Source organism: Hypomesus transpacificus, chromosome 25, assembly GCF_021917145.1.
Source record: "Hypomesus transpacificus isolate Combined female chromosome 25, fHypTra1, whole genome shotgun sequence".
Classification (NCBI taxonomy): Eukaryota; Metazoa; Chordata; class Actinopteri; order Osmeriformes; family Osmeridae; genus Hypomesus; species Hypomesus transpacificus.
In genome coordinates, this window is record NC_061084.1 from 4,959,191 (window position 1) to 5,031,279 (window position 72,089).

The 72,089-nt window shown below is 45.2% G+C and overlaps 2 protein-coding genes across 4 annotated transcripts in view; one reads left to right on the forward strand and one right to left on the reverse strand.

The window, feature by feature from the left end:
* Positions 1 to 4,262: 4,262 nt before the first annotated feature.
* On the forward strand, positions 4,263 to 27,372 carry elavl2 (ELAV like neuron-specific RNA binding protein 2). 3 transcript variants are annotated; one of them, XM_047049079.1, is made up of 8 exons: positions 4,263 to 4,575; positions 13,698 to 13,788; positions 15,003 to 15,246; positions 19,239 to 19,342; positions 21,726 to 21,879; positions 22,894 to 23,119; positions 23,774 to 23,812; positions 25,568 to 27,372. In XM_047049079.1, exons 2-8 carry the CDS (start codon positions 13,717 to 13,719, stop codon positions 25,896 to 25,898), a joined length of 1,170 nt encoding a protein of 389 aa, XP_046905035.1. In that variant the 5' UTR covers positions 4,263 to 4,575; positions 13,698 to 13,716; the 3' UTR covers positions 25,899 to 27,372. The 3 variants fall into 3 exon arrangements, with proteins under 3 accessions (XP_046905035.1, XP_046905037.1, XP_046905038.1); XM_047049081.1 differs by having other exon boundaries at positions 25,571 to 27,372; XM_047049082.1 differs by having other exon boundaries at positions 22,897 to 23,119.
* Positions 27,373 to 43,846: 16,474 nt separating this feature from the next.
* Positions 43,847 to 72,089, reverse strand: part of LOC124486920 (glucosidase 2 subunit beta-like) — a 100,888-nt gene continuing 72,645 nt past the window's right edge. The window contains 3 exon segments of the mRNA XM_047048799.1: positions 43,847 to 44,640; positions 47,227 to 47,326; positions 64,321 to 64,392. Of these exon segments, the coding sequence (XP_046904755.1) occupies positions 44,503 to 44,640; positions 47,227 to 47,326; positions 64,321 to 64,392 (310 nt within the window). The 3' untranslated portion in view covers positions 43,847 to 44,502.

Genomic DNA, 72,089 nt, shown 5'->3' on the forward strand with positions numbered 1-72,089 from the left:
GGCCTATATTCTCTTAATGTGAAAAATACATTCAATGTTTCCTCTCAAGAATGATAGGTAAAGGTGTGTTATTAATAGTGTTGATAATAATATGCTATGGTTTCTCTCTACAGTGTCACAATATTCTCTTCTGAAAGTCCCATCTGACCATTTGTCTGAATGATATCTTATTTCAGTTTCCCCGTGGCCCTTTTACCTGATAATAGCACTTAACGCCCAATCTTCACGAGCCGCCAAGAAACATGGCCTTAAAAGCGGTATTTTACAGCAATTATGCTCATTATCTACTTTCAGCTATGTTAAGAAGCACATGTCGACATATTTCATCTGGGTCCCTATGGATTGCATTGTAATCACCTGAGTACAACACCAGGGTCATTGACACTAAAGGGCCTCCAAGACAGAGCGTGCTAATGTCTCACAGGAATGTGTATTGACATCTTAACCTCTTCCACCGGTCTATCGGACTTGCAGGAAGGAAATACTTTGGTAGAAGAAGAAAAAAGGTTAGCCCCCTTTGTGGCCTTGCTGTTCGACAGCAAGTGCTCTTTGGAGGCTGCGAAGGTCAAGCGCACTCACCACTGACATTTAACGGCTGTGGGTGTGACCCACCAGAAGAGTGATACTGATTATAGCGAAGGAAGAGGAGATGAGAAGAGCTGTACTGTGTCCTGGCTCTCCATATCACAGAGATGGATTAAGTTAATGACCTGGCACTGAACGGATCTATCACCTGGGGGGATATGCAAGTAGTACATATTTGTGTCCCTGAAAATACGAATAGGCGGTGACCCCCAGGAGCACTGTTAGGTTTGTATGTCTGTGCTCCTCCCTCCATTACTATGATATTGTCTTACAGTAAAGAGACCCTCGATAACTCCTTTTAGTAGACAGGCTATGAGTATAGTAAGGAATAATGGTCTCTCTGGCTTGTAGTTGGGCTGCTAGTATTGAAACGACTTAAAAACAATGGAAGCAGTTGTTCAGAGAGGCACAATATGTGCACAATATTTAAACAACGCTTGAGGGAAAATTCCCATATTCATCAATCTTGCCACTCATATTAGTTTTATTTAGTTCAGAATGAAAAATGGGTTATGCACTAACACTTACACATGGAAATTACCTTTTGATAAGTGATACAAACTGCATTCTATTTCTGTAGAGTTTCTATCATTTGGAACTTTAAAACTCAAATGTTTGCACTGCTTTTGGACAGATAAAACGTTAATACACATTTTAGGTGGACAATCGTCTTATTTCGGCCAGGAAATGGTTTATTCCAGAACAAGGGTGTGGTCGGTAAATAGTTTGCTGACTCCATTGTGGGATGATAGCTGTGAGGGGAGGTTTTTTTTATCAGGTGCAAAGATGTGTGAGGGAGGTGGAGGTTGTGGTTGGGGATGGGGGGAAGGGCAGGTCCAGTGGAGGGTGTTATTTAAGTTTATTAAAGACACTGGATTATAAAAGAAATATATTTTTGGTAGGCTGTTACTAGCTTCACACTCCATCACAGTAGGTGGCGGTGTGTGCACCTTCCAATTGGAACTGCCAACCAAAACCAAAGAAGAAGAAGAAAAATATATTGTTTGTCAATCTAACAGGTGGTTTAGATCAACTGGCATGGAGTAGGTAGTGACAAGCCATAAAGAATTCAATGTTTGTTTCTTCCTGAAGGATTCTGAAGTGGGAAACAGTCAAATACAATAATGCCAATTCACCCTTTCTCTGTTGAGCCATTTTGTCGCTACCAACATGGCTGTCACTTCACTGGCGACCAGGAATGGCTTGGCTCGACAGAAGTGTGCTGTGGAAGCCTGACGTTCAGAGAGAACCCAGCTGGATTCAGGATACCAAAGTCTGGTAAGCTATAAGTTTTTACATCTTCATATTTTGTTTTCCAGACATGAAGCAATGTGGGCCTTGTAACATTGGGGGTAATTTGAAGACGGTATAGTGGTTGTTCTACACAGAAAGAAGAGTTTTGCTGTTTTAGGTATGTAGTTCTTCTCAGTGTTCATCCAATAGTACTAGAGAAAAGATGTGACAATTGCACTGTATCAAGTTTTCAACTATTTTGCTCTGTAATTGTATTTTGCTCTGAACTGGCTGTCAGTATAGGGGTATGATAAAATCTGAAAAAAGACACGTTTGACCCAGTCCTCGAGCAGAGAGTCTGTAACATCCTGATAGCTTGTATGCTACCGTAACCTCTAACCCCTTGCACACTAACCTCTAACAAAATAAAAAACAGAGGCCCTCCCACTTTGCAATGTGAAATGGCTTTCTTTATTTCCATCTCTTGCTGTCACATGGTCAGTGCAGTAAGAGGCCGAGATTCTCCCAAGTCATATTAACTGCAACTGTTGAGGTTAGATAGTTCTTATCACCGTTTGAAAGGAGATGATGAGAGATGATTGCAAGGATGTATTAGAGCAAAAGTTTACCTCTGGCCCATTTCTTTGTGTGAACCCATTAGCCATGCCCATTGTAGATGCTACCAAAGGTTCCTTGCACATAATTCAAAATTAATATGCTCCACTTTGTGTGAGAATTTGAGCCAACTCCAAGATTTCACTCTATAAAGAGCAACTTTTCTGGCCTTTAGGGATTTGCCATGTTTCATTATCTGCATAGAATGCAGAAGGCTCAAACTGAGAGTGATATGATATACAATTGAGGTCTTTCATAGTCAGCCACAGTAAGGGCTGGAGGTTGCAACAAACTAAGCTACTATCATTAAGTCAGACTTGACTGCATCCCCATTGAAAGATATAGTAGTTGTGGGAATGGAGTAATGAGACTAGGGGATTGCCATTTTGCACACGTATTTGCTGTTGTTGACACACCCTTTTCCAGTGCTGCATGTATGTGTTCCAAATTGAAAACATTTAAGAGAAAATTATGCATTTCAGAACATCCACTGAATTGGCTCTACATTTACCGACATGCTATCTTAATTTATTGACCAAAATATAAGTATCTTTGGGTTTTCATAAGGTTACTGAAATAATAAAAATATATAACTGGTACTTTCATGCTACTGTTGAAATGTTTAAAACGACACACAGTATATACACTTATGATAATTGTTCTCAGTAACATTGTTAGTGAGAAATTATTCTGGGCGTGTTAACGTTACAGCCCTATTCAATTCACATAACCGATTCAACTGTTGCAACACCCTCGTGGGCATATGTACCGTAATGCCAATTGTGTCATGCTGCAGGTCTCTCACAAAGTTTTCGTTATTCCATTTAGTATCTGCCTGTTTATCAGTATCTTGTATCGTTCCGCCTTCGGAAAAATGTGTGCATGGTACTCCGTATAGACCAGTAAGTTAAGGCATTGATGAAATCGAAATGTTTTGCTTAAGCTCAGCTATAGCTTCAAACGTTCTGATAATAAGCGTGGAGCATGTTGTGCAGATCAGAGGGACAGCGCGAGCGCACTTGAACCTTATTCGCTGTCCATGGTGCTGAACAGATTCAACGTTCAACAAACACGTCTTTGTTTTCAGATTTAGTTGTACTGTGCACGTGGAAACAGAGAAAAGCACTCCTTCATTGCACTGTTAATTTACCAATGTATTAGGGTATTTTTTACTGAATAATAACCCGTAACTGACTGACTGGCTATTTCGTAAAACGTTGCGTTTTACAGGTTGGACTGTTTATCAACTGTCCTGATGTAAAATGTGTATTTTGATATGCTATTATAAGCAAAACAATCTAGACAAATTGTTCACCCGTTCAAAAGGACAGACTGATTGTAAAATAGCCTATACCATCAGATGTGGTTCTTGGTCAAATTCGGAAGATGTAAGGCAACTTGTAGAAATATACTTTGTTTGACCACAAAATTACAACAGATTGTTTTGTTCTTCTCGCGCTGAAAACCTCGTATATGGCACTGAATGACCAGTTATGTTCGATTTAAAATTCCATATTTAGAAAAACGCTTGAACATTTTGAATGACATGGAAAGGGGCAAATAGCATCTTTGGTGTGCTTGGATATTGAACCCAAGGAGGACCATGTATAGCCAATTATATTGAGGCACCACTCTGCATCACTGTGGATGCTGGGCGACTCCGAGTATACTTCCGCGTGTATGGTGCTCGTGTGTACGTTGAATGGATGAAACAGCGGAGAGGTATACGATTGCGGTGATACGGCCCTATATATGTGCTGACAGGACTATCTTCCTTTAAAGACAACCTCCTCCTTTCCTCGGTTTTCACTTAGTGATGTCGTGTATTTGTGTGGTGAACCTGTAAAGAGCAAGACAGGCAGAAGCCGACTTTTTTAATTATTTGATTCCTTTTATTTCTTCAGTTATTTTCCTTTAATTTGAGGCATTCGCTCAAAGGGACCCAATTCTGTATTGTGTTTTAATAAATATTTTATTTTATCCTTTTACCTTGTTTATGTGTTGATTTTTATGTTTCTAAGTTTGAGCTAAGAGAAAAGGCGGAATTCATATTTTTAGGCTATTGCCAAGTATTTTCTTGATTCTCTATTTTCCAAGAGATTGTTTGCCAGAGGACGTCCGTAACTTTCATTTATAGACACGGTAAGATGTTTTACATATTTGCTCATTCATGTATAACATTTGAAATTTATATTTCGATCATTCTACCCTCAAATCCAGTGTATTAGACCATGTTCTGGTATAGCCCAAGACTATCATGCATCGTCTGTAAAGGACATTTAAGTCGATGTTATCGTTTCAATTTCATTTGCATTCGCTACATTTCAAATGCATTAATGTAGAATTGTAATATGTATTTAGCATATTCAATCTCCTTATGCAAAATGTGAGTGTATAGTCATTGCATTCCAGTGTCAGCATATAGCCAACTACAACACGTTGCGTGCCGGGAGAACCTGAGGTAGCCTACTGCTTAGCTTATGTTTCCTCAGTAGCCTATGTATAATTGTGTAATTTTAGTCATGGTCCTTGAATCTTATTGGCTAAAGGTGGGCTGTAAATGTTGAGTTTAGAAGCCCCGAGATTGGCGTTGGTTTGACCATTAAATCCCTTATAGCAACAAGACTTTGATTTACTATTCGGAATGAGCATTGTAAGGTGCATGCAACTGATTTCAGAAAATGGACAATAGTTGAGCTCAACAATATTCCATTATCATGCCTGGTCCGTGCTCTCCGATATAGCCTACTTGTGTGGTAAATACGTTCACATAGATTGTCTCTGGATTTAAGGCATACACTCCCTTATCAAAAAGGCCTAGGTGTTTCAACTGTATTGCGCAATTCGAGGTGTGCGTTTCTAGCTTTTTTAACCGTAGGCTACCTAATGTTTGACTGAAACAGGCCTTTCCTGGTACACCCTGACTGTTGAACATCATTATCTTTGACGTATCCTATAGGGCCTACCATTAATAACATTTGACAAAGTCTAGGCTATCCTAATAATGTAGCCTGCCGCCTTTTACAGTAGCATATGCCATCAACGTCAAATCTTAAATTTAGATTGATTTTAAGGCGGAGGGCAGAATGCACAGGTCTACTTATGCCACATTTTGGCTTCTAGTGACTAATTCAATGCCTAAAGCAATAACGTCTAAATCACTGCAACAGCACGTTCAGACCTTCCATATAGCCTACCACACACTTGGAAAATTCGTGTCTCTAAAAGACTGACAAACACCAACTTGCAACTTCTCGGAATGCAATGTTGTGTTTATCTTCGACTGTGATTTACGTTCGGTGGAATTTATTACCAGACCAGTCCTTTCGGTTAATATAGCCTACCTCAACACACCTGAAGCGAATTAAATGACCATCTTGCAGAAACAGAAAGGTGGACTCTTGTCTCTGATTGGCTGTGGTCTCCTCAGTTTACTTAGGGTAGTTAGTTTCCCGCCGCTGCCCCCCCATTGTCAAGCTTGTTAACTTTGGCGAAGAACGGAGCAACTGATGTATGAACCTTATCACGTATCAAAATAGCTGTGCGCTGTATTTAGCATCTAAGGTAAGAGAACTTCAATGGCCAACTCTGTAATTGAGCCGTAATGTAAATTAGGCTATGTAATAAAAAAGCCAACTGCAATGCAGCTAGCACAGTCGAGCACAGTCACTGTTGCAGTTAGCGTAAGGTTGCTAGCTCTGTAACAGCTAGTAGTAGCTAGGCCGGGTTGGTTGGCAAATGACTAGTACGACGGCAGCACAACATTAAGCATTCCGAATTTTGCCAAACTCCTAATACAAGTTGTTTTTATTAGTTAACTAATTGATTTAAAGCAATGCATCCGTGTTTCAGTTCGTTTCTGCGCGCTATACTGAAGCAAACTTAGATAGTAGCTAGTTATCTTACTTTATCAAAAAGCGTGTGGTGGGAGGAGCGTTCACCTTTCAATTTAAAATTATTAAAGTTGCCTTGCATTCAATGTGGCAATTTCATTCTTTCATGCATTCTACCTTTCTCAGTGCCTAATTGTTTATATTGTGACTTGATATAAACTACTTCGGATTTCGGTTTGGATTCCCAAGCCTGAACATTGATCTTGTAAATTGTATGTGGCTAGTATTTGGAGCAAAACGTGATAATCACACACTACTGTTGCATATTTCATTTAAGATTTGGTCACATTGAGAATAACGGTAAAAGTTTGGTTGCCACAGCAAAGATATGTCCAATTTGCACTTTCAAGCAATTGCCTTTCCACCGCAGGTGTCACTGATTAACTAATTACGCGCCCACGCTTAACTCGCCTACGTTTCAATCAATTGAAATGTTAATCGTTTTTGCGTACGTCTAACCATTTAGATTTTTACATCCTAAAATGTAAATCTGAAGCCAGAATTTCAGTAAATGATTTATTTGAAGTTTCGGAAAATGTTCTTCCTAAATTGAGTTCTCTTTGTCTAGTAGCATATATTGAAGGGATGTGGAGCAACAGTATACGCCATAGTCTTCTACACTACACCCTCTCATTTATGACTGCAGGAAGTGCATTTCTGTCCCCTTTGGCTGACACCATACTAAGGGTTAGGGGTTCTTTTGGACATACATACTTTTCCACATTTTGCTATAACCTAGGTCTTTTGTCTCATTATGTGGGAAATTATGTGGGAATTAAAGGTATCATAGATACTGTTAAAAGTGTTTTATGTAGTACACCTTTCGCTAGCACTGAGGTGTCTTCTATTTAGTCAAAGTAGGCCTTACCGTCTATCTAGTGCTTAGGGTTGGGTTATCTGACCTTGAGTACTGAACAGGCGGTGTGTCAAGATGCCTCAGCATTGTCTTAGGCATCTGGGTTCCAGTGAGTAGGCAGTCTGCGGTGAGCAATCGTCAGTCAGGAGGTCGTGAATACATTACGAATTGTCAAGCCAGCAACTGGAAGCGTGGCCAGTTAATTTACGAGGAGGCTGCTGACTCACATGTCAGCCACAGCCCCCCATGGGGGTATAGGGATGGGGAGGAGGGGCTGGATGGCTACCAGAGGGATTGAGGGCGTGGTGCAGTCTGTGTTGCCCTTTACGATCCATTTGACCCTGGCTTCTGATTTGCTCTTGTGCTTCTGAAATCGGAATAATTTAATAATGCTTTCTTTTTGAGTTTCATTTACTTTATTTATCTTTTTTCATGGTACTTTTAAGGATGTAGTGTCTACAGAACATTTTCAACAATTTTATTGTTGACTTAATTCAGTTAACATGTCAAAGTGTCAAGTTGATGGGATGTTGTGTTTGTTACTGTCCAAGGTGTTGTAGTAGAGCCAGCTAAGGTGTATTTTCACCAGTCCTCTTCTAAATCAACACAAGTTGAGGAAGAGTTAGTGGATGTTCACAATTGTCTATGTAATCCTGAGCCCAGACACTTGGCTTTCTAAACAAAGACCTGACAGACCTCCTAAATGAAAGGAGAGGGAGTGCACTTTTAAAGGCCAAGGTAGAACCTCGCTCCACACAGCCCAGTGTGCGTCTGACCGAGAATGGGGTTAGATTACAGTGGGAGGTTCCATTGTAGAGAAAATATTTAGACCCCTCATCCTCTTCTATCTCCTGCCCCTCTCTACATTTGCAGTGTCTCCTTGCAGGTTAATTATGAGCTGTGTGGAGGGCTGGCATGCAGTGTTCACCCCCTCCTCGTGTGCTGCGTGTGTACCACAGGGCGTCCCTCCCCCAGCGTGGCGGATCATTACCTGAGGCCTGCTCCGCAGTGTCCTTGGACCCTGTCACTGCGTCACAGACGCTCCCCCCCCCCCCCCCCCCCCCCCCCCCCCCCCCCCATTGGATGTGGGTGGGCTGCAGGGTTCACTCTGAAAACATGGATGCAAAATTAATGTATTGTGTGGAACTGGTTACGGATAAAGCAATGTTATGCTCAGCATCCTGCAATACTTTCAGACTTGCATGGATCTGATATTAAACCACATATTCCTGACTTTGGAGGAACTAGCCTTTAGCTGATTTGATTAAGATTTAGCTTTTTCATTTTCTGTTGTAGACGAAGGTCCACATGTGTGTTGGAGAACCTGCACCTCTGAAAAATGTAAATGTTATTGCTATAGGCAGGTGGTAAAGACACCATAAGGTTTGAGGGTTAATGTAGTTTATTTTATTTGCAACATTCCACAGGAGCCTGAACCATATTTAAGAAGCTGGTAAGTGGTGCGTTTTAATAGCTTAGTCTTAGTCTGTGACTCGGATCAATAGTAATGTCCAAACTCCTTAGGCTTGGTGATGAGGTGCTCCTGGATGTCTTTAATGGTAGGATGAGCGTGCTGGTGAGGTATTTGGACCACCAGCACACCAACATCTCACACATGCTTGCTTGATTTAATGCCAGCTGCAGTCCTTGGAGATCGTTTGGGTCATTTGGCTGAGCAGCTCTGAGGGAGTGGTAGATGAGCGGCCGTACTGTCACTTTGAAGTACATGGCCCGGGATCTTGCCAGCAGATGTCTTGACTTCTCACTGTGGGTCTCACTACTGGAGCTGTTTGCCTGTTCCCCTTGCCTGCCATATTTTATATTTGACAGACTTCATATAAGAAAAGGAAAACAAATCTCATTGTGCCAGTTCTATTGAGTAGAGTTGTCCATGAGAAGATATTCTAGATCTTAAGACTAGTTTTCATTACTTTAAGGCATTTACTGAGGCTGCCATTGAAAGGAAGAAATCTAACAGCCCTTTTGAAATGTTCAGTCTTGATCAATGGCAGCTGCTGTGTGCTTTGTGTTCAGTTCGCTGCCAGGGGGCGCTCACTAGCATTCTTGGCTGTGCGAGTTTTAAAAAGCATCCTGAGCTTCAAACAAGCTGCGTTCTAAATCACCATTGTTAGTGTCGAGCAGTAAAACGAAATTCCAATGATGGTTCCAGAAAGCCTTCACAGAGACCACTGTTTCCCCAGGTTGTTGTTGTCCTCCCTCATGCCTCCATTGATTAACAAACATGGCTTATTCAGCAGATTATCATCAACTGCCTAGTCTCATCCAGCAGTCACTGCAGCCCAATTTCCCTGCCTCGTCGCTATTTCAATTAGCCACTAAGGCTTATGTGATGGCGTAACAGTTCCAACTTCTCTCAGCCTCAGTAGTCTTAAGTGTGTGCAGCCCACCAGCCATCTTTAGCAAGAGGCAACATCGGATGAAACTTAAGTGTTGGCAGAGTGTTCCTTTAGGATGTCCGGCAGCTGGCCATGAAATATTAAATAGCCAGGGTGTCAGAAGTCAAAAGCATTCACCTCATCCAAACTGGTATATTTACCCCTCGCCCCCTCCCCCCCATAGAAATTTGTTGACCCTCTTCAGCCAAGACGTTCCTTTTCTTAGCATCATTGCGTGCAAGCGTTCTTCCCCTGTGAGACGGTTGTCAGATGTGAGAGGAGCAGTAGCTAAGCTTGCTGCACTTTAATGAGTCTTAAAAGGAAGCCTGCTCTGTTGGGTAAAGCGGTGGAGGTGCACGGGTTTATTCCAGCACTCTTGACGGAAGACATAAAAAGAACCTCATGATCTTTAGCCGCCTTTTTTTTTTGTACAAAAACCCCAACCCTTTCCTGTTCTGCAAGGCCTTCAGGGGAACAAGATGCTCCGCTCTCTCAAATGCCAGCACTAGAAGCAAGCTGCTGGCTGGCTGCAGGAACCAAAAGCCTTTACTGAGATTTTTGGGTGAGGCCTCTTGCCAAGTTCCCTTTTCCAAGTGTTTATCTAATAAAATATTTCAGACTTGTGGCAGTGTCGCTAGCAGGACAATAGCCAATGTTTGCTCTCGTTGCTTCTTATTAAAGGTGAAACTATAATTTGGAGTTGTACTGAGTGGTTTCTTAGCATCACAGTTGGGTGCTCTGCATCTTATTCCTCATTTGGCAGTTTAATAACTGCATTGCTTTGGATACCTTTGGTTAAAGTACCATAGTGACTGGGTCTAGTTGTATGTGTATAAGTGAAGATTTGAGAGAATATGAAGGAATCGGGCCTATGCAGGAGGAAGTCCAGGCCTGCACTGCATCATCAACTGTTAGTCTCTGCGGTAGGAGACAGTAAAATAATGGCTTAGTCTAACTGATGAGCCAGGACACCTTGAAGGCAGTAGACGCGTGTGCTATGACGACTGAGAAGTGCATTTCCTAATCTGAGGATTGAATGCTAAAAATCGTCTAAACTTTCATTAATATTTTAAAGTGTTCCCACATCAGCCATATTGGGAGGACTGCAGTCTGTTTTCTCTTGTGGAGACTGCATGATCAGTTCTACGAGTATCCAGGTGCAGCCTAAATAATTTCTTCAGTAAATTCTAGGTTGCATTTCTGAGGCCCTAGTAAAAAAAAAAAAAAAAAAAAAGAAAGAAGCTTACCAGTGGAGTTACAGCATCGACCTTGGTAGAGGGAAATGCCAGTGTGTTTGTAATAGAATAGTTCCATTGTACCGGAGCTGTGTAGTGTCACTTCTTGATGTGCTCAGGTTTACTGAAAAACGTGGATGTGCTCAATCCATTTGGCATCATTTGATTTCAGTTGCTTTAGTTTAATGTGTGCAGAACTGGCTGCATATGTGAGACCCTTCCCAACTTTTCAAAACAGATGGTTTAAATACTAAAGATTTACATTTAGTCATTTAGCAGACGCTGTTATCCAGAGCGACTTACAGTAGTAAGTACAGGGACATTCCCCCGAGGCAAGTAGGGTGAAGTGCCTTGCCCAAGGACACGTCATTTGGCACGGCCGGGAATGGAACCGACAACCTTCTGATTAATAGCCCCTAACCGCTCAGCCATCTAACTCCCTATAGAGATGCATGTTACATGCATTGTTAATACATTGTATTAATGCTCATTTTGTCAACACTGTTCATGAAGGGAAGGTTTGACAGCTAAGTAACCAACAGCCTTGCCAATTTGACAGTCAGTAGAAGAAGAGTTCCTCTTCCGCTTTGACTGGGATGCAGGTAAACTCATCAAGGCCAGTTGGAGTTTTGGCGTGGGAAGTACGTTCTTGTGAGCCGTCGTGTGTAGTGCCACACAAGAATGGCAGTTCAAATTAAAGTGTTCTACATAATCTTACGCAGCCAGGGTTATGTAAACAGAAACTCTGTGGAAATAAACTGAAGTACAGACTGTAAACAATTGATTAAAACGTGTCATTTGCTTTAAACAATTCAAAGCAAGTCGTCTTTCCATACAAAGTTCAGTGTCAGACTGTTGCCAGTGGCAACATTTCTCTCTGCCTTGTGCATTTGTACTTGTAGCTAGCTTACATGAGTGGGTTGCAGACATTCATATGTGTAGTCACCTTTTAATACCCTCAATATTTGATAGCTATTTAACACTTTTGACATCTAGAGTTCAGAGAAGCAGTTTATACGTCCATTAAAGGAAACAACCATTAATTCCAGGTGTAGCAGGTATAGAACAGGCTTTTTGCGATAGTAAGACCCCTACTTTTGCCATGCCTAGTTATTTACAACTGATGCAGTGTGCCAGTAGTGCAGAGATCTGTCTCCATGGCTTAGTGCAGCTCAACATGGCGGCGGACACATTTATTGTATTTTGTCACTAACTGCTCCTCCAAACAACTTCACACAGCACGCCTGGGTCCTGAGCAATACACCTGACGAAGTTCAGCTTTATTCAGTGCCCCTTTCTCAAGATAATCGAGCCACAGACACGCATATTCCTGCCTTTTTATAGTTGGATATCGAGAAGAGACACTACCATCTTAGCCTTTGATGGTTAGCAGGGAGAGATTCACACTTTATTCCAAAGGGTCGTTAACACAATGCATGCCTTTTTAGAGTATAGGTTTCTTCAGTGGAGATGGACCTGCTTATTTGTAGACTTGCATTGTAGAATAACTTTTTGTGTATTTTCCAGTATTAAGGAAAGATACATTTAAAGCCAGTATAGCTTCTCAATTATTTAGAGTTGTTGGGCTGTACTGGTTAACTGGCTACTAGTCAAAATTCATTGTTGATCTGGTTGTGGTCAAGGGCCGCATCACAGAACCTTTCCACCTCCCCCGGTTCTCCCCTCCAAGACCACTTGATTATTACCCACAAATCATAATCCATATGAATCCATATGAAAGAGGAGATGGAGGAAGGAGAGGAGGAAACAAGGACTGGGTAGTATCATGTGTGCTGTGAGTTTAGAGCTGTGGAAACAATGCAAAGCTTAGCATTTTTCTGTCAAACCTTACTTTAAAATAATTATTTGGCTGGTAAATATTCAGTTTTCCATCCGCTGTATCAAATGTAGCCATTTCTAGTAGCTCCTGAGAAATGTACGATAAAAAATGTCTAATTTGATGATGCACTTTTGACTTTAATAAAATCTGCTTTTCATTCCAAACTATTAGGCCACATGCACTGATTTTGTGCAGACCAAATCTGACACATTTTCCCCATGTAGCAATCTTATCTGCAGGGACAAGAGATTTGATTGGGCTACACTTGAGGGAGTGGGTTTTGGACTGAAAAGCTCTTCCACAAAGGACATGAAAACATGACGTCCATTTGTGCTGCGTTTTTTGACTGACAGTTTGTACCTTCGCTTGCCTCAATTATTGGAACAGCAATCTCTAAAAATATGCAGAATGGACTTGATGCATATTCATAGGTTTGGAGGAAACTAGTCTGTAGTGATCAAGGAGAGGAGGCATATTCATAGGCTATGTGATGTTCTTTGATATATTAGTCTCTGAGCTGTGCTACTGGGTGTGATGTTGGCTGTTTGACTAGCTATGTATGACTTGTCTAACGTCTCTGAAAAGTGGGTTGATCCCATGCTATGTTCTTGAATAGCAAGAGGGTGATGTTAATGCATAGTGTGCTGCACGAACAGCGTTGGTCGATGTGCGTGTCAGTTTAGACTAGCAGCAGACGCGAGCGCCGTGACCCAGTTTGATTAGCGTTGTCTGATATCCGTCTGATCTCCCTGTGAAGCACCCCATTCACTCATCCGATTGTCATTCCTCATACTTCTTGTGCCTTTTCCTCATGGCATCAACTCCTGCATATGTCTTCCTCAAGTCTCGCTATTCATCCTTTGCTAAAGAGGAATTGTATGAAGGGGAAACACTCCCAGTATATAGCAACTCTGCATCGCCGGTGCAAAGACTCTCCCCCTCCTCCTCCTCTTCCACAATGACATGTGATCTCCACTGACTGTTGATGTTGTTGCTGCTGATCTAACATACAGTCCTTTTTTTTCTTGTGTCACATTTTTGCAGACGGCAACTCCAAACTAACATGGCAGTCAGACTGTGCGATGTGGCTTCTCTGCTTAGAAGTGGCTCGTGGGCTGCCGAGCCTTGGACCGGGGTCTGTGGCTTTCCTCCTTGAACTCATTTGGCCAGCAACACTCAGTGCTCAGGCCATACCAATGACTTTAAGCTCCCGCAACTTTGTTTGGACGCCCAAATCAAGTTGATCTGAGCCGATTGTGTTCATAAGATTATTATTATTTTTTAAACTGCTCTCTTTTTCTAAGTTGGGGTTTAAATAGCTTCAAGTTGCCCTTGGATATTTTGTGTTATTGGTATGGTCTAAAACTGTGCACTTAATTGTTGTTTTGTGTCTTTTTGAATGTATGTATTTTGATTATTGTATGGCAGCTTTGGCCTCACAGAGCATGAAATTGACCATCATCTAAATTTGAAAATAATTAGTGTGTGTATATAATAACCCAATGTGGTTATTACTGTAATAATACTGCTATGCATACTGCTTGTGTCTGGATGTGTTAACTAAGGATGTCTCTTCATTTCCCCTCTGGGAGATGCTGCTAACTGTAGCGCATCAGCCAAGCTGTGAAGAAGTGCCTATACTCCCTCAGTTGCTTTACCAGCACTCGAGTCTCATGTCTAAATCTTTTGTTTTCATCACACATTTCGCTATTTGGCTGAGAGAGTTGATACCACTGTTGACAAGTTTGTTCAACTGCACTAGTTTTGCCTTTGAAAGGCCTTTCTTAACATAATGCAACGCACAATTTGCTTCATCAAAGTCTTTGTTTGCCGCCAGATGGACACATGCAATTAACTTGAGGAGCTTCTCTTTGCTTCATCCATAAACTTGAAAAGGACATCTGTCTGCTTAGTTTCAGAAACTATTATGGGTTTCCTTTAATATAAGGCGTAATATAACCTTTGTTTCATTTCCAACAATAATCCATATTTGGAAAACTCTTTTAAATCTGGTGCACAGCCTGTGCTTTACAGTGGAAGGCAGGGTAAAGTTACAGAGAGCCCAATTAACAGTATTCAATACTAATTTCCTGGGTTAGAATGGTCCCAGATGGTCATATTGGCAATTCCATTAAAAAGATGACTTGATCTTGTGTTTCAAGACTGATACATTTAGGGAACATGCAGTGAGAGTAGCATGAATGTTTTTGTCATAGTGGAAACCAGTAGAAATAAAAGATACAGTATAGCTGATAGGAAATGGAAGCATCCTTTTTTAACTGTCCACTAGCGGCTGCTTAATGGGCTTCATTAGCATGAGGTTCTGACTGGACTTTTCTGTCTTTTCAGCAGGTGATTGCCGCCATGGAAACACAGCTGTCCAATGGGCCAACTTGCAACAACACGAGCAATGGCCCCTCCACAATCTCGAACAACTGCTCCTCTCCTGTAGAGTCAGGGAGCTTAGAGGACAGTAAAACTAACTTGATAGTCAACTATCTGCCTCAGAACATGACCCAAGAAGAGCTGAAGAGTTTGTTTGGGAGCATCGGGGAGATTGAGTCCTGCAAACTAGTGCGCGATAAAATAACAGGTAACGTAACTTTTCATTATTAGATTTTTTATTAACGTAAACAATTATGTAATAAAGCGTTAAATTTAATATATTTACATGATGCTTTTTACCTTCAATTGTTGTGGGTGGATACAGAAACGGCTCTCAACATGGGCTACTTTAAGCTTATGGTCTGTTGTAATGCTCTGGCAATACTGCATGCCCCGCTCCTCTCCCCCCTACATGCGTGATACCTTGGTCTCCTGTGTCATGAATTATGAAATCCCTGCATTTTACCCCCAATTACAGCGGGGCTCCTGCATTCTGAAAGTATAGCCTACTTAGTAGAGGCGAAAGAGGGCTCTGACTGAGCAAAATGTTGTAATTAGATGCCATATCTAAGTGAAAACCATTATGAAACTTACCCAGCAGCAAACTAGATTGACTTACTCTATTAAGGACTGATTTAATTGTGGAATATCACTGGTTTCATTTGCACTGGAGTACAGAGGGTGTGCGTTGTCCTCCTAGCCACAAGCAAACGAGCATTGCGCCCCCCCCTCCCCCCCCTCCTCCTCCCCCCAAAAAATAAATAAATAAAAACAGACCAGAGAGAAGCTGAACTGTTGTAGACAGCATCAGGTTTCTTCTGTGTTAATAAAGCACGTTTCCTTTCTGGCAGGGATCATTCAAAAGATTGGGAGCCCTCTGAATGCATTTTACATACTCGTATCTGTGTACCTGTTCATGACCTTGTCAGCTGGGAGCTGACGGCAGGGACAGTTCCTACCCCTCCTGGTAGCTGTGAGTACAGAGTCTGAAGGGCTAGAGGGGGGGGATCTGCAGCTGGTCAGCGTGCACACACCATCACAGCTCCTCAGACGTGACTGGATAGAGAATATCTGATGCCGCCGTGTCAGAACTTCAAGTGTCAGAAGTCAAGGTTACTTAGACCTCCCTCCATCTGCTGCACATAACTCAGTCTCCTAGGGACTTGGAAGGCAGTTGCGATGGAGAGCAAATGCATCTGTTTCATTAGCATTTTCACCCTGAGAAGTCAACACTGCCTCAGTCTAAGGCAGCCAACCCCTTTCTTATGAATGGAGACTGGAGGACATGTGAATGATTCCCACCATTGCAGATTTATTTAATGATGGATCTACACCCCAGGGTAGTCCGAATTCATTAAAAAGGCGTGCAAAAAAGAAAAAAGGGTGCGCACAACCACCTCTTTGGCTTTGAAAAATTCAGAACGTTAAATATTTTACAATGCACACGTGTAGCTGACCAGCATTCCAACTAGAGCCCGTCTATTTGCGTGCTTCTCTGTAGCTCTCCAGCTAGTAATGGTTTGTCTCAAATCTAAAAATGTATGGCTATCTCCGAGCATTTTTAAGCCAAGTGTGTTCCTGTCCTGACATGCCTACCTCTGCTTTTTTTTTTTTTTTTTTTTTTTTTTAACTCTAATAAAAGGGCCCCCATTCTCCCTAAAAACCCATTTGCAGTCATTATGTATAGGAACTGGTTGGCCCGGCAACAAGCAGTGACACTGTAGCTCCCCACTTGTCTCTTTCAGGAGAAGAGATGCATTAGCATGTTATCTGGCCACAGGCTCACTGTTTAGGGTGCCACATGGGGCATATGGGAGTAGCTCCCCCTCCACACGCACACACGCACACACACACACACACACCTTGGCTTGTTATTCCTTGTTATTCATTTTGAGATGCCCGTAGTCATCCCGGTCGTGAATGTGACTGTGGTTTAACCACAGAGGATGGAAGTGTTGCCCTCCTGCCTAGCTGGCTAAGAAGGGCTGACAGGTGATTTGGGTTTGGATTGTTTAGAGAGATTTTGGTGTAAACATGAGCAGTGGTGTTCAGCACAACCGTGTGAGGAGAGTGAGCACAAACATGCTCATCAAGCTACATATTTAACACGGCAAGTGAGACAATTCTAAATAATTGACGTGTGCTGCGAACGTAAATGAACGGAACCGTTTGAAACCTACCTAGCGTGAAAAGACCTCGAGGCCCTGCAGTCCCCCGATGTCTCATTTCTCTAAGTAAGGTTACTCTCCAGGTGCTGCTCAGACCACAAGGAAATAGTTTTCAGGTTGAGTTAGTGGTGTGTGTATGTACAAGAACATGGGGTGCACTGCACAGCTTTAATTGAAAAGATAACAGGTCAGTAAGTTGTATCTTGAATATGTTTTTTTTTTACTGGAGTTAAGTCTGGTTGTTCACGGCACAGTATGCTCATCTTGCTGTTGAAGCTTCTGTGGTCATGCTGGCGTGTGCTGGGTATTAAGCAAAGTCATTTGCTGGTTGATAGAAATCAGGCTAGTTGACTTGTTGCCATGTTTGTTGGGTGGAAACGACACACATTGGCTTGGAAGGTTTTTTATTTGCTTTCCAGCTCCAATTTGGCCTGCTTAGAAATGATGCATTTACTAGCTTTTACACCAATAGCTGGAGAGAACAAAAAAAAGTGTGAATTTGCAGATGAATACAAATAGGCAATAGGCCTGAATGTTGATGTAGACTACGCTCTAGTTTAAGCCCTATTTCTTTTTTAACTAATGTAACAGCCACAGGACCCCGTGGCTGTGTGTTTAGCTTAAGCCAACCTACTGCGGTGTTCCGGGGCCACCTCTTGTTGAGTTCCCACTAGAGAGCTGCCTCTCTCCCCTTGAGCTGCCGCTGCTCACCCTTGATGTCCTCCTCCTGGCTCGCAACCGTAGACTTTACCCTGGGCCATGGACCTTGTCCTGTTTAAAACGGAGATCCCACCAGACACACACACGCACACCGCCCAGCACAACACGACTGGGGAGCCAATTACAGTATAGGCAGATGTTTGAGGCAGCCCCCTATCGGAAAAAAGAGAGGCAGGGGGACTGCCTCCAAAGAAGGACCCAGAGTAATTGCTGCCTCAGACGGTGGTTTTCTTCCTCTTCACATGGCAGAACCCAGCGAGAGAGGGGAGCGGCTTTGTTTGCCCTCCAGGCTCCTGAAGAACTGTCATTTCACAAGCACATTTCAAAGGCTCTCGTGTTTCTCCTGGCTATAGCACTCCCCGAGATGCAAGGTGAATTTAAGTTTATGAACTGCTCTTCACGGTGTCTGAGGAGCCCGTGCTAGCGGTGACTCACGGTGTTGAGCCAGATAGTCCGAACCAGATGTGGTAAGCCTTTTGCTGTTAATAGCAGCTAGCATCGGGCACAGTTTTTCGGCAGAGAGCCCTTTAGAACCCCCCCTCTTGATAACCCTCATTGAATTTGAATCCCTGTTGAACCATGAAATCTGTGCATTTGATGTCGACAATATTAGCCTTCTTATGTAGCCGCCCGTGCACTTAGTTTGAGGGATAATTTGTGTGTGCTACCAAGGGAGTAAAAACATATCGACTCGCAAGCCAATTTAAGATTATCTCATATGAGGTTTCCATTTCATTCTGTTTTTTTATACTTATTTTATTTATTAATAAATAAATAAAAAGTTGTTGCCTCCGCTGCTGCTTGTGAACTTGACTGGCAGTGGAATTGCACAGAGACCAAAATGGAGTGGGCGTAGGAAATTGAATTGCCAGTGTGCACATAAGGAGTGGGTGTCAATCCATTGTAGATTTTGGAGATAAATGATGGAGGGAGCCTCTGTGGACCTCTGCTGTGTCAGATGACTCACTGTGAACCCGAGGAACTGTCTGGTAATTTAAGAAAGGGTTGTTGTTTTTTGGTGTAAAAAAAAAAAAAAAATTGATGGATGATGGGCCCAGCTTCAGGGGCCAAATTGGCAGTTGTTTCAGACAGACTGTTTCTGTGTTCAGCAGCAACCTCCTGGTTTCTGGTGATTTAGAGAAGTCATGACGGAGACAGGCGTGCGTCGGAGGAGACGGAGGGCTATTGTGTTGCTCCAAAGGAGCAATGTGCCAACCTGACCTTTACAGCTCTCGATTTTAAACTGATGGATTTATTTTGCTGCGTTCAAGCAACATACTTTGGATCTTAAACCTGTTTTTTCCCCTTACAGGGCAGAGCCTAGGTTATGGATTTGTGAATTATGTGGACCCGAAAGATGCAGAAAAAGCCATCAACACCTTAAACGGCCTGAGACTTCAGACCAAAACTATTAAGGTAAGCCGTCATTGATGCATTTGTGGTTTAATGCCATGAATTCATGTTTTTTAATCACTGTACACAAATCTTACCACATCCGCCTCCAAAGTGATGGATACCCCCACAACAAACCCTTATCTACCTACCATATTTCAGTCTTATCCGTGCAAGGGATTGAAATTGGACTGGTTAAATATCCAACTTTATCATTAACTCTGGCGACTGGCATCAAGTTCAAAAACAGCCAGCAGTGAGGGGAGAAAATGGAGCCTTTTGTTAATATCGTCAGCACAGCTCCAGGCCTGGCGTATGTAGAGCAGAACAGTTTCTATGGTTGCATGTGCAGCGGCGGTGTGCGATGCCGGCACAGGGAGGTGGCTCCTATTAGCATTCATCAGGCAGCACAGGACAAGACGTGCTGGAGAGAAACTCATTTGCTTCATACAGTGCATCAGGACCCTGTGAACGGTGGGCTCTGATTTATTGGATGTGATTTTTTTATGACCCCTTCCCCCACGGGGCTGTGCGAGGCGTCATCTGTATTTTGCCGAGGAGCAGGGGAGAGGGAGAAAATGGCTGCATACAACACACACACACAAAAAAAAAGCTGCATTCAGAGATAATGAATGGATTTTGAATGGCACCAAATTGTGTACTGCAAGCTTGATTACCGTAGCTGTATATTGAGGTTGGGGGAGGTGTGGCGTGTGGCAAGCAGCTCCATTGTGCTTGCATGAATCAAGCATATCACTTTTATTATCACTACCCCCCCCTCCTCCTCCCCCCCCCCCTGCTCCCAACACACACACCTACCCACACACCCTCGCTCCAGCCCAAACCTCAGAAAGTAGAACACCATTTTCTTTTCTTTTTTTACATCACCGAAATTCTCCAGCTGCTCTGTCAGAAGTGCAAATAAACCCTAGTGTGCCAGAGGAATCTACTTTGCAAGTATTAGCATCAGATGAAGTGAGACAGTACGACTGGGGAGGGGGGTGAGGAGAGTCAGCTTTCACCCCCCCCACCCCCCCCTCCCCGGCCATCTCCCCTTCAGAGTGGGGGGGGTGAGGTGGGGGGGGGGGGGTCTCATCGATCGGGGAGCACCAAAAGGGATCCTATTTGGAGGTTTAATTAAAGCAAGTGAATTGTATTGATACTATCCATCGGGCGAGGTTGCGAGCAGGCTTAGGCGCAGCACCATTTAGCGGGCCTGACACTGTAATTAAATACGGCGGCAGTGCACTCTCCTGATAATAGACGGCCCTGTCACAGACCTGCAGGCGCCCAGCACTGGGAGGAGCAGGATGAGGCAGGTACACACACAGACACACACACACGTTGATCTCTGCACATACACTTTGTAAAGTCACACAGGAAAAGCGCAGCCACAGCCGTCCTACACAAGCTGTGTGTGCCTGAGACACTCTCACACAAAAGGATTGTGCTCTGAGGAAAATGAATTGATATGACTGCTCAGGGGTGTAATGATGTATTGATCCCCAGCACCTGGTGGATGACTATCTGGTCCCTGTCTAACCCCCTCTCCCTCCCTCCCCCCGCTTTCTATTACTTGGCTGTGTTTATGGACAAATGTTGATTTATGACTAAGCCGGAGACATTGGTTCGGCTCACGACCAGAGAGACAGAATCCACCCCTCAATATCTTGACTGTTCAAGGAAAACCAATGGACACATTAGTCAACACAGGCTTGGGTGTCTCTGCCATAAATACAGTACCAGACTGACCCGGCTCAGCAATCACTCCACAAATTTAGCTCCAGTCACCTCTGTTGAGTGGTTAAGACTCTGACCCTTTTTTCTCACTGTAAAAGGACTCCCCATACACGGCCCCAACACAAAATTCCTGCCTCTCTACTAATATAAACATGGAAATGTTTGAGAAGAAACCCCTCTAATTCAAATGAAACGCACCTACATGCAGTGCCATAGAAACGCGAGGCTCAAAGCCTGGCCAGGCCATGCTGTGTTTAGTTGTTTTTGGTCTGTGCAGAAACACTTAATGTCAGTCCCAGGGCCTGGTCCCATCCCTGCTGTTCACACACGGCCTTGTGTTGCCGGAAAGCTCCAGAACCCATCAGAGGAGAGGCAGAAGTCCGCTCATGAATATGTATCTCCCCCCCCCTTTTAACTGTGCCAGAAGTATTTTATTATATCTATTGATGCGCTGTGGCCTATATGGTGGGAGGGATAAGATGGTGTGTGGGGTGTTTGTCATTTAATTTATAGCTTTTAATTGTCCTGGCATGCTTTAGGCCCAGACATGAATACATAAGACTGAGCGTTCTCTTATTGTTTCTCGCCCGTTTCTCGAGCGAGCTTGGGGCTGTGGTTGTGTTGTCTGGACGAGTGCTAACGCGTCCTCCTGGGCTCACTCCTGTAGGTATCCTACGCTCGGCCCAGCTCGGCCTCCATCAGAGATGCTAATCTGTACGTCAGTGGCTTGCCAAAAACCATGACTCAGAAGGAGCTGGAGCAGCTCTTCTCTCAGTACGGACGCATCATTACCTCGCGCATTCTGGTGGACCAGGTGACCGGTGAGTAGGAGGTGACAGAGCCCCTCCCCCTCTGCTGTTACTCCCTCCCTCCTTTTCTCCCTCCCTTTCTCGCTCCCTCCCTTTCTCCCTCCCTTTCTTGCTCTCTCGGTCTGCTTGCAGTGCCCCCCCCCCCGCTCCCCCCCCCCTACCTCCAGACTGGCATTTTCTGACAAACCACCACAGCCAGGCCAGAGGAATGCATCATAGGTGGCCGTATGCGGTCTCCAAAATGACATTTTCCACTGGAGCCATTCATAAATATGCATAGATGGATGGAATATGAAATGGCCATGGAGTTAGAAGACTGATTGGTAATTTCTTCTGCCTCTAACCCCCTCCCCCCCTCCCCTGATTCCCCTGTTCTCATCCCCTAAGGTGTAGCTGTAGCACTGGGTTTTCATGGCAAGAATTAAAATACATTTACAGTTATAATCTCCATTTCCCAACTGCCATGTGGAAATGGAATCCTTATGAAATACTAATAAACAGAATCTTGTGTTCACCGAGCCATTTCCTGCCTCCTCTACAGAAGAAATTTACAATATTCTCCCAGGCAAGGATTAGAGAAGGCTTCCATATGTCATTTTCTTTTGCCAAGCCAATTCTAGTATGTGTTTTTCTCTTCAATTTAAAAATGTGACTGCAGAGCAAGTCAGTGTAGTACGTACTAATCTATCCACTGGGTTTTCCATCTGCAGTCATATTTCTGGTACCCTAGTCTGCCACCATCTTGAATCATGTGGCTTATTTCCTACATTGATACATTTCCCTCATGGGAATTGTAACTCTGATGTGTTAAAGACTACTTAGATTTATTTAAGCAGTCTGGAGCTCTGAGCAATGACCCAGTTTGACCACAAATGTTGATATCCCTGTATCTGTCATGGATAATCTCTTTAATATGCAGTGACTGGATTGACGTGCGCAAGCTCCATTGTGAATCGATGAGTGAGGGGGGGGGGGGGGAACCTTGCTATGCGCACATCTAAACAGCAGGCCCTGACGTTTCCCCAGGAGTTTCCCGAGGGGTGGGGTTCATCCGCTTCGACCGGCGAATCGAAGCCGAGGAGGCCATCAAGGGCCTGAACGGCCAGAAGCCCCCCGGTGCCACCGAGCCCATCACAGTGAAGTTCGCCAACAACCCGAGTCAGAAGACCAGCCAGGCACTGCTCTCCCAGCTCTACCAGTCGCCCAATCGAAGGTACCCTGGACCCCTCGCACAGCAGGCACAGCGTTTCAGGTAACGGGGCACACCCACAAACCAATAATAATGATGATTAGAGCTGAGCCAAAGGAACACCAGAGATGGCATCGTTTAGATGTTAGGCCCCCCAAACGAATGGAAATTGTCCTTCTACTCGGGTGTTGTCAAACTGTTTTGTGTTTGGACTTATCAGTTCCCCAACTTTCATTTCACAGCCACACTTTGCTGTGGACGTCCCCGTTGCAAATGAATAACACACTTTTTTTATATAGAGATGATTTGTGTGTGGGGAGGTGGGTTGACTCGCATGTAATGACAAACTTGTATTTATAAGGATATTGGTCACAGGTGTTTAATGTCACTCTTTGTAGGCTACTGTATGTAATTGATCACTTACAACGATTACATAAAAGCATGGGTCTTCATTGTCCATCTTTGCCTCTGGTGAACCTTTTGACAAAGGTTAATGTCAGTGGTTAATGTCAGTGGGGTAATCAGGAAATAGTTTCAAACAAGCCAACTGGAGTGTTCCAAGTGGGGAAGGGGGGATTATCCCCACTTGGAACACTCCAGTTGGCTTGTTTGATTCCCAATGTGTGGCATTTTTGGCAAATATGAAAATGTGTTCCATCAATGCACCTCTGGTTATGTGCTTCTACTAACACCTTGTTTGTTTTTTATTTCCTTCAGGTTGGACAATCTGCTGAATATGGCTTATGGAGTGAAAAGGTAATTTATATATTCAAATCCTCTTTCCTTAGGCAGACACCAAGCCTCCCATGAACCTCCAGGTCCCCCCCCTCCCCATATCTCTGCAGCTTCGTGGGTGTGTATGCCCAGGGGGGTTTCAAGCCTGGCAGGGTGTAGTGAAGTGTGCCTGGTATGTGAGGCTAGATATTTGGAGGGAGCTTGTGTTTGTGTACAGGGAGGGAGGGAGGGAAGCGGTCAGGGGATAAAGCTCTGCTAGGCTCTGAGGCTGATGCACCCTGGCAGGAGAAAGGCCAGTGACGGGTCACATGTCACACAGCCAGCCCCATACCTGATCCTGTGACCCTGGGCATTCTCTTTCTCCATCCTCCCTCCATCATTCCTCTTCTCATCCTTCCTCCTTCATCATCCTACTCATCTTCCCTCTCCTCATCCTTCCTCCTTCATATTCCCTCTCCTCATCCTCCCTCCTTCATCATCCCTCTCCTCATCCTCCCTCCTTCATCATCCCTCTCTCCATCCTCCCTCTCTCATCCTTTCTTTCTACATGCACCTCCACCATGGCCTGCTCTGGACTCTCTCAAAGCCCATGTTTTTCACTACATTTATTTTATACTTGAGTTGATGCAATTGGTTTTCTGATTCATACTTGCAACCATAAATCCCCTTCATTTGCCTGTCCTTGGACTTGACAGCTTTCAGTCATGTATTTTATTACACTCGCATTTCAGTATTTTATACTGCAAATTCTCTCCCAATTGATCTATATCAAAAAATGTTGTCCTCTTTAAAACATCAGCTACCTTTCAAGAATGTCCACAATGAACAGTTTGTTTGAGCTCAATTTCATAAAATGCCTCCCAGATGCCTGATTTGAAGTACAGCAGAGCACAAAGGCCCGTCACTGGTGATGGTCGCTTTGTGATTCTTCCCCACCCCCCTCTGCTTGTCGGCTGGTGTCTTGGTTGCCTAATCTCTCTCCTGGTCCTTGATGCTGCGAGCACACCTGTCAGGCTGCATGTTCCCTGAGAGGCCAACTGGAGCAGCTAATCTCATCTGACACCTGCTGAAATAATTCATGCCCTCCCATGCACTTTGGTTTTTGTTTCTTCAAACTGCAAAAATTCCATTTACCTACCAAGCAGGATTCCACGCTACTTTTATACTAGTCATTTATTTGAGTAACAGCGAATATTGCGTCGCACCCTTTAAAGCTTTGGATCTCTAGGAAATCCATCCCATCCTAATTCATAGGAGTGGGTCAGTTTAGGAATTTGGCCATTTTGCCTTAAAAGGTAAAGAAGCCTTTCAAAATACTCATCTCAAGGAACATTTTACCTCTAACAGTCAACTATCATTGGCAGTGGTATGAGGACCTCCCTATCAATTAAACTACAGCTACCCAATAAAATAAAGATGAGTTGGAAATTGGATATTCTTTATGACCAATGTCCAATAACCTGCTGAGTTTATACTGGGTACTTTTAGACTGTCTTCGGGAGTAATATGTGTTTAATCAATAACTCATAAGGATTGAAACATGGTAGTCTTTGAACTTCTACACCAGAATGTCCACCTTGCAAAGGACAGAAGCAGAGCAAGAACTGAAGCATGAAAAGACTCCCAAATGTTTAAATTCCCAAAGGTTAGTTTCATCATCCTTCCTGCAGAGGTCCGTGTGAGGTTCCAGTTAGGACTTCCAAGTGATACTTCTATGTAAGAAACGCTTCCCTGTTCTCTGTCATCCTGACCCGTGCTTGTTTTGTTTTTCCACAGCAGGTTCTCCCCCATGGCTATCGACGGGGTGACCAGCCTGGCTGGCATCAACATCCCGGGGCACGCCGGCACTGGCTGGTGCATCTTCGTCTACAACCTGGCTCCAGACGCCGACGAAAGCATCCTGTGGCAGATGTTTGGGCCATTTGGCGCCGTCACAAATGTCAAGGTCATCCGCGACTTCAACACAAACAAGTGCAAAGGGTTCGGATTTGTCACCATGACTAACTACGACGAGGCAGCCATGGCCATCGCCAGCTTGAACGGATACCGCCTCGGAGACAGAGTTCTGCAAGTCTCGTTCAAAACCAACAAAACGCACAAAGCCTAATACCCACTCAGATTGTTTATAGAAAACTCTACAGAAAAATGGAAACCTACCGACCGTAAACTTTCTACATTAGTAAAAACATCTTTGTAAATCAGTGTTACGAAGGGAAACGATATTTAGCGTCCAACAATGTGATTTTCAACTTTTTTTTTCTTCATTGCTAGGCTTTCAAACTTCTAACACTACTTTATGTTGAACCAGAAAAAAAAATACTGCAGGTTTTCACACCTGTGATGTTGCATTCTCTTGCTGTCTTTACAGATGGACCTTTTAAAAATGTTACTGATAGGTTTTTGTCGTTTTGTTGCACATCTGCTTTGAAACAGTAAGTCTTGTAAGGCTTTGTGTAGTGATTTACTTTGTATTTTTCTGTGTTCTGATTTGCCTTAGGTGCGTTTGCGTCTTAAGTGGTTTAACGAAGTGTTTATTTGAAAATAATTTGCAGTTTTGTAAGTATTTTGTTTATCGTATTAATATGAGTTGGTTATTGGTTGGCTGCATAATGTTGCTTATTGTAAAATTAATGGCGAAAAAGACAAAAAAAATTCTTAAAGCAGTACCTTGCCAAAGAGCTAAGAACCTCTTTGATGTGGGTTTAAAAAGCATCTATTTTTATAAAAAGAGAAATTTGGAGAAACTTTTTACTGGACCTGGAACAAATATTTTGACTTGGATACTTTGACAAATATCTTCATATGACACCTTGTGAGCTTTTGAACTTTACCAGAAAGTTTGCAGTGGTTGAAATTTCTGGAGAGATTTATGATGTAAAAGATACCTTTTGAGATCTTTGTATTATCTTTAGATTCTAGAATCAATGGCAGTGCTGGTTTCATTTGTAAAATCATCTGTGGGTTGTCCTTACATCCTGGTTGTTATATGACTAGCAACTCACATTCAGATTTGATTTGGAAACAGACAGAAAAATACAAAGGTTTATTCGCAAAAGTGCATGCAAAATTATAACATGGAAATATCTTAAAGGTAAAGGGGGGATAAAAATCAGTTCTTCCTAAACGATTCCCTTCAGACAGAGCTCATGGTGTTTTGTGGTGTACTTATACTATATCATTAAAGACTGGTTTTGTCTTGATCAAACCAATAAGGGTTGTACCTGCTTTGTATGATAGGGAGGAAGACTAGCTGAGAATGGCTGCAGCTATGAAAAGTAGTTTGAATGAAGAATGGGAAGGATTACTCCTGAGCTATGTAAATAAGTCCTTTTTTATGTTGAGTATTTGCCTAACTTAATTGAGTTTTTTTGGACTTTATTGCAAAAGTGCTTTTTTTTTTCTTTTTTTAAGAGTACGTATAGTATGATTTAGATTTTTGGATATTGCCTTTTGTTTCAGTTTTGCTGAAAGTTGTTTATATTCAGTTGAAAAACTTGATTTGTTGTCCTATGGACTACATTCGTCCTATGGAGTTGTTGGTTTTCTGGTCTGTAGTCTTGCTTTGGATATAAAAAAAACTATAGACTTTTTTGTTGTTTTTGTTTTATATATAAACATTATAGATATATATATATATTTATGTGGTAAAGGCTGGATATAAACCACAGTTTTGAACTATTTGATTACTTTTTTTTCTTCATATTCATATATACATAATGCATATAACCTGTCTTAAAAATCGTAAAAGGTGTATATTGCTTTATTCACTTTGGGGAAGAACAATGAAGCAGTTCGTGACCATAGCAAAAAGGGGTCGCAAGAGATTGCCGAACAACATCTTGCTTATCTCGAACAAACAGAGGCTGGTCGGGCCTTAGATGCACTGAATACTGCACCTGCATCCTGCTTTGTATTTAAACTAATTACTAGTCATGCTTCCCCTTAAAATGAGCAGTGTGCTATGCATTATATATTTATCTTTGCGACTGCTTTTTCTTTTCTCTTTTTTTTTTTTTTTTTTCTTCCCTTTATAGTTTGAACTTTTAGTTTCCCCCTTTTGGTTCTTTGTAGAAGTGAAACTTTGAGTCTAGATGAGCTGAGCCCCTCCTGCTGCTCTGGGGTAGGCCTGCCTTGTCTCATTCCAGACCTCACTGCTCTTCACTCAGAGGAACGCCAGGAGAACCACCTCCGTGGCCGTTTGGGGTGTTCCGACGCTGAAGCAGTGATGTTCTGGCATGACATAACAGGACCCTCGTGCCCCCACTAGATCTCAATTCTAAATGTGAGAATGATTATTTATTTGAAGTTGTACAGTATGACTTGGCTCACAGCATTTTTTGGGGGGATAGAATATATCTTTTTGTTGAGTATTTAAAAGGATGTACATGTTTTTTTCTTTGTGTTTGGAATACAATACTTAATGTATTTTTTCATGTTCAGTACATCAATAAATAAGTTGAAGGGAAATGCAATTCTGTGGATGGGTCTGATGTGTACTGTTCAACCTCCTCCAGCTGAACCTTTCAGCCGTGTCACATTTCCTAACGGTTCCAGTAGAGGCAGTTACACGTGGGCCGTGACTCACACAGAACACATCCTTGCAAGTACCGTTGTTGATGGGTAACGGTGACCTGTGTCACCCCTGTATGCTCACCAGAGATCACCATTCACAACACCAGACTTATGTCTGCTGTTATCAACTAGATTTCTTTTTTCCCCCCCAATTTTTAGAATGTACCCTCTGACCTTCTTTGGGTAGTCAAGGGGTGTTTATGTACTTTGTATTGCAAACTGATGTCCGACTCCATTGGAGTGCTGCCAGTATTCTTTTGCATTCATTGATTCACTGATTTGCATTCATACCCACATCTGCTTCGGAGCGTAAAAGCAGCGTAAACACAGGAAATGATGTGGGTGCGAGGTACACCAAATGTTGCTTTTTCCTGATGCATTTAGATAGTTGATTATCATAGCCTCAATTAGGTATGAATCAGCTGTTTGACACAATTTACTCTGGCTTGACCATAGTTGTAATGACCATTCCTTATTGGTACCAAGCTTCAGGGGGAATTTGTCTGTCTTGCTTGATTGATTTGTCACTACAGGGTAGGAGTGCTTCTAGCATTTTTTCTTCTACTGTTGAAGCTTTATGGTGTAGCACAGACTTGGAAGTTATAAAACGCAAATCAATGTTCTGCTTTGCTTAGAGTGCGTCTCTGACCGGAGTTGTTCTGAAAATAACTGTTTACGAGCTGACCTGAGAGTTAATTGGAGCATGGTTCACACACCAGCACTAAAACGTGCTGTCACAAAGGCAGCACAAGGCTTGAAGGAAGAAGCCTGATATAGAGTATTGATTTTCCTTATCTCATGCTCCACTTCAGCCATGCTGGCTCAGTGAAGATGAAATGGCCTCTGCTTTGAAGTGTGCTTCCCTGCTGTGGAGACACCTCACACTGCCCAACTGTCATTTTAAGGGGCATTGGAAGGACACTGACTCACCATTACCCAGCCCGCACAGCTTTCCAAACAAGTTCTTAAAGCGTAAAAAGAAAAAAAAAAACCTTACTTAGCTTAATGAAGACAATATTTACGCTGTGCTCAATCAAGTAGTAATTCCACCATTTCTGCATGATTGCTGATGGATAAGGGGTCTAATCTGCCTCTCAAAAAGCTTTCAGAGTTCTCCAGACATTTACTGGCCCATTAGACTGCACGTGTCAACAGAAGTCCTCTTAGAGACGCTTGTCTTCACAGTCACGTGAACTTGTTGTCGCGTCCGTGAAATACGACGTGAATTGTCTGAAGGCTCCAAAACCTCCACGCTCCTCCGCCTTGTGTGTCATTGCTGTTTGGGTAACTGATACTGGCGTGTCAAGAGGATTTGCATGAATGACTCTGTGTTAGCTCCTATTCTGTGTGTGTTGACAGGCGGCCAGTATCATCATTACGGACCAGTGCGAGATGTGATTGACGTTTCTACAGCTATATGTTCCGATTACAGGGTGTGCCAGGAGAAATGGGATTTGCCCAACAGCTGCTTCCAGAAAGCTTTTGACGGTTTGCTTCAAGTTGATATCGCTCAATTATTTGTCATGTAGGCCTAGATTCTCACTCGCAGTGTGTGTGTGTGTGCGCCTTTTCTGGACCCCGTCATTTACTTTGACTGGTGCTTTTCCCAAGAAAAGACTCTGAACTGTTGTTTGCTTTGAACGAGTCGCAATTCAGATCTTGAGATGATAGGGAGAGAAGTGAATGATTGTGCCAGTCCAGGGGCTAAAATGAGTTTTTAAATTGTAAGTGCACACCATTTTATGTTCTGTGACCCCTCTTCAGCCCTCATACTGGAGGGGCAAAAATATTAAATTGCGTTTGGATTGAAAGCCATGGGTCAAAGCTTAAACCAGACCACAGAAAGAAACCGCGTTCCCTATCTTTTGATGCGCCGCCATCTGCACGGCAAAGAGACACCAAGATTCTCAGTTTTTTTTTTTTTCTCCATTAAGACCTGCAAATTTGATGGCGCAAAGCATGTGTGCGTCATTTAAATTCGGTGGAGTTGGTATTCCATGAAGTTGTATGACTAGCATATTATAGGCGTATTGATCGTTTTCCATGCCCTTGGGAATAACCTTCGGTTTCAGAATTAGGATCTTGGCTCGGCTCTAAACCTAGTGGCATGTGTCTGTGAAAGGTGACCCGCACAGAAGCATCATTTGCAGTGTCCTCTCTTTATCCCCCAACCTTGCACCCACCCACAACTATATTGATGATTCAGTGTTAAAAGAGAGTGGGTAGTGCCACAGAAAGACAGATGTTCCCTCCATTGTCAAACCACCCATCCTCCCCCCCCCCCCCCTCTTCCCCTGCTCAAATCACCACGTCTCGGTAACGGGGGAGCTGATAAATAAAGCATGTCAGTAAATTTGGTCCGGCGCTGCTGATGTCAGCAGACACCAGTAAACACATTTGCATGCGGGTTGTCTGTCAGTTTGATTTATGGCATGGCAGATTTTCTATTACACACATTTATAGCAGGCACATATCTTCCTGTCAATAAGACACTCAACGGGGGGAATGACCAATCCGCAAGGACTCTCTTAGTCCTTATCAGCCCCGTTCTCCCCGTATACAATTCCAGTCATTCATATTCAAAATACAAGAAAATGGGATAAACTGGTTACATTTTGACATTCATAGCCAACAATGTATTACATGAGAACATTGTTACATGACAATGTTATATTCCTTTCAAGACATCCAAGCGAACCAATTTGCATGTTTACACAGCCCATTGGCTGGCTCATGCATACACAAACACCACCACCCAAACAAGACTCCCTACTGGTGTAGGTACTTGAGGTAAACATTTTTTCTATTTGTCTGTCTATTATTCATCCTATCCTACTGTAGCTGAGCGAGTTTCCTCGTGTCGTTCTGTTTCCTCTCCCGCCCTATCGTTCTCATTCTCCAGCTTGTTCGTCAGATTCTTGCCAGGATAAGATTCTCCCTGTGAGCACTTGTGGCATTAAACATTTATAAGTGTCAATGTATCAGTGAGAATGTGATCGTACCCAGTTGTACATCAACCACAAAGTTGACATTTTGATTTGCGGTTGCGGGCGTGAGGTTGGGTTGTTGGGGAGGAGCGCAAGCAAAGGCCACATTCAACCCCAAATGGGTCTCATAGAAGAACATGGATAACGTGGCTTTAAAGACGCGAGAAAAGAGATGAGTCACTGAGTCATGACTAGATATACCAGCAGGATGGGTACTTTGACTTCAAGTGCAGTGATGGGATAGCAAAGTTTCAAACGCGAGGACAGTGTTCTCATTGCTCGAATCCGAGCTCAAAGCTGCGGGGAGTGGGAGCGGTACTTTAACTGTGAATGAAGCAGCTTTTCTCCATGAACTGGGTCTTGTGGCGTGTGGGCCGAAGTACCGGGAAGGCACGGAGGGGTGTGGAGCTTTTCCAGTCTCCCCCCCCCCCCCCCCCCCCCCCCCCCCCCTCTTCACCTTGATTCTCAGTAGCGTCGATCCGGTTGTCTCCGTCCACTGAACAACCCGTTCATTGAATATTTGGCCCTCTGTTGAGCGATGTCTTTTATCCGCCGGTGAAATACTCTTGAACGTATTAAATGAAAAGGTTGTGAGTGGTTGGAGAGGGGTCCTTTTCCCCCCTGTGGGCAAAGTGGCACAGCTACTCCAGAGAGAAATCCAGGAGGACCCTCTTCTACGCGGTACATCTCATGAAGCACCTTCTGAAATGTCCTTTTTTTTCCCTCCCCAAAGTCATTACAGAAACACTGATTCCCACATTTCACGCGGCGCTATTTAAAAGGATAAGTGGCCAACGCGTTGAGTCCTTGTCAACAGTACACTGATCTGAATGAGCAAATGCGCGGGTCACCAACACTGCCACCCCACGCCCCCCCCCCATCGCAGAACCGTGCTGTCGTGACCACAACATTGTAGGAGAGGAAGGTTGCTCTTTTGACTACATAGATACGTTTGACAAGAATCTTCGTCAACTTTATGAATCAGGTAGCATTTATTCCATTGAGAAACGTTATCGCTTGGACGTTATATTATGTGACGCACATAATGGGTGTCTCCCCCCCCCCCCCCCCCAGCTTTCTCATCAAGATGGCTGACTCGAAATGTCATTTGAGTGGGATTTCATTTCCACCCATTGAAATCCAACCTCTTTACGGAGGTATGTGCAGTCCACGGTCTAGTTCCCAGCTTCTCCACTCTTCCCTGTCCGTCGTAGTAGGCAGCAGTCAGCTCTCAGCGCCTCTGACGGGATCTGAACGGTGAAAGCCAAATTTGCGAGGGGGGGGGGGGACACACAACTCTGGCACCCCACTCATGTCAGATCACCGAAGAGCTGTCAGATCAGTCGTCACCTTCAAAGAGGGAAACATGCATGTTTCATCTGGAATGCTAACAAACAGCCAGACCCATGTAACTCTCCCTATGAGGGCTTGGCACCTCCGTAGAGTAAATGAGGCTGTGAAGACAAGGGAGTGCAGATTAGAATAACAGCCTTAACTAATCCATATCAGGACGACGAGGCGCCTCGTTTGGGGAAAGCGTGTCATTTCCCATTTCGCAGTGCGTGGGCAAAATCTCTTCCCCCGCCCCCACCACCACCACCCCAAATCAAGAAAACAAGGCCATCTCCTCTCTCTCGCCTCTGTCTGTGTGCCTGTGTGACACACAGACAGATTCTCTTTGCTCGCCAAACTGCGTCTGTTCAAACAAAAAGGAGAAATCCATGCCTCTTGCTGTTGCCTTCGGAAATCAAACCCGATGACTTTCGGGGGGTGATGATTAGAAGGGCTTTCAGGCCCTGTCTCTGGAACGAGTTCTTCCAACGATCGCCATCGACAAGTCCTCCCCCTGTGGTCCAGCCAGTTCTCTGTGGCCAGGAAAGAAAGTCAACGGTCGCGACCGTACACTGGGCAAAGTCACCCGTCGTGAGGAAAGGTCCCCTGTCACAGGTTCAAACTTTTTCTACTGTCTGTTTCCGGTTCGTCTCCATCCTCCATTTTTGGGACTGGAAACGGGATCTATGAATACGTCTCACCAAGCGCATGTCGCTGGCATTTCACTCTACATTTAAATGCGAAACCTCCCAAGAGATAGTGATGGCAGAGGAAGGCACTCGTTGCTCACTGATGAAGTGGCAGACTTCCCCGCTCAAATCCTTACGTGCCGTCAAGTTTTCTGCCTCTCCAATTGTTCGCCAGCCAAGCAGAGAGCTTGCCGTCCATTTTGCAGGGGGGCCTGTGCTCTGCACCACCAATGATGGGACCGACATTGAAAGCGACCATTCTGGTGACCTCTCCGCTACGCCGGTGTCAGGTTCATTCTTTCCCTCCCATTCACTCCCATGCCTCGTCGGTGAGGTTTCCCGCATTGTGGAACACACGCCGCACCGGCCGACACTCTCCAGGTTTCTTTCTCCCTCGCTCTCTGCCGCACGCAGTGGAACAATCCCCGTTCAGCTGCATAATAGAATGTCAGTTTTCCGGCTCGGCGTGTTGGCGCGGGCCCATTGTGCGCCCGCTGCCCCTCCGCTGATAAAGAACCCCCGACTCCCGTCTCTCAGCCCCCGCCACGGAAAAGAGCCACGCGATGCAAGTCCCTGTGACTACCTGCCCCGCCCGCCTCCCCACTAAACGCCCATGCCATAGTTCCTGTCAGGCACACAGCAGCTCGCCGGCGCCCCCGTGGAACGGAATTGAGGCCCCGAGGCAAGGAGGCAGGACAAGGCGAGGAGATAGAGAGAGAGAGAATAAGAAAAGAGAGACTGACTCGTGTGTGTGTGTGTCCCTGTTCTTTCACTGCACACACACCGGACAGGCTTTATGGATTGCAGAAGCTGGGGGCCTCACTGTGTGTGTGTTGGTGTGTGCCTTTGAGAAGCCAAGCACTCACTGAAGTGTAGAGGCCCTGGTTTTGGAGATAGACATTACATTTACTCATTTAGCAGACGCTATTATCCAGAGCGACTTACAGTAAGTACAGGGACATTCCCACGAGGCAAGTAGGGTGAGGTGCCTTGCCCAAGGACACAACGTCATTTGGCTCGGCCGGGAATCGAACCGGTAACCTTCTGATTACTAGCCCGATTCCCTAATTGCTCAGCCATCTGACCCCTATACACAGTGTGTGTGTGTGCACACGCGTGCAGATGAGTGTATTGGAGACTGTATGCACACACACACACACTTCTGAGCACATCCACCGGTGTCCACGCTGGATGGGTAAGGGGAGAAAATAGCTGATGGCTGTTAGGTTGTCTTGGCTCCCATGCTTTCATCTCTAATAAGTCCTGATTTAGGGATGACCAAGCCACAGTGGGAACGATCCTCTCCTCTCATTTGCTCTGCAGTGAGCCAAGATGAGATCTGCTCAAAATATTCGGTTGGAAAATAATGATGTTGGATTGGAGGCTCAGCTCGGTGGGCCTTAGTGAGGCTGTTTACTCTCACTGCCTCGTGCTCCTAGTAGGAGAGGAGCCAGTGCTGTGTCCACCAATAGAACAGAGTGGGTAGCACCCGTTTAAAGATGGTACTTTGACTTTGTCTGCAGACTACAGAACAACAGACGTTTTGATGGTGTAGTGCAAAAAGTAATTCTGATGATTGACTACTGTGATCGTTATTCTCTTGGCAAAAAAGCATATTTGTGCTATGTTGTCTAGACTGTGTGTGAGTGGTGTCTGCTACAGTGCTTCACCTAACTGGAACTGTTTGGATTACGTCAACTATTAGTGTGGTTCCAAAGTCGAAAGCGCAATAGCCATTAGATGTGCGATCATATTCTCTGTGAGTGAAAGCAAATTGACACCACTTGTATGGCAAATGCCCTTTTCTTGAGTGCAGCATGTTGAAGCCCAACAGTTGTATTCCTCATGTACCTCAAGTACCAATACTTAGAAGAACATAATCCAGATAGTGTACTGCTAGTTCCAATTCTTGGTTTTGTATTTCTTTAGCGCATGTCTCTGCACTTGCAGAAATGAGAAACAAGGCCTGGTTAGCGTTCGCTGTCAAAGCTTCATTGAACAATCAGAAATGATTACCTCCATTGGGGTAAACTGCTCTCGCGGGACTAAGACAAAATAAAAAAGAGTCATTTGTTCCAGGGTATTAATTAGTTTGCTTTTGCTGACAACACACTTTATTAAAATTTCCAATCTGACTGTAATTTATAGCAGCTAATCAAAGTTAAACTGGTGCCTGCAGTTCCCCAGGGAACGGCATTATTTACCCACCTCGAGTTGCCTCAGCAGCCCAGTTCAAATTCTTTTGACATCTTCGTGAGAAGAAACAGTGTAGTATTTACCTCATTACAGAGTCCTATCTTTCTCTGAGGGAAAGCGTTTGCAAGGCCACTTGTCAACATCCTTCTAATATTGACAAAGATAGTAATTCTGAGGTTTTTTAATCACGGGTGCAATAACAAAAGGTATGCAAAGTTGTTTACGACGGCGCTGCCTTGGAGCAATAGGCATAATTGGCGCGCATAAAGAATATTGCACTTTGTTCCTGAATGCAATTGCAAATCACACACGTCGTACAGGGGAGAGAATAAAAATGACTGCGATGGCAGTCTGACTGTAGTGGAAATGCATTTACAAATTAAACACGGCGCACTGCAGAACCGGCCTTTTAAATAATATAGCATGCTGAAGTCTTGCCCTCGGTGAATGGCGGAGCCGCCGCCTCAGCTATGACTGCGGTACCGTAAATTCCGAGTTGTTTACGGATGCTGCCATCTTGGCGCGCTCCAGGAGGGAAACTTGGAGCGTGGCCATTTACCGGCAGCTTGATGAGAGTGCAGCGAGGCGAGTTAATTAATACAACATCGCCCGGCCCCAGAGGCAATGCTGCAAACCCTACGCGAAGGAAAGAGACTGGTAGACAGTCAGAGAAAGAGAGACCCGTGAGATGAGAAACCTGTCAGCTGCAGAAGACGTAGGCCACTGCTACTGGAGCAGCCGAGATGATAGAGCATCTCCAACATAATACAACTCCAAACAGAAAGGAGTAACCAATTTCAATAGTGTGTGTGAACCCAGTAATCTGATTTGACATATGGATCTCTTGCTTTATCCAAATTGTCTCTCCCCAGCCCATTCAATTCCCATTTTGCTCCTTGTCGAATACAACTCACATGCAATGTCCATTTTATATTCCTATAGAATAAATTACAGTCTGAACTTCCCCAATGCAAAACATTTCTAAAGGCATTTGAGCATCCAATAGTCAATTACCTTTCATCTAGGTTTTTTCATCTTTTTTTCCCATCTAGGTTTTGCTTTGCAAATGCATTTGAACTGTTCAGAGAGAAATATGCAATAAATCCAAGTTCTCTCTGACTGTCGCCAATGGCACTAACTGTAACTTCAAACAAATGGATCCTCAAGCCTTTCTAGATTTCCTACGAATACAAAAACGAGCCCACAATAACTTTGCTTTCCCTCCAATGTCATGCATTTGGCAAACCACAAGCTGCTATATTTTCACCCATGGCACAGAGCTGTTGCTTCCCTTTAACTTTGGCTCATTGGGAAAACTCTGTTGATCTCTGTCAAACGAGTAAAAAACATGCCTGGAGACAAGGTGATCCACTGGGAAGAGCCTCTCTCCATATGTATGCATTTATTTTAGCGAGTAAAAGATGGCTGTGGAGACTGAGGGTGTCAAATAACTGAGCTTTGCACATTCTCACCTCGGAGAAGCGAGCGAAAACACACTATGAGCAATAACATTCTGCAGACACTGCTTTCTTAGGAGAATGCTTTATTGTAATATATGGACTCGCTATACAGTTCAGGAAAGGTTATCGTCCGAAATGTCACGAATGCAGCCTACGATTCTTCCTGTGTTCAACATGTACCCAGTGCCTAAACGGCGATAACATGGTTTCTTACTCGGCACTCCAATGCAAACATTTTGAGCAAATGTATCTTTGTACAAATCAACACCAAGGAGCGGAGAGGAATAATAGCCTCGCCTGCCTACACACACAAAAGAGATAGTTCTATAAATACACGCTGTATAAATCTCCCTTAAAAAAAAAGTATGAGTTGTGCTAATGCAGAGAAGAAGAAAAAACGCTGGCTGAATCCATTTAAATGCCGGAGTCTTCTTTTGGATAGTGTTTAGAATTCACTCAATAATTACCATATTAAAATGCATGTATGGGCCTGTGCGGTTGTGGGGGAGAAAGATAAGACTGGGAGAGAGAAAAAAGCTGACTGGAATCCTATCAGTCAGCTCTGAATTGCTTTATAATTACAGAGATGCAGAGACATAATTTCCTTCTAAAAATAATGCAAAGTTTCATTTTCCCTTATTTAAAACTGTAGTGGGCAAACTAAGACCGAATCCATTGACTTTTTAACCTCTTTGTGCATGTAAAGTTCCTGTTATTGTGTGGTTATGTCATAAGGGTGTATCAATGTGGTTGTCATGGATTCTCTGTCTGCTTTTCCTTCTGGAAAGGTTGAGCCAAGCTCAAATGATGAAATCTCATGATGAAATCTCCTGTCAGTTTGTGTGTGTGTGTGTGTGTGTGTTGTGTGCCCACATACAATACACCAGAGAGGATGTGTCCTTTACATTTTAATCTGCAAGAAATTACCACAGCCAGATGTTGTGAAAATGGTGGATCATGACTTCTTAGCATGTCAAGCTCCACAATATCCAGCCATCGCAACGAGTCAAAGTGACAACAACATGGGTACCTCATTAGTAAGACATGCAACCCATTGACAAAATGAAAATATGTGTAAGGAATCCGGTTACACATACAAACACACACACACATACACAGCTCCTTTTCCTCTCTTCAGCGAGGTGTTTATTTATTTTTGTTCGAATTCCAGGGCTGGAGGGTAACAAGACTGGACAGGCTGGTGTGCAGGCGAGTGTGCGACTATATGCATTGTGAGTGCGACGAATGGCAGGTTCTCCTGTGATGAAATATTCATCTGGTGGACTTTGATTCTGCCCTAGACAGCTCTGATCCAGATGAACTATGGCGGAGGACATACCAAGTGGTTCTCAGGTGTACCGGACTGTTGCTCTGTTTTAATAAAGCAGGCGATGCCGAGCCGCACTGCCTTTGTTCCAGGATGGACTTCCTGTCATGCTGTGTGCTACACTGTGCATTTAGACACACGGGTTGTCTTGTTGACTTGGTGGCGAAGAACGTACAGTAAGTACAGCCAAGGCAGTTTAGAGTCATTTAGAAATGTTTGCTCCCCGAATGGTGGGCAGGGTGCAGATCTGTGATGGTGTCCCCGGTATTTGTGGGTGTGCTTGCACAGCCATGCATTAGTGTGTGTGTGTGTGTCTTTGCACCTGTATGTGCGTGTGCGTGCGGTGTCCATGGGTAATGCATCAGAGTGCAGTCTCCTCAGATCTCCTCCCTGTGTCTCACCTGCTAATGAAAGAACAGCCGGTCCTCTGCACAGCCCTTTAAAATGGATGACTTCCCTCCACACCGACAGCCTTGCCCTACCCCCCAATCTCTCGCCTCCTCTACCCCCCCCTCCCTCCCCTCTCTCTCTCTCTCTCCTCTCACCCTCTTTATTTTACGATTTCTTTCTCTCCCTCTCATCTTCGCGCCCCCCGCCCCCCCCCCCCCCTTTCGTCCTCTTCAAAGCTCACAAACACACTTGTGATGTTTGCTTTGCAGCGAGGGGCTCTCTCGATGTTTACCCGGTGGATCACATCCACGGCAAATAGAAACGGCCGCGAGGGGTCAAGGGTCGTACGACAAGGCCGGCTTGATACGACCCTTCTGTATGCATTTTGCATAGCCTTAGTGTTTGCTTCTTGTATTGCGAAGGTGTGGGGTGGGTGTTTACTCTAAGGACATTGTTTTAGCATACCTCTCCTGACATATATTATGTAATGTGAAAATAATGACTGAGCCATAGCATGGCGGAAATGTAAACGCCGCAACAGAGACACGAGGACCTACTACAGTAATTATTCTCCATAATTGTATAAGTATGTGGAAACTGCGATGTAAAATGGAGCAATGACTATTATCAGGTTGATAACCAATAATTACTTACAAACTCTGAGCTCATTAGCCAAGCTCCTGTGGAGAGACTGGGCTCAATATAGCCCTCCAGAATCCCCTGCTCACTCTCCCTCCCATCCCTCCTTTCTCCCCTCACCCTCTGCATATGCCCCCTTCCTCTCTTTAGCCCCCGATTACTTTCTCTCCTTCCAGAAGCCTCCTGCTCTCCCTCTCTCTCTTGCCCCTCCTCGCTCTCTCCCCCTACCTTTCTCTGCAAACGGCCTCCTCTCGGACTCTACATTCTTGTGGATCTTCCAATTTCGTTTGCATCCTTCTACCCCCCCCGGCGCACCGCCCCCAAAATACCTCTCCTCTTTCCCTTTCCTGTTTTCGTTTGTCCCTTTTTTCGTTTCGGTTTCGTTTCGGTCTCTCCGTGGCTGGTTGGATCTGCATTCGGCGTACTTGCACTTCTTCTCTTCCTCTCCGTGGAAAGATTAAGCATCTCTTAAAGCCTCTCTGCATCTCCAGTCATCTATCATCTTAATGGGAACTGGGGGGGAGGGGGGCAAGGGGGGGGGAACCATTTATACCAGTTGGAGACTGACTCCAGAAGGGACGATGGGGGACTGTTTGAACCGTGTTGTCACGTTGGCTCCCAAACAAGTATCACCGACACTATTTACATTGTGCACGGCTAGATGCCCACAGCCCCCCGAATGACCCCTCCCCCCCACCACTCCCGCCCAACCCTCCTAAAGTACTGAAATTGTCATTCTCAAGGCTACAACCCACCTCACACACACGTCAACTGGGCAAGGACACCCCTAACGATTGATGGGTGGTCCGGTCCGAATGTTAATCTGTGTGCCGTGGCGGGGGTGGGGCAATGCAGGCTGGGGTTGTGGCGCAGCAACGTGCGCGTGTGCTTCACTTTAGCATGAGTGTCTCTTGTCATTGAGTCAAGTGGAAATGGATACGACATACGGCAGGGGGTGAGGCTGTTTGCGGTGGGTGGCTATCCGCCTGCCTCGACGGGTGAAAAGATAGAAGGACGACAGGCGGGGAGAGTTCATGAAGAGCGGCTTGCTGGACGGCCCGACGGACAGATGTGGCGCGGGAATAGACACACACAAACACTTCAGTGTGCATATCCAGACAACATTCCACAACGACACGTTCTCAAAGCACCTTACGAAACAACCCGCACTGAACAAAGTGCCACTCAGACGAGACTAAGAGTCACCAATGCAGGAAGAGCCAACGTGAATACGTAGGCCCACAGCTCGTAGGCACTAGGGTAACAACACAGGGGCCTAGGCAAAAGCCAGTTCAAACGCGGGTGGATAAAAGTACGTTTTTGAAACGGGACTTAAGAGGGGTCGGATCTGACGGACGGGGGATGGCTGTTCCACAGTCTGAGGGCTGCAAAGGCGTGGTCGCCCCCACCACCACCATGATGGACACCTCCCCCCCCTCCCTCCATTTTCGGTCTCTCCATCTTCCTCCCCCTCTTCCTCTGTTTTCCTCCTAGACTAGTCCAGTGCTCTACCTCTGTCTTCCTCCACTTAATTTAATTGTTCTTGTTGACCTTGCTGTGTGTTTGTCTGTCTGTCTGTCTGTCTCCTCCCTCTGGCCTTCCCAGCTCGCCTGTCAATCGGATTTTCTTGTTTGGCTGCATCTCTCTTTCTCTCTCTCTATCTCTCTCTATCCTTCCACCTCTCTGCACCTTTGCCTATGTCTCTATCTCTCGTTCCCCCCCCCCCCTCTCCTCACCTACTGGCCCCTCCAAGCCGCTGAGGCAGACTATGACAGAGAGAGACAGAGCCAGATGGTCTTGTGTCGGCATGGCTCCGCCGTGCTCTGCGCTGTCTTACCTGATGCCAATTAAAAAGCCGGGAAGCAACCGTGGAGCCAGCGGCTCAGTTAGTCAGCAAGTGGGAAAGACGCGGCCAACGCGGGGCCCTTCAGATCATCTTCATCAACATGGGGCTGCACAGTCCTTCCTGGGGGCCTCGTTCGGAATATCAGCCACGAAACAACGAGCGTTCGCACGTACTGGAATGCCATCGCCGTCCCTGGCACTCGCGCGCGGCGTTAGCCAAAGACGGCCGAGCAAAGAGTTTGGTGCGGGCGAGTCGGCGTCACGGAACTCCTTGAAAAGAGCGGGTTTGAGAGACACCGGGGCTAGAATTGACTTTTCGACGTTCTCCTGGGTATCGTGACTCCGGGCGCTGCGGGCTGAGGCGCCAGGGAGATTGATGTCACTGTCGCACGCCGACTCCCCTCCCACAAAAAAAGAGCTTTCTCTCTCTCTTTTTCTCTCTATCTCTCTCTCTCTCTCTCTCTCATTCTCTCTCTCTCTTTCTCTCTCTCTGTTTCTGCCGCTCCCTCACACCCTTGGGGTCTAACTGGCCTTTTTCAAAAAATACAAGGCAGAGAAAACAATCTCCAAGGAGAGTGTAGTGTTGAGGTACAGTGGGCGTACGCAGGCAGACAAGCAGCCAGGCATCCAGGCCAGCAGGCAGCCAGCCAGACAGGCAGAAAAGTAACTGGGTGATGAAGTAGACAAGAAATTAGGTATGTAGGGAGTTAGGTAGGTAGTTAGGTAGATAAGTAGGTAGGTAAGCAGGTAGCCTTGAAGCTATGCAGGCAGTACTACCTACCTACTGTAGGTACGTATTTAGGCAGGGAGTTAAGTAGGCAGACAAGTAGGCAGCAAGCCATGCAGGGAGGTGGGTTGGTAGCTAGACCACAAGGCAGGCTGGCAGGTGAGCAAGCAGGTAGGCAAGCAAGCAGACACCTGGCCGACTGTCTTTCCACTCAGGGATCCTAAACTAGTTTCAGACGAGCTGAGTCTGGGATTTAATGCAATGTAAAGCCTCCGGGCCCTTTTAGCAATTTGAAGTCAACACACAAACACACCCACGCACCCAGTGCAGAGAGACTTCCACATCCATTCCCCTTCATGTGCAAATGTGCTGACTGGAGGTGTTTGTGCGTGAGCTCTGTCTCCCTGCTGAACCCAACCCACAACTCACCCTGCGTAACCCCCCCCCCCCCCCCCAGCCCCCACCCCCCTTCTTCTTCTGATCCTAACCCATACATCAATGAACAGACCGTTCAAAACACAGTGTGGGAACTGGAAGCCATTTGAAATGGTTGGCGGCTGCCAACGTAGTATAGCAAGGCAGAGACGGAGCCCAGCGTTGTGTGGGCAGAGCAGGTTGGCCTATCCCCTCAGTAATGATGAAACAGCACGGGGCTCTTTGTTGTCGAAGGGGCAACACGATGTGTCCCCGCCTTCCCCCCCACCCCCCGCCCCCCTCCCTCACCCCAGTTTGACATCACAAACCGGTATATCAAAACGTCTCCGAATGAAGCTCTCCCCAGATGCCTATATGTCTACTTGCCATCTGCACTATTTGGAGTAGCTTTGCTCTTGACTAGTTTCTTTTTCCCCTCCATGTGATTGGCAGAATTTCCAGCTGTTCGCCCAAGTTAAGTGGCTGCAAAGAGGTTTTTATGTCCACATTAAATCAGGCATCTGTTGCACAATTTTAATTACCCCCCCCCCCCTCACCCCTGATCATGGAACAAGAGGAGTTCTATGTACAATGACAATGTGCCCCTCCCTCCCTAAAGATAGGCTATACACACCATTCTTACTGTAGCTTCAAGCGGATGAAGTTGTCAATAAATACACCAGTGAGGTCGTCCTCTTGCCTATCTAAACGGATCCTGATAGCCCATCTGTAGACCAAGTGGATGGGATGGACTGGGATGTGAGAACAGTACCTGGTAAACTCGATAAGTAAAGTGTAAACAGCAGGATTGACTAACAACTCACATAGACGCTGGCTGCCTGCGTAATTCGCCAAATCCACATTCACACACTGCCTCATTGGAACAAATCATTCCATTGATAGCCAGCCCTCAAACATTAACAACCGTTACCCAGAACCCTGGCTGGTGTTGCTGGAGTCGATGGTGTGCAAGGAAAAAAACAAAACATCCATGCCATCACATGAGGAGCTACTGGATGGGAGCTGAAGCCAGATAAATGGAGAAACAGCCATCTCTAGGCTAGAGTGCATGGCCGGGAGCCATCACACTGCTAGCAGGCAAACATCAGCCCAGATTCCCCACTGGGGGTAGGAATCAATCAGGCAGTCAGGTGCATACCTGGCAGTTGACTTGCCTCACTGACTCAGCCACGAGGACACACAACTGTGTACAGGCAGGAGTAATGTGTCAACAATACTGCAACTCTGCTACTTCACCATCAGACGTTGCAGGTGTGAATTGAGAGATGCTAAGATACGTGGTTTTAGTCGTGTATGCTGTTGTTTTTAGATAAACGCCGCTTGGGGTCTCAAAGTTATGGAGGACTTTAAAAGGCCTGCAGGGTTAAACTTGCACGATCCATCTCTGTTGGACCCCGTCACTTGAATTGAGATAGATGTTCTGAATAACGGTAAAGTACAATTATATTATCTAAAATAGTTTATTTGAGATTTTCAGTCAAATACAAGCAGTTTCTTATGCTCAAAAACAACAGGGACTATTCCCATCATTGATTGATATCATCTCAAATATATTTATATATTTTCCGTCTCAAATTCAATGAAAATGTCGCAGTCATATTTGACTTGCCTCAAAAACAAGTTATTATGGATAATTGAATACGTTGGAGAAACCTTTACACTTGCATAAAGTACCCGAGCGGTATTCTCATCAATATAAAACCTAATAACAGAAATGTTGTGGTTTTAGGTGAACTAAGGAAACAAATAAAGACATTTTCAGGGAAAAAACTACCAATCAGTCACAAACAAAACGATCCCCAAGGCCGTCTGGGTACATTCCACAAACATTCGACGGCACCCACACGAGTACAACACACAACAAAGTATCGTCAAACAACATCCAATCAGAGGGTTGAGAAGATGACATTACAAGTGAGTCGAAACGCCACAATTATTGTAACAGAACATGGGACCAAGCTTGGCAAAGGGGCGCTTATTGCTGTGCGGTACTTAGACACTTGGACGAGGGTACCCAAGTTTCCCCGTGCACGTCATCCTCTGCAGAGGTCGCTCAGGGACACGCTGGCCCTGCCTCCTCCGGGTTCTGGCGGAGGCGGGGGCGGGGGGGGGTCACAGTTCGCTGTGTACGCCGCGCGGCCTCAGAGCCGGATGACAGGCCGCTGGAGTCTGAAGGTCCATGACGTACTGGCATTTGCTGGGCTCCCTCACCGATCGCAAGGCTGTCTCCGTCCCGCATGTCAGCGTGACCTAGAAAAGCAGGAGAGTGGGAGGGGGGGGGAGTGAAGTGGTAGCAGGGAGACGGAGCAGAGAGGAGATGTTGTTGTTAGCCCGGGTCGAGAGATCTGTCGTTTCTCTCTCTCGGAAAGCGAGGCTGGAATATTGTCCGGTGTCAAGGACCTGATACTTCATTTTCCTGCCTTTGTGCCGCCAGCATGGCTGCCCCATGCTGCGTCTGGGAACATGCACTGGGCGCCTTCCGCTCAGGTGAAAGGAATAAGAGAGAGGCGCTTGCTACAAACGACAGAATTATGCCATAGCACCTAGTTCCTAGTTATTTGTGATACACAGGGCGTTACGGTCTCTCTGAATTAAATTACAGCACACTGAGAGAGAGAGACACAGAGAGAGAGAGACACAGAGAGAGAGAGGGTCGCCCCATTGCTGTTTCATATCCAACAAGTCTAGGTGTGACTGACACAGGGCAGCTACAGACCTGCTCCACCTGCCGTCTCCACAGCCTGCTGTGGGACTGTGGTGTTGGATGTGCCAGGATATCATTACCTCCGTTGGGCCCTTTAATGGGCAACTTTTTCATGCCCTCTTCAAGAAGAAGAAGGGGCGAAAGGCAAAAAAAAAAAAAAAGGAAAAGTTATTTGACTTCTAGGGGGGGGTTTCCATAGCAACCCCTCTTATCTCAGTCTCTCTCTGCTCAGACAATCCCTCTGGTGAATAAAGAGAGAGAGAGACCTGGCAGAGAGAGAGAAGGTGAGGGAGAGAAAGACAGACCTGAAAGAGCTTATTGTGTTCAACTTTCAGGCAGGTAGGTAGCACCAGTGATTTCACAAAAGTTTTATTAAAATAGTGTGCAGGGAGTGGGGTGGACTACTGGTGTAGGGTAGGTGTTTGTAGTACACAATAAATAAATCAAACCAAATGTAATTTCCACGAGAGACATATTTCTAATAGTGCGCAAAAATTCTAGATACGGCTCCAACAGTAGTATACTGGGGTAGTGTATTGTGGTAGGGTAGTATAGTGTACATGGGTAGGCTAGGGTACTGGGGTAAGGTAGTGTAGCATACTGGGGTAATTTACTGCGGCAGTGTAGTGTTGTATACTGGGGTAATTTACTGCAGTGGGGTTGTGTAGTGTTCATGGGTAGTGTACTGGGGTAAGGTACTACAGTGTACTGGGGTAGGGTAATGTAGCATACTGGCCTAGAGTACAGTGGTAGGGCAGTTTAGTATAAAAGGGTACAGTAGTGACGTAGTGTCCAGTGGTAGGATAAAGTTTCCTTTGATATTGTGAACCAGAGTCATGATATGTAGCTGTTCCTAACAGTAGTGATAAGCCGGCCTCACACAGCACACACGCACACACCCAGCCGGACGCATCACACTCGCGTCGAGAGCCAATCTGTTGAAACCTTCCCTTCGCTAGCCCCGAGAAATCCGGCGAGTGCCCCGGACGGAGCCGCACGGCGGGCCGCGGAGGAGAACTGAAGCCCGAGATCAAAACCCACGTCTTCACACACAATGGGCCCGCGATGGCGCTTTTCGCGGCAGCTCATTAGGAACAGCAAGTCGGACTCCCCCTCCCACTGTCTGAGCGTCTTTACAATGCTAGCCGTGGTCCCCCCTCAGCCTTTGAATTAGTTGAATACCCTGCGTTGAAACAATGCAGAAGGGCGCCCGCTCGGCGTTGCCATTCAGCCGCTAAGAGGTAAAGGAGCCTCTCGTCAGCGCGGAGGAAGAGCAGAGACGAGGTTCACCGCTTCACATCTAATGAGGGACGACTCCTGGCCCAGACTTCATTTGTGCAGCCCGAACACGGCAAGAGAAGAAGGAAAAAAAAAAGGTGGTGGGGGGGGGGGGGGGGGGGGGGGTGGAGGAGGGGGGAGCCGTATCAAAGGAATTCAATTTAGGCTTTTCAAAGAGTCCCTGGATGGAATGAGTACATAAATTTGCAGATTGCGTTTATTCAATCCATTTGAAGAAGGGGGCATGATTCCGTCCCCCCCTCCCCCCCCCCCCCCCAAAAAAAAGGCGTGCTACATATTTTATTGAACAAATTTGACGCGCCGGAAAACCGAACCAGTAACTGTGACATAATAGACAAAAAGGTCTGTTGGACTGAAAGAGAGAGAAAGACAGGGAGAGAGGGAGGGAGAGAAAGAGAGAGAGGTGGATGTTGAGGAGAAGTTTATAAGTGGGAGTATCAAAGGACTGGAGTGTATTACCATCCTACCAGTCATTGTAGACTGACAGTAGAAAGGCTGTGAGGGAACAGGGAGTCAGTGTTTCACTGTTGGAGACTTTGCAAAATCCTGTTGGTCTGTTCACATGTGTGTGTCAATATTTAGACTTGTGCCTTGTGTTTACTGGAAATGATGAGGAATACAATAGGGTTCTGACTCAACCACTGTAGGTTTGGATTGTGTGTGTGTGTGTGCCTGCCTGCCTGTCCATCCATCTATCCACCCCTCTGCCAACCCAAATCTGTCTTCGTATCTCTCCGTTTGTCAGCCCGCCAGTCTATTTACCCATCTTTCTGTCCGTCAGTCCATCTGTCCATCCATCCACCCATCTTGTGTGTGTGTGTTTGTGTGCTTACCATAGTGTTCCTAGTGGGCCCCTGCCAACAGAGCTCGCCGCTTTCATACCTCATCTGGCAGTACTGGTTCTCTGGCGACCCCGCCCACGTCCCCCACTTCCTGGAACACAACCAATGACAGAAAAGAGCTAAAAAAAGAAAACGACAACAACACAATCATTGTTATCAACACCGTTTATCAACACATGCTTTACCTGAGGAACCAAACAGGTTGTATTTGTTAGTGCAACTATTCAAAATCAATTCCCAGAGTCCAAATAAACACTGTTCTGTTGGGCATAGAGGGAAACATTGCTATCGCCAAACAACAGGTTTATTAATTGGAATATGGTTTCCCCCTGCAAAAAACAATCCACTGACGAGGCCAGGTTGGCAATGCCCTCTGTGAGTGCCTGGTGCTGGCAATCTCTCTCTCTCTCTCTCTCTCTCTCTCTCTCTCTCTCTCTCTCTCTCTCTCTCTCTCTCTGTCTCTCTCTCTCTCCCTCTCCCTCTCCCTCTCCCTCTCCCCCCCCCCCCCCCTCTCTCTCTCTCTCTCTCTCTCTCTCTCTCCCTCTCCCTCTCCCTCTCCCCCCCCCCCCCCCCCCTCTCTCTCTCTCTCTCTCTTTCTCCTCATACAGCAGAGGGGAAATAATAATTACCGTTCGTCAGAGTTAATTCTCTGTGCCATTCGGCGCAGAGGAGGGAGAGGAGAAGTGCACAATACTACTGAACCCAATCCCAAATGAGGCCTTGTGTGCCCAGCACTCGCTAGCTAATTATATTCTCACCAAAGCTCTGGAGAAGAATTAGGAGGCAAAAGTGAACAGTGTGCCAGTAGTCCATACAGTAATCTACCTCTGCCTTGCAAATAAAGCCAATAAAGTGTACTCACAGGGCACCCTAATAATATTTATTATTATTTATTATTATTCACACCCGAACCCGTCCCTCAGTTTTTGCACAACGTAGACATAAATGGTGTCAAAATGTTCGTCTCGTGCCCGAAAGTGTTGCTATTACATTCTGGGAGGTTCTGTTGCGCGGTTTAGGAAATATGTTAATGTGTGTGGTGAAAAGTGTTGACAGAAAGGAAGCCTGACTGCAAAAAGGGGACCTTGCATGCAGGGGCCCCCAGCCTGATACGTGTGTTTATCTGGTGCACTCCCAGGGGCCCATTCTCCTTCCTTTAGACCAGGGGTGTTCTGCATGTTTTAGATGTTTCCCTGCTCCAGCACACTTGATTCAAATGAATGGTCATTACCCGGCTTCCACAGAGCTTGATTAAAAACCCATTCATTTGAATCAGGTGTGCTGGAGCAGGGAAACATCTAAAACATGCAGGACAGGGGCTCTGGAGGACCAGGATTGAACACCCCTGGTCTAAAGGAAGGAGAATGGGCCCCTGGGAGTTCACCAGATAAACACACGTATCAGGCTGGGGGCCCCTGCATGCAAGGTTTGCTTTAGACTGTTTCTTTGAAATCTAAGGGTGTGTACCTTGTAAAGATGTATCTCCAGCATTTCATGTTTTTTTTGACAGTGTGGTCAGGTTTTTCCTATTTAAATACGGCTATGGATATGTTTGGCAGGTTAGTTACATAATTCTCCCCCCAAAAAACGTATTAAAAAAATTTAGCAAAACTGTAATGACATTTTCTGTCCACGCCTTTTAGCTATGTAGGTAACAAAATTACTTTAGCCTTACTTTTAATACCTACCTATTTATGTAACGTAGCATCATGACTAAAACAGTTGCCTGCTGTCAATATATGCAGTTTTTTTTCAAACACACCAGCCATAACTAGAAAAAAGAACACCAAAAAACTGTCTATGCTCGAAATAAGGACACAGAAAAGGAGCAGGCTTTCAACCACAGCATGATCTCACAAAAGGACAGAAAGCGAGCGGCCCTGTATAAAAAAAAGCATTCGCTGTCCTTCGACCCGTCTCCTTTTTCGTCGACTTTGAATTCTACAGCCTTTCAAGACCGCGGAGCCTTGAGCAGGGCCCTCGCTCGGGGGTCTCGGAGTGGCGCTTCCCTGAGTCTGCAGCCCGTCCCCCGCGCCGCGCACGGCTTGTTCAGGACGTCTGAACGGGTCACTCCGAGGTGAATTGCTCACACAAGTGGAAGGGGACCGGCGCTCTGTACCTCTTCCCTTCTTCCTTCCACCCTGTTTGATTAGGTTTTAGCACTCGGTTAGTGCCAGGAGGCCCTCAAATGGATTGCTGTCAAGGCCCGGGGACGCGTGGTGCAGAGGGGGGAAAGTGACAGCGCCCGACTCTCTCCATCGGTTTGACCACTGATCCCTAATGCGCTCCCTTTTTGTGTGTGTGTTTGAGTGTGTGTGTGTTTAAGTGTGTGTGTGTGTGTGTGAATGAGAGAAAGAGAGAGTGTGTGTGAGAAACGGCTGTCCGTCTGCATGTGTGTGTGTATGTGTAAGAGCCCCCGACCCCGCAATCCTCCACCCCTTCTCCGCCTCGGTCGAGTCCCCTGCCAGACCTCCATTCTCGCCCTATCAGTCCCACCCGCGCCCCAGGAGGCAAGCGAAGGCCCTGTCAATTAGGGCCCCAGTTATCACCGAGACGTGCCCTATAGACTCCTAGTCATTTGGCCTCGCAGGAGTCACAAGATGGAACTGCTATTGACAGAACAGTCTGGTAATGATAGCTTGTCACAGACTCGTATCGGCAGACCATTTTCTGTAGTCGTTATATATATACAGCCCTCTAGCATTTACCCAAAGTCATAGCCAATCATACTTCCAGTGGGGGGACAGGCATGCAGTCACTTATTATGATCTATATCATGCCATGGATATGGGGAGAATGCTAGATGATGGCTTTAATTTCGCAAACATCCACGGTGACATTTCAAAAACCCTCAAAAACAAACATTCCACAGTTACACTACGACCTCTTGACATATAACACACTATCATCTTAAGAGATAAACCTCCTCTCCTTCAATCCCCCCCCACCCCAAAAAAAAAGCCTACTCTAGAACCAATTAATCTCAGGCAGGCGTTCTGAACATCTGACGGGATACACACACGCCACACACACACACACGTAGTGCGTTTGCTTACAGTGTCGTCTTGCAGAGTGGCTCGCTGTCTTAAAAGCGCCAGGCTCTCCTGTATGGGTTCTACCGGCGCCGCAACATGGCTGGATGATCCTTAGCTTCCGCTCCCCAGGGCCCAGCGGGGAGCCACATTAGCCCGCCTCGCTAAACACCAGGGAAGGTGCGCCGCTAACGCATTAGCATTCAGTTCACTCAACAACAAACCCTACCATGTCTCCACCAAGGAAAATATATAAAAATTAATAAAAAGAACAAAAACATTATTTGATGTGTGTAAATACAGTAGATATATATATATATATATATATATGTATATGTGTCTGTGTGTGGGTGTACATACACACTATTTAAATATATATATGCACTACATGTGTATGTTTATATATTGAGTATAGTGTATATTTATATATATACATAATATAATACAGGCAATAGAGTTCAGCTAATTTCCCAAACACATCCTTATACCTCTGCAGGGATGGGGGGGGGGGGGGGGGGGTCCTTATTTAATTATAGCCGAGTATGTAAATAGATTTGTGGACGGAGTTGGAGAGAAAATTGGACTCTTACATTTCTAAAACCCATTTCCGTCCACATGGAGACTAGAGATCAGGACTGCAGACTTCAGTCTAATGATGAATGGGCAGAGATATTGAACATGTGTTCTTCTTGGCGGGGCTGTGTAACCCTTGTAATCTTGTTTCCAGATGCAGGCTCTTGGTCCATAGTTGTCTGCTCCGTTGTAATGTTGTAAAATGCACCTTCTGTCAAATAACGAGCATGGAGATGGTGGGATATCGAGCCTAATGTAGGTTATTTCGCTGTTCTGTAGGACTGAGGCGTTAGCTTGCTCAGGGAAAACTATCCTCCTGACTTGGAGAACCACTCGCATCGCACGCCTCCAACTGCTTCAGACTGTGGTTCACTCTGGACTCCTTTACAATGACTGAGCACGGAAGACACAACATCCTCCAGTGGAGGCGTGGAGGAGAGAAACAGAGACACAAGACTGCAGGAGACCCAATGTTTTTCTGTTTGTGTTTCTGGTTTAGATTGAATCCACAGTGCTCGAAGACACTAGCGAGGTGCCAGCATGGTCATGTGACAATATTTTCATAAGGCCAACTGTTGTTTCACGACAACCATAGCTACCGAGTTCACAAGGATCTGTGCAGATAGTATCCTGCTACAGTACAGTGCCAGAACAATTGGAATGCATTTGTATCCCAAATGGATCCAAAAAAAGTATATTTTTGGACTAAACCAGCTGTCAATCATGTACCAAAATATATGAAGAGACAAATACTTTTTAATGAATATTGGCACAAAGTGGTCTTGGAATACCCACAATTGTTTAATTGATGTTTAAAGCTAATCCTTATTAAGAATAATTAGCTTTCGCAAAAAAGCTGATTAGCTTTCACTCCTCATGATAATGGCTTGAGCTGATATAAGCTCCTCTTATATTTTAAAATATGTGGTCGCCAGCGATTCAGTTGAACTTCATTGCGCCGCTAATCCGTGTGCCTCCAGCGATAAATCCGGAAGATCCGGGCTAATCTAGCCCGGTGCTGAGCGCCAGTTAGCCCCCCTGATACAGCCGTGCGTCAACCTGTCAGAAGCAATTATCATTCCGACAACTCCACTCGGTTCTTTAGGCACCCCTCAGATACCGGGGGGGGGGGGAGAGACGGGGACGCAAGTAGCAGAGGAAGAGGAAATGGAACGTACAGTAAGACTTCAGTTGGAGAAACTAGAATGAAGGAAACCACTGGTGGCATAGAGCGAGGAAGTGGGGTCTCCTTTGGTTGCACAGCGGTCTTCTCAAGTGGAAGGAATATAGATGTGCTCATTTGCCTCAGGTGTCTTTGAAACCTATCTACTGTAGTGTGTGTGTGTGTGTGTGTGTGCGTTCACTTATCACACTAATATTGTCTTAGGGAACTAGCTTACTCTCTACTGTACAGTATAATGTTCACAAACACACACATAGGTGGTGGATGCACACGTTTGTGAACAGTTTGTGAGTGTGAGAGCACGTTTTGTACTTAAGTTATATTCAGGAGGACACAGTTTGCACGACAGCACAAGTTAGTCGCAAGAACACAACAAACAGACCGCCCGATGAAATAATCATCATTCTGTTTCGAATAATGTTGTGGAAAATGTCAGCGCATTTCTTTTAGACAAACTGTATGCTGACATCACGAGTAGCACAGCTGTTATCTGCTCTTGGTCTGTATTTGTACTGCAACCTCAGTAAAGTGTACAGCCTCCTTGAAGTATCTTAAGTAGGAGTTTCAGATGAGAGGCTTGCTTTCAGATGAATTACTATTCACGACGTACACCAATGAGTTATCCCCTGGAATATTGTATTTAAGTACAAGGATCCCGATTTGTTTCGCCTTCTGTGACTCTTTCCCCTTCAGCCCGAGGACAAAAATGTAACTTCCACAGGGCAGAGTGACTGCACGCTAACCTGAATCTCTTCAGTGACATCATTACACTTTTCGGTTGTCATCATGTAGTAGTGGAGGCTCCAACAGCTACGGTTCCTATTTCCGTCCGGGCCATCGCGCTCTCCGCTTTTACGCGAGTCACCCAATCGTATCCACGTACATGAGCACTAATGACATACCTGTGTTGGGATATTGGACAGTCTGTTCCTATTAGTATCACCACCGTTAGCATCCATTCATTAGCCAGCGCAATCAAACACCTCACAGCAATGCTTCCACAACACACTGCTTTAACAAGGGCACTGGGGCAGCAGGTTACTGCTCACCCCATCATCTTAAAGCCATAATCATCTCTGCGAGCCGAGATTGTGCCTTACAAGCAGTCAGAGTTGGGCGGCCCAGTCACTGCTAATCCGTTGGTTGATCCTGATACACGCGGGTGGTTTGCGGCGCCACAAATATATCTAAAATGCGAAATGTATTCAGAAGGTGACAGTAGCAGCCATAGCTCGAGCCCCAGACGTGCCTGGCGACCTCCCCCGTTCACGCAAGGTCATCCATTAGAGGGTGTGAGCGTTGGGCCAAGCCTGGGAAGAGTCATCACAGTACCAGTACCACGTCGCCCCCCCCCCCCCCCCTCTCTCTCTAATTAATAATGCAGACCCAAAAACATGCGGGGGGCACATGCTGGGTGCACCATCAGGAGTTTCCTCACCCCCCGTGACTGGAACACAGAGATGGGTATATTTTGGTATCTGCCTTTCCGTTGTTATCCGCTGTGTGTTTGTCACAGCCCTGGTCTGGTCGGAATCAATCTCTGACTTGAGTCATCAGTACTAAAGCTCCTCTGCACCAACGATTGTACCGATTGTACATTACAACACAACACAATCCAAAGCCCATGCAGCGACGCATAAATGTCTAGATGTTGAAGTACGGTGCTAGTGTAAACTACAGCTTATTGTAGGTGTTACCTACAGCTTATTGCAACTGGCCGCGAGTTGATATAGTGTATTTGACAAGTGAATTACAGTTTAAAGGGCAAAGGAGTTATACCTGCAACAAACTTATGTTAAACATCCATTGTGCACCCACCAATGGTATTTTTACAGGCAGGAACAAAAGAAAATCTGTGAGCCATATTTCATCAACACCTCCCAACAGATAAGAGTCGGTGCGGTGTCAAATCTAAATCAGTATTCCGTTAACGCCTCACTTGTGCCTCATTAACGAGGGGGCTCCACGTTGCCATGGCTACCCAGCCAAGAGGGCATTAGGGGTTCACACTGTCAGCCTCCCCCCCCCCTCCTCCTCCTCCCCCCCATCCACTCCAACCGCCTTCTCAGACAGACAAGAGCTATTACCTTGCGCTTTGACTGGCGGATGAACTGGAGTGGTTTGGGTAAAGGTGGCACCACAAAGAGGTACCAGGGGTCAGGAGGAGGTGCCTGTGTGAAAAATGTAAAATGACGGCTGTGGAAATGGCAGCGGGGCAACAACGGCGAGAAGCTCAACAACCGAAACCCTCCAACGGCTCCAGCGAGAGCAGCCTTCCATCGGAGTGCAAACATCGAGTAAAGTCCAGGCGTCGGTGTCGGATAACTGGTACCGAAGCTCGTCTGTCGTGTGTGACGGCTGTGTAATGCCCTCTCATGCTTCCGGGCATCAGTCTGCAGTGTTTCCTCTGCAGGTAAGAGAGCCCCTCTCTCTAATGGCCCTCCAGCGAACGCCCTTGGCAGCTTGAAAACGAGCCCATTAAGTAGAACACTTTAATGTATAATTATGCACTTGTTCCAGTGGAGCTGTCGCTACTCCGTGGGTTAAATCATTACAACTCGGAATAGACCAGGAGAAAAAAAAAAAAAAGCTATGCTTTTCAAAAGCCTATCAAAACAATTAAGGGAAGGGATCGGCTTTGATATGAACACATGAAAGCGGACGTCGTTGAATCGTTAAGCGGGGCCATTCAAAAGGTGGCAATGAAAAAAACAAAGCTACAAAAGCCACATACCAAACACTGACGGCTTTTCTTAGCACACTATTTGTGGTGTGTTCGGGCTTTTATTTTGAAGGCTGACTCGAGTGAATGTAAAAAATTAATAAATGTCGAAACATATTAAAAGGACAAAACCTGCATTCAGAATGTTCCTTCCTTTCCAAAAATAATGGATTGGGAGCATAATAAAACATGTTTCAATCACTTCAAGCTGAAATTAATTAAGTTAAATCTGAATCTACAGAAGTCTGGTGTACACTGCAGGGTCATAGTCATTACTATATTATCATGTTTACCTTCAAACATTGTAAATCTCTTCATACACTTTACCCACCTTAAACCTATTGATTCCAAACATTTAAATCAGATCTTTTCAAAGAAAAAATGTATACGCAACTTGGGATGTGATTGACATTCTTTGCAAAATTATCAAACATAAGTTATACAAAGGAATAACAAATGCAATGTACCGCAATGCTTTTTAAACATGCTGCTAACAGGGACTGGGACAAATATCCATTTGGTTGGTTAAAAAGGAAATAAGAGCAGCTTTTTTTTTCTTTGTTTGAATCCTTTTATGCATAGCGTTCACTACAGAGGACATCTATTTCTAAGCCATGTTCAGCCCTTTAACCTCTCTTCTCACTCTCCCTTAACTGGACCCTCAAACCGTTGTATACAATTCAATTTTCATTTGAGATATTGCATCATCAATTCACAAGTACCTCAGGAATTACTGTTAAATCCTTTGATAGTCAAGAAAACTAGACAGGTGAAAATATCAGTCAACTAAATAAGATGTTAGAAATATTTTTATACACATTTTTTATCATCTGTTCTTAGTAAATAGTTTCCTGTGACTGAAAATCCATTTGTCCACTTGAGTGGACGTGAATGCGCCAAAAGTGTATATTCTATCTCAAATCTCTTTCTTGACAAATGTATTGATGAATCTGTCTTCTAAACAAACCTGTATGCATTTCATAATGGACAAGACTACCTTGCCCTTACAAAATCACAGACTTGAAAGTCTTTCTGGGAATCAACCAAAGTATGTCATGCATAAACTATCCAGACATTAATGCATGCAGTAGAGAGTAGACACATAACTCCTTCAAAATCAAATAAAAGGTTATTGGCATTCACTTGTTTAAAAGTTTAAAAAAAAACACAAAAAGTATTACTTTGTGATTTAAATGTTTTTAATGGGAATGCAGATATTCAGAGTTGTCCACAATGAATTAATTCCTTTACAAAGGACATGACGGCTTTGGGAAACTGTAATGTATAGTGGAGATTCATAAGTAGCATTTAGACTTACGTACTGACAGACATATTTCAAATGAAGGGCATTGCTATAGCTGCCAGCTTGACATTCTCAGTCTCTCTCCCTCTGATATCTAGTACAAAGGATTGCCAGATTATAGAACATCAATAGCTCCAAAGGCGACGATGGTACTCTTTTTCAATAAACACCCACAAAGACACCCTGACAAAAAAATAAAATATTTAAGGATTAGAGCTGTCTCAAAATCCTACATTATGACATGTCATGCTTCCTCTCAGAACCGTGCTACATATGGGTTTGCCTTTATCAACATGTGAATATAGGCTGTCAGTTCAGGAAACTTCTCTAAACGAAACTGAGGCACACGTTTTTTACCCAAACATTGACTTACGGTGTTAGCTAACATACCATAGCTCATGAAAACACCTTCTGCAAGAAAACACAGAACCATACTGAATCTAACATAACCTTCCCGAAGCAAAAGATAACAATGTACTAATGTACTGCCCTTCCAGAATCTAATCTCCAGTAGATGGTATTTGCACTCACTTGTAACCTGCTGAAGCTGTAATAGTCGTAATACCTTGCAGTTCCCCTGTGATTGCCATGCCACAAAATGGCCACCCATAGTGATAATTACCCACTTTCCAACTGTTTATACATGAACTGCTACCAAGGATAACTGCGAATGAACTGTAATTAATCTTAAAGGAGAAGGGATGTGATACATTTTCTGTCAGAAGTTTCTCCTTTTAATACTTTGAAAAAAGGCACTGGGGTTTTTTTTCACAGCTCTCACGAGAAATCCACTATTATTGATCAAATGAACACATTTCCATATTACCACAGCTACAGAGCGGAGATCTTCTTTTCTTTCGGGGCGCTCGCGAATGTGCTCGGCTGGATCACTGGAGTGGAGCGTCTCACAGGACTGTCAGAGCCTCCGGGCGTTCATCTTTCAGGACAACTGCTCTGTTTGCTTCCCGCAGACGCTGACGGACGCCTAATGCCACATTCCTGAACCTTTACACAGGCTCCCGAGTTCAATTCCAACCGTAACTCCTTTATGAGGAAAGGCATGATGCTGATGCCGTATAGGCTAACACCACGGGATGCTGGCGCTTAATCTTGCCGTCAGCGATACCGACAGTAACACGAGGCAGAGGCAGATGCTCTGCGTGTGTGTGTGTATCTTATCGGTTTTTATGTAGTCTCTATGGAAGCCGCCAGACTAAACAGTCATACGTACACACTAGTATCACGACAAACCCAATTGTTTTTTTTGTTTTTTTTGTTTTTTTCGGTGACAGGCATGACCCACTCTCCGTGGGGCCCCTGTACGCCTGTCGCCGGGACCGTCTGCACCCGGTGTGCTGCATTCGCAGTGGGCACGCCGCAGTCTTGCACGAGGGTTTCAATGTTGCTAGGCTACCCCACTTTCTTTTTCTTTTCTCTTTCTGTTTGAAAATCTGCTGTTCAATAAAGCGGTTCTGGGGAGACCTGTGGGCCTGAATACTGAGTGATGCGAACCTGCAAGGGAAACTGACAGCTCTAATAGCCTTTTTCTTTTTTTTTCTTTTGCCTTTCACAATAGGCCTTTTCTTTTCCCTTGACTCGAACACAACAGCCGTGCGTCAGCCAGCGTGCTCGCTCTCCCTCTCATTCCTACATTGTTGCCTTTATGGCTTTCAATCATGCCATTTCTGTTTCTCAATATGTAACTCGAGTGATGGCCCTCTTGGTGCAAAAGAACCCCTCTTGATAAGGCCTACTGTTCTCACTCCTTGCTTGAGTCAAGCACTATATTGTGTATTGCGTATGCCAAGAACTAAACATCTTTGATGCCGGAGCGCCCAGAAGGGTGACTGAACCTAGTGATTATTATTCCTGTTTTGTTTTCTCCCGCTACCCGCGCCATGCTGAACATATTCCAAACTCTCGCTAGGTAACAAGGCAGCGGCCCCAAGGTTGAAAGGCCAGACTAGCAATCTGCTCTCCACTCCACCCACCGTCCTGACGCTGCTTGTTCTGCCTCCCGACTCGCTCCGAGGGACGACACCGACCCCGAGGAGAGAGGTTTGACCCCAAGCCAAGGGAGGGCCGGCTCCTTGGCCCTGCGAGTGACACCCTCCGACCCCGCGACCCCAGCTGAGAGAACGACTGATTTCCCTAGAGTCCAACCAGCCACCAACACTGCTGCGATCCCTACGATGTTGTAACCCTGGTGTCCTCCACCGCTTTATGTAAATAACCCCCCCCCCCCCCTCCGGACCAGCAGAGAACTCTGTTCTGTCTAAAGGCAGGACACGCTAGTCTGGACACTAGTCTGTTTTTGTTTGTTTTGTCTGGCTGTGCGACAATGTCTGCCAACCTCTGATTTGTCCAGTTGTTCTGGTAGTGTTGGCTTTAGTTTTGTTGCTGCTCTTCCTTTACTGAGATTGATATGTAACATGGGTATTTATATATAACTATATAACATAATGGTTGCAATACTTTTTTATTTATTTTGATGTTTGGCTCTTTCAGTTTGGATAGACTTGTATTGGCCCCCCTCTGTGTATCTGTGCATACAGAATAATTTTCTTGTCTTTATCCTAAGTAAACGCTATACAGGCATGCATAACTATTTTAACCATACTCATTCTCGTGGCGAAAAGGTTCTTACAGTGCGGCCATGCAGCATTTTCAGGGCATACTTTGAACCGTTTTCTGTTGTTATTAGCAGCTGGTGGAGAAAACAGCTACAAAGCAGATAATTACTCTTTGCAGAAACACTATTTGGGAACTTGCGATTCAAAGACACCAAAGATAGGGGACCGCCCGTGGCCTAACTGTGTGTATACACTTTTAGCCACTGAATATGATTTAACGCTTCATACCAACACCATCATCTAACTCAGAACTCCACACAATGGAGTACAGTCCATTAAGGAGTTGTACTGTACCATGACCTGCACTGGCTCTCCATTTGCATGTTCATCCATCAGGGTTAGACTGAAATCCAACCCGCCCTATGAGATGTAATCTCTGTCTCTCCCAGACCAGTATTTTCCCTCGCTCTCTCCCCCGCCTGCCTTCCCTTCCTCACAGCTCTACTTTCAACAACAACAACAACTCAATAACGGAACGTTACGTAACCCGGCAGAGTTGAGGAAGTGGAAAACAACATGGCGTCTTTACGACTCATCAATTCCTGCAAACAGGCAGCCATCGCGCGCACACTCTTCTCCACTTCCTGGTTCCGACTGCTAGCGATCTGTTTTTCGACTGCAGGGATTGCAAGCTACTAAAGCACAGTCCATCACACCAGACAGGCTGGGCTGTTGACCGGGACACGTGGGCATTTTGTTTCGTTTTCCCTTGTCCTAAAAGAAGAAGGGGGGAGGAGACCAAAAAAAACGAGAGAAGCCAGCGAAGGAGACACCTTGTGTGCTTCATCATCTATCCAGGCATGCATCCGCTATTCTTTTTGCAGGTTATCGACTGCATTTCCAGAACGGGCGTGTGCTCACTGTTCCCTACGGTGTAGACGGCATGTGGCGCCGGCGTTCCGGGCATTATGAAGACGGACGACGCCGTCGAGGCAGGACGGTCTTGTGGTCCTACGAGCGTTTTCGCCTCCTCTGTTATCATTATCGCAGCTGATGTTATTGTTACAGCGTCCCATTCCGAGGCAGGGACAAGACGTGCTTTTGCTCGTGACTGGAAAAGAGAACAGGGGCAAAATAGGAAGAATAGGTCTGAGTAGAAAACGGAGAGATGCGGGCGTGCGAGGCTCGGTGTAATATCTACATTTGCAGATGATGTGATACAGCACAAATGACGTGCTTTGGAAAGGTCCGGAAGTGGAACACACAGAATGAAGCAGAACTAATAAGACAAGCGGCTCCACACACATTCACAGTTAATGGCGCGCACGGTAGAAAATACGTACGCCCGACAACAGACATAAGCAAATACAACAAACATACATCCCATACTAAACATTCAAATGGGTTCCAACTAACTGCACTTAGGGAAGTACAACTGTCATAGAAATCTATTCATTTCACAACAACAAAAAACCATGACCAACACCAACTTACTGTAAAGTCAGTAGTGTATGGTAGTAAAAAATGAGAAACCAAACCATATTCTGAACACTAGGGATTTAAATAACATATATTTAATTTACAGTTTCAACAGTCCCGGTAGATGAACAGCAGAGAAGCGCTGACTAGTAGCAACTTCTGGGTGAGTGGTCATATCTACAGCCATGGTGGTAGCAGCTAAAACACTGGAGCCAACTATATCTTTACACCTTCTCTGACACGACATGCATGTTAATGTCTGTGTCTCTCTCTCTCTCTCTCTCTCTCTCTCTCTCTCTCTCTCTCTCTCTGTCCTTTAGGATGCTAAAGCAGGTGTGATAAATGCTGCCGTTTAAATCAAAGCTCTCCCCTCGCCCCCCTCGCTCACTCTGGGGAAAGGGAGGATGTCTCAGCGCAGATTGATATCTGGGGGCCCAGCCATATCCTGCGAGGGCTGACTGATGGTCTGTCTGGATAAAAAATGAACTTTATTCCCAGCGCGCCGACTATGATTCATGTCCCCTCCGCCCCCCTCCCCCCGCCAACATACCTCCATCCCTCCTGCCCAACCAACCACCCCCCCCCACCCCCCCTCCTCCCACACTCTCCTCTTCCCCCTTCCCATACCTACATCCCTCCACACAGTCTCCCTGAAAGCACGCGGGCTACATTGCGGCGCAAACGACCCGCCTGCCCACACCCGAAAAATCACACCACCGTCCGTGTACAGTATGTGTGTATGGGGTGAGATGAAGTGATACCCTGCCACATCCAAAGCGACCATTTAGTTTCCATTAACCAGCTTGAAGCGAATGAATTATTCAAGAGCCTCTTAGCCATGTTGGCCTTTCTGTAAGGGTGGGCGTCAGCTCCTCAGAGACACACAAGCACCTCTTTTCGCCCTGGACATGGACGGCGAGACCGAACTGCTGCGGTCCGCGTCAACGAACCTCCTCCCTCTTCTCTGCGAGGCGGCCATCTTGTTCCAGACATGCCGGCTCTGAGGCACAGGAGGAGGGAGGAGCTTCTGCTCTGCGCTTCTGTTGTAGCGACACCGTGGCCACACTTTTGAGTCACGCGCGTCGCAACGGACCGCCTCGACCGGTTCTGTTTCTGTCTCTCTGGCCTTCCATACTGTGGCGTGTGACAGGCAGAAGAGACAAGGGTCGTATGACTCACGGTTTGCATTCTGTCTAACCTCCCCTCCTCCACACACACACACACACACGTACACACACTGTAAGATAAGATAGGAACACGGTGAAACGTTCCACAGCTCCGTGTGTGAGTGGGCAGTGTAGGAGGTGACAGCGCTAAGAGAACACAATGTCAAGCTTCAGATTCCAATTAGTTTACCCCCTCTAAAAGCCCAAAATGCGCACACTAAGGCATAATTGCTAATAAATCATCTCCAATATGACTTTAACGTCTCTCCGTTGCAGAAAAAAAGAGGAAAGGGGAAAACTAATAACATAATTTCTGGGAGAGCGGAAAATGTTTTGACATGTCGTCTCCCCCCCCAAAAAAAATATGGTGGTCATTTAGGCCTTTATATTGTCTGCACGGAAAACAAATCTTTAGCCTGCGTCACCGTCTACCAAAACAGTGTCGCAATTTGGGCAATGGGAGGAGTTGCAGCCAATCATAAGAGCTTATTAAAAGTTTTTTTTTTCTTTTTCTCATTTCTTTTTCTTTTCTTTTTGGAGGGGGGGGGGGTACAATGTCAATGGAATAGCATTTCCATAATTGCACCCTATAAATGTGTCTGATGACAGACGGGTAAGGGTAATGAGAGAGTGGAAGAGGACAGCAGAGAGACATCCCATAATTATCACCTCAAATCACAGTTTGCGGGACAGGAGAGGGAAAAAAGATAACAAGGAAGAAGACAAGGAGATAAATATACGTTTTTCCACACAACAAGGAGGTAACAGATATTAAGCTCTGGTGATGGAACAAAACGCAAAAAAATGACATTCAATGTTATAGACACAGGTAAATAACATAGTTGCTTGAAGCACCCCTTTATTCACCCATTGTAGAGTCTTAGCTACAACAGCTAACATATTAGCTGAAGTAGGCTAGCTAGCTAGCTAGCTCGCCGACACCTCCAGTGGCTTTGACACTGACCTTGAGAACCAATCTCACCGCCTCAACGTTAACACTCCCACAGAACAAAGGGAAGGAGAGGATAGAGCAGGGAGCAGGAGAAGTTATACACTTTATAGGAATTGAGTTCCCTTCTTTCATAGCACCCAACCACTTTGATCCAGACCAATGTCCAGCGTAGGATAGATTCAATCCCTTGGGGAAGGTAAAAGGCCACACAGCTAAATCCTTGAGATGAAATTGAAACCCTTCACAGTGGGAGAAAATACGACCCCGCAGTATATGAAGCCCCCGTCCCCCGCCCTCCACCCCTTTTCACCATTGATCAAAAGCTATTAAAACCATGATGGAGATCTGTTAGCAATTGATTATAGGTCAGGTGAGGCCTAAAAGAGATTGAGTAACAATAAAAAAAACATATCAATATCACCAATATTGGTCTTGGGGTAACTTAATATGAACGTCGTAACAATGATTGAAGACTTCAAGGGCTGATGCTAAGGGAATTCCACCAAATAGCCTATTTCTTCTGAAGTACCGTATTTTCCAGACTATAAGTCACACTTTTTTTCATAGTTTGGCTGGTACTGTGATTTATAGTCAGGTGCAATCTTTTTTAATTTATATATCAAAATACAGATAATTTAACATGTTTTTAAATGTTAATTCATACTGACTGACATGAACCAACAAGTTCAACAGATGTGGAGTGAGATCGGGGCTTGGTGAACTAGCTTACCAATAACTTGTTATGTTAATTTAGCCTATTCAGCCTCCCAGGTATGTTCTTTGTGCTATTGTGTAGCTGAATAACTGTTAGTGTGTTACGTTAACATACCGGACACCTATTCAGCCTTTTGTTATATGTGCCATTGTGTGGTTGAATAACTTGCCTTTTCTGATTAAATGTCTGTTCTTGGTCTTGGATTTTGTGAAATGTATTTCGAAAAAAATGCAATTTATAGTCCAGTGCGACTTTTATATGTTATTTTCCTCTTCATGATGCAGTTTTGACTGATGCGACTTATACTCTGGAGCGACTTATAGTAAAAAAAATACGGTAATGCTTTCTTTTGTACTAAAATCATTGTAAACATTGACAGACATTGGTTGAAAAAAAAACGTTAAATATTATAACACCGTCCCTTCTAGATCCCATGTTACCTCGCTCCTCATCTCCCTCCACTGGCTACCCATCACGGCCTGTATCAGATTCAAGACCCTGGTACTGTCCTTCCGAGCAGTGAACGGGACTGCACCCGACTATCAAGTCTCTCCTGCAGCCTTACACCCCCACCCGCCACCTACGGTCTTCTTCAGACAACCGCCTGGTGGTCCCACCGATCAAGAGCGCCCGGTCCCAACACAAGCTTTTCTCCTGTACCCCCCCAGTGGTGGAATCAACTCCCCACCTCCATCAGAGACACTGACTGTCTCCCCACCTTCAAGAAAAGGCTCAAGACGCACTTGTTCCGGGAGTACAAATGTACTTCGGAATGGTTTGCTGGTTGTCCAATGTTAGTTTGCTCAAGGATCACAATGACTCTTGTTTAGAGACGTGTTGCTCTTGTTGGTTAGTGGTAACTGATTTAAATTGTACTTGCTGTGAAATATTTTTTACTGTTGCTTGCTTTTCTACAGGTACACTTGCACTTATAGCGATTCATGTTGTTTAATTGTAACTTGTTTAACTACATGCTCTTATGGTTCTTCCCTTTGGCTCTTATTTTGGTTGTTCACAATATGTGCTTCATGTTTTGGCTACCCACAATGGTTTTGGGGCTACCTTGTAGTTATTATCAGTGTCCTATGCACTTTGTACAGCTCTCTCTTGGAAGTCGCTTTGGATAAATTCATCTGCTAAATGAATACATGTAAATGTAGATCGATGTATTGTACCAGTACAACAGGGCCACAATAACGTCTTGAAGAACAACGTAACAAACACATTCCATTTCACAATTCTCTAGCCCACATGGAAATGGGAAAACATGACTTAATTACAGTAGGTCAGTGGTGGCTTGAACACTGGGGTCCTTCAGGGCTTCAAGTGTCCTTGACAAACATTGACAAGGATGCATTGTGGCGAGGCATGTGAACAAGGTACTCACCCTAACGACACCTCCGTTCCCGCGGCGCTCTTTTGTGTGACTTGATTGAAGGGACAAAGGGTATAAGTATACCTAGAAGGACAAAAAGGTACATGTGATGTTTGTAAATGGCGTTTTTTGGACCAACAGTTAGGTAGCCAAGTTGCCAAGCACAACAATATAATAGTACTATTCTTCATTTTTGCTTACCGCTGAGGATTGACTCATTTATTTTGTCAAGTGAGGATGGGGATAGTGGTGTTCGGCTAGGGCGACAGCTATAGTCTGTGGCAGTCTTGCCAACATTAGCATCGCCCTTTGAGAATGCAAAGCCAAGTAGCCGTGAAACTAAAGCAGAATTACTGAACACTGAGCCTCCATTTGGGCTCACTGGCTGTAGACTGGGGGCTCTACTGACACACGACTCTCCTACTTGTGGGTGAGGACACTGGAGGAGTTAGCCATTTGCCGTTAGCCCGGGCTAGCTCTGAGGGTGGAGCTGACGACTCCTGCTTCCACTAACGAACTGATCAAAGAAGTGGATGGCAAAATGGACAGGAGGTGGAGGTGGAGAGGGGGGTCTTTTTCACTGACATTTGAACCAATCCATCGACCATTACAAAAGAAAGGAAGAGGCCAAGTAAACCAAAATGAAAGAGGGTGATAGAAGGGGGGGGGGGGGCAAGAGAGAGAGGGCGCAGAGGGAGGAGAGGAGGGGAAGAAAAAAGGGTTGAAGTAAGTGGATGTGGGCTGGGTAGCGGAGGGGGGGGGGGGGGGGGATCAAAAGCCGTGAGAGAGAAAAAGGAAGATGAAAGAAATAAAATGATGAACATCAGAGAAAGAGAGGGGGATAGAGAGAGAGAGGTAGAGAGAGGTAGAGAGAGGTAAGTGATTGGCCGCCGAGCGCTCGGCTCATGCGCTTGTTTGCGGACCGCATTGAATGTTTCTCGTCTCCGGGAGTTTCGTTTAGGCATTTATCCTTTCATGTCTACTGTATGTTTCACAGAACTACCCCGGCCTTCCACCGTCTCAGAGAGAGAGAGAGCGCTTAGAGATTGTTCCATTTCTTCTAAGCCTCCCGTGCAGAGTTCTTGCAGAACAGCCTACTTGAAAACCATGCTTGGGTAGGACTAGGACCAGCTCTCCAAACCAGCTCCACCAGGTTTAACTACATTCTCAGCAAACCTTCAGGTGCTGTGGTTACTACACGACCGTGCTTGAAATGTTTAAGTAAATGAAGAGAATCTCTGGCTATAGAGAGACAGGAGGCATGGTTGAGGATTCCTCTGGCAATATGGCCTTGACCCTTCTCAAGGACACTCTAACACCCACAGTCTGCTAGATATTCAAGTGACAACTGAGCAGGAAAACCCACGCAGAAGGCTTGTGAAACGCTTACATAAGCTTTTAGTAGAAGCATTCCAACGCATCCATGAACATCTGTCCCTGTGGAACGCGGCAAGGTAAAAACAGACCGCGGTTTGTTCCGTTCTCTTTCGTTCGAAGCCTCCATTACCCACAATCCCCCTTTACAATTTTTTTCCAGGGTCCAGATGTGCTGAATCAGATCTAAGTACGGATTAAAACAATGAAAATCTCTACCTCAGCCTCCCATTGAAGCTCTTAAATTCCCTCTCGATGCTCCCTTTATTGTCTTTAATACAAGCCACAGGATTCATTAAGTTTGTAAAGCAGGTGTTGGAGCAACAACAAACACCCTTGTATGAATTGTATGAACACAGAAACAGATGGCACCTGATAGGCTGAGTGAGAGAGAAGGAGAGGAAGAAAGGGGGGCGGGGGTGAGGGGGGGATGGGCGGTAAAGCCGAGAGAGAGCAATCGAAAGAGTCCCGCGGGGGAGTTCCACTTCCACGTCTCCCTCCTTTCCCTCTTTCGCCCTCCAACCCCACCCCCATCCCCACCCCTCCAGGCAGAGCCATCCATCCCTGAACACTTTTGCTGACGCGTCACCGCAGCACAAAAGCCCTGTCTATTTGTGGGCCGGCGTACTTAGGTCTGACCTTCAGCGCTCGCTGCCGCGCGGCCGGCGGGGGGGGGAGGCGGAGGACGTGACCGAGACGCGCGTCACGCGCCCGCCAAGACCAACGGAGGGGGATTTTTGGACGCCGCCGCGCCCCAAAAACGGAAACGCCGGCGGAGGCGAAGGGTGAGAAACGGCTCGCTGTCTCAGGCCACGTCCTCTGGTTTACAGGAAGAGGAACGGCTGCGTAAAGGTCAAACTGAAACACACACACACACACCTATCCAGCTCCCTAGACAGGCTCAATCGCATGAAATGGCGAAGGGTGAATATATATCGAGATGGACAGCTAACAACACAGGGTGAGAAAACAGGAGAGATGGAGGGACATATTTAGGCAGACAGAAAGGGGGGGGGGGGGGAGCCACAAGGGGCAGCGAGAGAAAAGGTGACAGAATAATGGACGGACGGACGACAAACGCAGGGGAGGGGGGGGGGGGAGAGGGAGGGGAGGAGAACGGCAAGGAGCCAGACTGACTCGTGACAGTCCGGGTCGCTATCACGACTGACGGTGACACGGCGGCAGGGAGAGACAGGCGGCGGAGGGGAAATTACAAGCGAGGAGGGAAGGGGGGGGGACGATGACAACAAGGCAGAGGAACACTGATCGCACCTCTGATGGCAATTAGAAGGACTCGAGGGGGAGAAGCTCTATCAAACATGACATCTGATCTCCCTGCTCGTTTGGGGCTGAGACACGATGCTTAGCCCTCCTCGTTTAACCTGTCACTGTATGACTGCCACGCGTTCACACTACAATGAGCTGGTCTTCATCCTAGGTTTTCGATGGCCTTCGAAGCGTCAATGTTTTGACTTTGACTAGACGAGACACGTAGGTCAATGATATGTTCCTTCCCATTTGATGTGTTCGGAGGATTTGAAGTGCCGCATGATCATTTGAAATGCCTGTACAGTACGAATCCAGAGAACAATTTCCCAAACCCGTTCCTGACTATGCTTGCAGTACGAGGGGGCCATGTTTCAGTGTGTTGCATGTAGGGGGGGGGGGGGGGTTAAATAAAGGTGTCCTAAAACTGGCCTGAAACCAAGCATTGCATCACTAATCATAACATGCCGTTAATTAGAGAACTAACGCACACGAAAAGCGGCTGCTGCTGCAAAAGAAAAAGCCCTCTCCCACACGTTTCACACTCCTGAGACATAGTTGGGGCGAGAGAGAGAAGGAAGCAGAGAGAGAGACTGAGAGAGCAAGAGAGAGGCAGAGGCAGAGGCAGAGAGAGAGAGAGAGAGAGAGAGAGAGAGAGAGAGAGAGAGAGAGAGAGAGAGAGAGAGAGAGAGAGAGAGAGAGAGAGCGCAATTAAGTCTTTTTCCCAGTGGACTGCTATGCGACTGCGTGGGTTGAGTTCACCAAAGGTGACAGTGCTACCTCTGCAGGAACTTCAACACTGGCTAATTGGTTTACAGGTAACCCTGTGTACACTGGCAGCTAGTGTGCGGCGGGTCAAATGCGATTCATCGGTTTATAAACTGTGACACAATTAATTGTTCCAGTGGAAACTTAGAGCTCATCGTGTCTGTTTACACCGTTAGCCTGTGATCACTGAGGGCTAAGGATTGCACAAAGTGCAATTAAATCAGTCCCAACACCAATATCAACAACTTGTTAGCGCTCTTGCTTGTGGAACGAGTTGTTCCCACAAACATGCATTTTATAAATAAATACTGGGGGGGGGCAAAAGTTTCACTGTTCCCAAAGGGTTCATTTGTGCATTGAGATGACTTGGGTGGTGGAGGCTGAATGTAGCGTAGTGTACCTACGGAGGTATGATATTGAGGGTGAAATATTGAAAATAGCTCAGGCATCCTAATCAACACAAAAGGTTGTGCCTGTCGTCTCATAGAACACAAGCCAATTAGAAAGATGTGTGTCATTTGTAACAGTAGACTTTCAAGTTTTCTGAACCATTTTTTTGTATATAATCAGACTAAGGTTGTTCACGTGTCTAGGTTCACCTGTCAGCACAATTCTTTACAGCTGCCACAAAAGCAATTAGTCCAACAGGACAGGCAATGGCAAAAGATAACAAAAAAATTTGATTCGATTTGGATTTTGAAATAAAAAATATTTTCACTACCATACATTATATGTACAACTACTGCAATGGATTTATTCATGGGAAACATTTCTCATTATAATGGACAAGAGGAGAACACCTGGAAAAGGGCATTTTACCGGACAGAACTTGGATAACTGCTGACATAGTGAGCTTTTCTCCATAATGGAAATGGTGTGCTCCTGCTGCAGATTTTTGCCGTGGTTCTTTCAAGCATTGTTGTTTTCTGGTCAAGAATTAGCATTTCAGTCATTTGTTTACAGCCTTTTGTGTTGTGAGAACGGGTTTAACAATTGCCAGCATGGCTTCAATTGTGTCTTAGCTTTCTTCTATATCTGCCTAGACGTTTGTGGTTTGGCAAAGGGTGAACCTCATTACCTCATTGTAGAAAACAGATTGAATTATCATTAAAAGCACTGTTCCAGAATGTAATGTCATATAACGTAAGACATCAATTGATATTTAGCTACAGCTTACACTCAGCTAGCATAACATGGCATGCTGTGTTTATGGACTCAACTGGTATCTCCCTCTCTATCACCCGGAACTTCTTGACTAAAGGGGCAACGATGCCACCAGAGCTACCAGGCACCTCTAGGCACGACATCTGGAAAAACAACGTTCCTGGGGCTGAATCTAATGGCTACCAATCAGTAAAACTTGGTCTGTAACATAGGCTGTTTTGTTTTGCCCTTGGCATTGAGGAGAACCATGTCTTGGCATGGAGTTGCATTGTTAACTTCTATTTCTGGCCTGCATATGTAACAGGATGGCAGGCACTGAGCACATTTCTGTATTGCTCTGCGTTTTGATGCTTCGAGTTTTGTCGTTGCTGGTGGTAATAATGTGATTTTCCTGTTATCTTGCTGTAACCATCAGGTATAGAGCTGAAAACCCCCAACACAACAGTATATCGACATGCAGTATAGTTTATTATTGTAAATTAAGTGACAGCCTATTTCTAAATTATTGACTTGTTGGCTGGGATTTTTGCCTGTAGTTAAACAAAACTGTAGTAAAAAAAAAAACACAAAAAAAAGTTTCTTAATTACATACAGAGATGTGGATTTTCTAATGACTTATAATTCTATAGTTATCTGAAATACGCTTGATGGTAATTACTGTAGCTACTGTTATTATGCTCTCTCCCCGGAACTCTTATATAAAGGAACAATTGCCTTGTCTTGATACAGTAGAGAAAAGCCGCAGTGGTGCTTCTGAGGTGAGAACACCTTGGAGACAGCGATAAAGTATATGTTTGGAGGGAGCCAGGCACTTTGTGATTTATGTCTTCCCGTTTGGAAAGTTTCTGCAGCGGTTTTCGGTTCTTTTGGGGGACCTAAAGTGAGGTGGAAAAAGTTCAAGTATTCTTCAGTTACTACTTCCGCACAAACTATTGAACAGCCGGCTCATACTCGACTGGTTTGAAGGATTTGGGTAGATATGTCTGAAATCAAATGCTAATGCTGCATTCGAATTACAGGCTGCATCTTTAAGATTCAATTTTCCGGCCTAGAGTATCATTTTGAATGGGACGTCATTGTGAGATTGGATATTGTAATTTCTTCTCCTTATGCTGTAGTAATGGTGTTTCTGAGGAGGTATGCTGCCTGCCTTCCTGCCTCCCACGTCTGCCATCCCGCTCAGCCTGCTAGAAAGGAGGTTTAAAGGAGACATAGTCAAAGTAGGCCATTTTTCAGTTTACCTTCATTTTCCACATGGCGAACCACAAATGCAAGTCTCAATGAAACGGCGTACAATGTTTCCATGGCCGTCTGATGGAAGCCGGCTCTTATGACTGCTGATCAAATTTGGGCTTCGAAACTGTTTATGCCAAGCCAGAGGTCGATGCATGCATTTTTTTTGTTTACTCTTTATCTTAATATGCATTGGTTCTGTGAAACAAGATGGGGTGGGGGAGGTGCAGTGAAGGCCCCAGCCCACATAAATTACCCAGGGAAAATATGATACTGAGCGAAGCAGCCTCTCTTCCTCAGAACTAGCCTCAATTTATATGCGAAAAAGGAGAAACAAAACAAGCACAACTTGAAGCCAATTTACGTTTGAGAGCCATCACTAAAAGCAATGAGGCAAATAGCTTCTGGCAGATCATTTTAAAGCCCTGCTTCGACCACAGTCTCTTTCTTCAAGATGTTTTGCTGCTAGTTATTTTTCTTCCCAGAGCCATTAAAGGTTGAGTGGAAAGGATATGATAGACACTTCGTATAAGGGCCATCATTGGAGGACTAGCAGGAATACTAAAAGGATGGCGGTATCGCTTCTAGTTTACTTACTTTATTGTAACAAAAGTTGTTATCGCATTTAAGTTTATGAATATTCCATATGTAATAATTCCATTACGATGCACCTAATGTATTTTGTTATGGTTGTGGCTATGTTTTGGTTCCAGTATGTTATCTCGCGGTGAAGCAGGGGCATAAGTTTGTTTGCAAATGAGGGTGGGACAGCCTTTTCAATGAGGAGGCATTTTCAGAAAGTGGGTAGGATGAAACCTACTTTACGCCCCTGCAGTGTAATATTGTCATCATCCACATTCCCTGTTTCTAAGCAGGAGAAAAAAACTGACTGACTGCTACAGTTACAGTAAAATCGCCCCAAATCAACAGAAACTCAGGCAGGTGCGATAAAGTTGTTCAGATGAATATTTAACACCTTTGCTCCTCAAAGGCTAAAAATGACTTTCTAACACTCTAAAAACGTGCCAACATCACCCTAACATAATAAGAGGTGATAATTAGTCTTTCCACATTACTGAAGTGCAGAGACGGCATCCGAGCTGACAATGAGATGGAAACACGTCCTCCCTCCCCCCCCCCCCCCCCCCCCCAAAAAAAAAACCCTCCAAAACATCTGGTCAGGAAATGCTCCAATTCACTCAACAACAAGTTCTCAAGGCTCTCGTGGTGGAAATGGCGTTGGCTGACAGCTTATATGGCTTTCGGAGATAACCCTGCACACAGATCAGATATCTAGAGAGAATATTGGGCTTAAAAAGCCCTCAGCTGTTTTTTACAAAATGGTGGTCGGAGTGTTGTTGCGGTGTTAAAGGAAGTACTCGGTTTAGAAGAAGGGTACAGCAGAAGGACATGGCTTTGGCTCATTCTGTGGTGCTTCTGTGGGGTTATTGTGGCTTATAGACCTGTATCGTTGTCAACAGTAACCCAGACCTCCATTCTTTTCTGAATTTTCCATGTTTCTGGTGTGATTGGCTTGTTTGTTCAGATGTTCACTGCATCATCTAAAGACACTGTTCTTAAGGACTTTGTCTTTGTCTCGTATCTGTGTTTCGGCACTTAATCAATGAGAACCCAGTCTTTCGAGTCTTACAGGGTCATCTCGCAAGGCTTTGTGTGTGTTAATGAGGTGCATACACCTCATTGTACAGCAAGTCACCTTGATCTACAGCCAGTCGACATGGTAACACTCGTGAGATTAGTCATTATCAAGTCACTGCACAAATTCCCAAAAGCATAAAGAAGAGATTATTTTCCTTACAGGTGAGATGGTTATCTAGTGTTTGGCCACTATACTGCTTTGAACATTCTACTATTCTTTTGATGCAGGTGGCATAGAGGTAAGTACAGTAACTAATATCTCTGGCAATATTATGAAATCTATTTGCAAACTTGTGTCCTACAGGCAAATTGATTTA

What these genes read in the sequence shown, in the direction of transcription:
- elavl2 (XM_047049079.1), top strand. Translation starts at nt 13,717, where the DNA reads ATGGCAGTCAGACTGTGCGATGTGGCTTCTCTGCTTAGAAGTGGCTCG. An exon ending in CTGCCGAGCCTTGGACCGGG is followed by an intron (nt 13,789 to 15,002) that starts GTCTGTGGCTTT and finishes CTGTCTTTTCAG; the next exon opens with CAGGTGATTGCCGCCATGGA. An exon ending in AGTGCGCGATAAAATAACAG is followed by an intron (nt 15,247 to 19,238) that starts GTAACGTAACTT and finishes TTCCCCTTACAG; the next exon opens with GGCAGAGCCTAGGTTATGGA.